Source organism: Rutidosis leptorrhynchoides, chromosome 10 (genome assembly GCF_046630445.1).
Source record: "Rutidosis leptorrhynchoides isolate AG116_Rl617_1_P2 chromosome 10, CSIRO_AGI_Rlap_v1, whole genome shotgun sequence".
In the NCBI taxonomy this organism is placed as follows: Eukaryota; Viridiplantae; Streptophyta; class Magnoliopsida; order Asterales; family Asteraceae; genus Rutidosis; species Rutidosis leptorrhynchoides.
This window is the reverse complement of record NC_092342.1, coordinates 351,593,077-351,665,165: the sequence shown is the minus strand read 5'-3', so window position 1 is coordinate 351,665,165 and position 72,089 is coordinate 351,593,077. Positions and strand designations below refer to the sequence as shown.

General features: G+C 32.9%; 2 protein-coding genes across 3 annotated transcripts; both read left to right on the top strand.

Moving 5' to 3' along the window:
• The first annotated feature begins 30,755 nt into the window (after positions 1-30,755).
• LOC139869959 (uncharacterized) lies at positions 30,756-45,011 on the top strand. 2 transcript variants are annotated; one of them, XM_071857811.1, is made up of 22 exons: positions 30,756-31,778; positions 32,691-32,806; positions 32,923-33,131; positions 33,797-33,916; positions 34,284-34,418; positions 34,497-34,622; positions 35,530-35,585; positions 35,660-35,750; positions 35,858-35,975; positions 36,054-36,266; positions 38,844-39,171; positions 40,015-40,108; positions 40,467-40,575; positions 41,109-41,380; positions 41,459-41,586; positions 41,862-42,096; positions 42,784-42,972; positions 43,175-43,458; positions 43,628-43,808; positions 43,899-44,141; positions 44,351-44,442; positions 44,518-45,011. In XM_071857811.1, exons 1-22 carry the CDS (start codon positions 30,988-30,990, stop codon positions 44,663-44,665), a joined length of 4,278 nt encoding a protein of 1,425 aa, XP_071713912.1. In that variant the 5' UTR covers positions 30,756-30,987; the 3' UTR covers positions 44,666-45,011. The 2 variants fall into 2 exon arrangements, with proteins under 2 accessions (XP_071713912.1, XP_071713911.1); XM_071857810.1 differs by having other exon boundaries at positions 43,625-43,808.
• A 3,805-nt stretch (positions 45,012-48,816) lies between these two features.
• LOC139871493 (peroxisomal fatty acid beta-oxidation multifunctional protein AIM1-like) lies at positions 48,817-59,830 on the top strand. The gene is made up of 5 exons (XM_071859197.1): positions 48,817-48,965; positions 49,083-49,194; positions 59,218-59,366; positions 59,458-59,592; positions 59,695-59,830. Exons 1-5 carry the CDS (start codon positions 48,817-48,819, stop codon positions 59,828-59,830), a joined length of 681 nt encoding a protein of 226 aa, XP_071715298.1.
• Positions 59,831-72,089: the final 12,259 nt, after the last annotated feature.

The following is a 72,089-nucleotide window of genomic DNA, read 5'->3' as shown; positions in this document are numbered from 1 at the left end:
AATAGATATGTGTATGTATATATATATATATATATATATATATATATATATATATATATATATATATATATATATATATATATATGTATATAAATAATTGGAAATATAATTTTAAATATTATAAGATTTAATTAATTATGAAAAATAAAATGCTATATGATATTATTATTAAAATGAATCAATATATATACCAGTAAGTATATTATATATATATATATATATGTATGTATGTATATATATTTAAATGGTTTCAAATTTATTCAGTAAATGACAGTAATGCTCAATTGTCATTCGATCGATATTAAACGAGTTAGAAACGAACTTATATGATTTTAAAATGAATGGGGATCTGAATATGAATTATATAAATTATAGGTTTATTAAAAGTATATTTAGGATCTAATTATTAAAACTTTTATATTTTATCCAGGATCGAGCGCGGACAGTTGATTTAATTTTTATTTAATAATTTTAAGCAATTAATGACCATTTTATGATCAGAATAAATAATGATACTTAATATAAAAATTTGGGATTTTTCCGAGTACTTTTTATCCGCCACTGGTTAAATAACGGGCACGATATATTATCCATATTAAACTGTCGGCAGAAATAATCAATTGAATGATTGTTCTTGCACGTTTCTTAACTAGTATTTCATTTAATTATTATTTTATTATTATATATATATATATATATATATATATATATATATATATATATATATATATAATGAAGGTATCCGTGACATTACAATCCATTTAGATTACTATTACTATAATTAGTTACCTATATCTATCATACTGTATATGATTTAATTGGAAATTACTGTTAGGTCACTGTGTCCTTTTGATTTCATTCCATCAAATGAATCTTAATTATATATATATATATATATATATATATATATATATATATATATATATATATATATATATATATACACATATCTTAGGCGTATAAATGGCATACTCATTCTTCCTTCTAAAACAAAACCATACAACTCGATCACCTACATCCGGCAACCACCGTAGAACACCCACGACTCGGTCACCTTGAATCGCCATCACCACCATCGGCCCTCATCATCTTCGCCTTTGAATCACCTCAAACACCCAACTTGATCACCGACCACCTCACAACACCATCACCTAGTACATCATAACCACCAATGTTTGCTACATACTACCATAACTTGTTTCTGTTGTATTCCGAGTACAAGCCCACAACATCATCACCACAAGCCACCATGGAACACCCATTTATTGTTGATGAATGTTTCCTGTCCAAGAACCATCAACCACCGAGACCATCATCACTACTAAAACCGTTTTTATTTTCTGTTTTAGTTTCAAACTGCCACCACCCATTTAACGACTTCCAACCACTTCAAACTTTAGATATAGAACCATCATAATCAAACATTATTGTTAATACCGTTCCTATTTTATACTCGAAGATCACATCCACCATTAATGAAAACCCACCACCACTACCTTCCTAAAACTAGTTTCCTGTTTCTATCTTCTTCAATTACTAACCCAACACCCTCTTGATCGATACCTGGTTACCACCTTCACTTGTACGCTGTGTTTGTAAATGTTCCAAACCAAAACTCAAAACCACCATTAACCACCTTCAACACTACACCATCACCACCTTTCACTGCTATCCTTTGAACCACCTACAACTCATCAAACTAATGTCTGTTTCTGCTTCACTCGAAACCGTTGTAACCTTCTCATGTTCGATTTTAATCAAAACTAACTTTTATTTATGTCGACTGCTACTGTTTCATTTCTGTTCGTGGAAGGATAATGATGATGATGGATTGATAAGAAGAAGGTAAGATGATTAAGGTTTATCATAATATAGATTGTCGGTACACATGTGGGTCTGGAGGTGGATGGGTACCAGCTAATACTTCGATTATTTAATCATACATATTTTTTTTGCTGGCCAAACTAATTATACGCGCAGTGTTATTCCATCACCATCTCATTATTTAAAACATACTTTTGGATCACACTTTGGGCCACAATGATTCGGGCCTCTTTTATGCGATAATGGACTACATGTTAATCTTTTCTTTTGGGCCGAATCATTCCCTTTTAATTTGCAGCAACGACTATTTTTATATGTTTCTTTTTCATTTTAGCTGTAATCGAATGAGGTAGATAGTAGATGATGATGATTGGGTATGATAATGAATACATAATGGCATGATGTTACGATGTTATGATAAAGATGATACGTAGATGATTATGGTGACGGGTTAGGAAATTAAGATGATAACAGTGATGATATCGAGTGTTAGTGTAGATAATGACGAGATAATCATGAGTGATGATTATTAAGAATACACGATAATAATATTATGATTTTATGAAAGATTGAAAATCATGGATTATGATTATGATGAGTGTATGATGGCAAATTCACGATGATACATAATATAAGTGGTTACGCTTTGGAATGATTGATGATGAGATTATAATATCATGATAATATCATGATAATGATGATGAATGCGATGATGGTAATAAATGATGATGTTAAGGTATATGTATGATGATGGCGTATGATGATTATGATGATCATGATGATGATACAAGTACAATGATGATGATCTTGATAATGATCTCTGGTCGAATTAATGAAGAAGGAGAAAGGAAACTGAAACAGGTTTAAATAAATATGGTATGTGAATAAAATCAGAAAAATAGAAATGGAGGAATTGTTTAGGATGTTATCGGGTTAGCGGGAGGTCGCGGGTTCAAACCCGGACTTGAGCATATTTTTTAAGAGCTACTTCTTTGAGGTAGTTTACTTATTACTTATTATTGTTATTATTATTATTATTATTATTATTATTATTATTATTATTATTATTATTATTATTATTATTATTATTATTATTATTGTCATTTTTATTATTACTAGAATCATTATTATTATTTTTAATAGTATTATTTTTATAACAAAATATTGATTTTTGATATAATACCAATTACAAATAGATATATATATATATATATATATATATATATATATATATATATATATATATATATATATATATATATATATATATATATATATATATATATATATATATATATATATATATATATTAATATAACTATATGTATGAATATTGATTATTTTACAAAATAACCATATATAAAATATAACTGAAGATATAAAACATAAATAAAATATATATATTTATATAACTACAACACTTAATATACATAAATATTATATAGAAGGAATTATGTGATTATATGTGTTAATATATATACTTGATATAGGTTCGTGAATCCGAGGCCAATCCTGCATTGTTCAGTATCGTCGTATGCATATTTTTACTACAAAATATCGTATTGTGAGTTTCATTTGCTCCCTTTTTAAATGCTTTTGCAATATATATTTTTGGGACTGAGAATACATGCGCTGCTTTTATAAATATTTTACGAAATAGACACAAGTAATTGAAATTACATTCTATGGTTGGATTATCGAAATCGAATATCGCCCTTCAAGTCTGGTAACCTAAGAATTAGGGAAATGGCCCCTAATTGACGCAAATCCTAAAGATAGATCTATTGGGCCTAACAACCCCCACTCATGTTTATGGATGGCTTTAGTACTTCGAGATTATTATTATACAGACGTCGATGTCTGTGGGGATATTCTATGCATTATGGTTAATGTCGGTTACCAGGTGTTCAATCCATATGAATAATTTTTATGCAGATGGCTATATACATGCATGATGTTTATGAGAAATGGAAATATGAAATCTTGTGGTCTATTAAAAATGATGGAAATGAATATTGATGATAAACTAATGAACTCACCCACCTTTTGGTTGACACGTTAAAGCATGTTTATTCTCAGGATTAAAAGAAATCTTCTGCTGTGCATTTGCCCATTTTAAAGATATTACTTGGAGTCATTCATGGCATATTTCAAAAGACGTTGCATTCAAGTCGTTGAGTTCATTAAAGATTATGATTAAGTAAATGACAGATTAGGTAATTTATAGTTGGATATTATGAAATGGTATGCATGCCTATCAACTTTCGATATAATGAAAGTTTGTCTTTTAAAATGAATGTAATGTTTGTAAAATGTATCATATAGAGGTCAAATACCTCGCAATGTAATCATTTGTTATTGTATTCGTCCTTATGGATTAGGACGGGTCGTCTCATATATGTTTAACATGATATAATGATAATTAAGTATCTCATTACGTATATTAACAATAAACGTTTTACGATAAATGAGACTACTAACTTATAGATTTTGAAACGATATATATATGTAACGATTATCGTTGTAATAACGTCTTAATATTTATAAATCGTATTAAGATATATTAACACACTATGTTATCATGATAAACATAAAAATTTAACATCTCATTAGTTATAATAACAATGGATCATTGCATTAAACGTGATCGTTAACTTAAAGGTTTCAAAACAACGCATGCATGTAACGACTAACGATGATTTAACGACTCAGTTAAAATGTATATATATGTGGTGTATTAAGATGTATTAATACACATTTGAAAGACTTCAAAACATATATCAAAACACTCATACTTAACAAAAATGGTTAAGATTACATTCCCATTCGTTTTCATCAACAATTCTACTCGTATTCAATCAGTATTCGTACTCGTATTATACCCAGCTTCTAGGTGTACATACTATTGGTATATACACTTTAATGATCAGATCTTAGCATCCTTAATGAGTTATCAAGACATGTGGGAACCATCATTTGGTAACTAGCATGAAATATCTAACAAAAATACAAACTAATGGAGCCTATATCGGCACTCCATTTTCACGAATTCACCAACCATCACAAACATTTTCATTTTCCAACTTTCATGCATCAAACACATCTCTCTCAAGTTTTCTCTTGATGTTCTAAATGTTCTTCATCATCTTCATCAAAACTTACATCAATCTAGCTCATAAATCCAACCTTTAATCATCATACAATATAACTACTCAAGAACACATCAAGAACACTTTCAAGTTTACTAGATTACTTCCAAGCTTTCTAATCCATTCCAAGTAATCATCTAAGATCAAGAAACCTTTGTTATTTACAGTAGGTTATCTTTCTAATTCAAGGTAATATTCATATTCAAACTTTGATTCAATTTCTATAACTATAATTATCATAATTCAAGTAATAATCTTACTTGAACTTGTTTTCGTGTCATGATTCTACTTCAAGAACTTCCAAGCCATCAAAGATCCTTTGAAGCTTAAGTTATTTTCTCATCATTTCCAGTAGGTTTACCTACTATACTTGAGGTAGTAATGATGTTCATAACATCATTCGATTGATATATATAAATAACTATCTTATTCGAAGAATATAACTTGTAATCACTAGAACATAGTTTAGTTAATTCTAAACTTGTTCGCAAACAAAATTAATCCTTCTAACTTGACTTTTAAAAACAACTAAACACATGTGTTATATCTTTATGATATTCTAACTTAATGATTTAAAACTTGGAAACACGAAGAACACCGTAAAATCGGACATACGCCGTCGTAGTAAAACCGGGGGCTGTTTTGGGTTGGAAAATTAAAAACTATGATAATCTTTGATCTAAAAGTTGTTCTTCTGAGAAAATGATTTTTCATATGAACATGATACTATATCCAAAAATCTTGGTTAAACTCAAAATAAAAGTATGTTTTTCAAAATGGTCATCAAGATGTCGTTCTTTCGAAGGAAATGACTACCTCTTTCAAAAATGACTTGTAATCTGTAACTCCGACTATAAACCTATACTTTTTCTGTTTAGATTAATAAATTTCGGTTCGATACGAAACCATGGAAATTTGATTCACTCAAATCCGATTCGTAATGAAGAAGTTATGGGTAAAACAAAATTGGATAGATTTGCTTGTTTTAGCTACGTGAATTTTTCTAACAAATCTATACTAACCTTATCCTAGCTAACTTTACCCATATTCTACATGTATTTATACATGTCTTGATCCCTTCCTAGTAAGATATACAATTTATAGTAGTTGTGGTTAATTCTACGACAATATATGATAGTCTTAATAAAAATCATAAGACACCATGTATATATATATGACTTGATATCTATAGACACGTATGCAATGTTTTGACATATCATATTGACATCATCTATATATATTATTTTGAATAACCCATAAGACACTATATGTGGTAATGCTCGAGTTAGCATATAATGGGTCGAGGTTGATTCTAAAATAATATATATACCATGGGTTGTGATCGAGTCTGAGACATGTATACAATGGGTCATGGGTGATGCAGATAATATACATACAACGTGTCTTAATTATATTAAGACAATATATAATAGTGTTAGTAAATTCTAACACGATATATTTATATATATATTTATATATATATTTATATTTATATATATATATATATATATATATATATATATATATATATATATATATATATATATATTATTGGACTATCGGACTATTGGACTACTATCGTTGGACTTCTAACTTGACAACTTAATTCATCAACACGTAATAAAATATGATGTGAATATATTTCTATCATACTTTTATATATATGTATATATTTGTTATAGGTTCGTGAATAAACCCGTGGCCAAGTCTTATTTTCGACGATTTGAAAATCTGTGAAAGTGAGTTATAGTCCAATTTTTACTATCTAATATTTTTGGGATGAGAATACATGCAGCTTTGTAAATGTTTTACAAAATAAACACAAGTACTTAAAATTACATTCTATGGTTGGATTACTATACCGAATATAGCCTCTTTTAGCTTGGTAACCTAAGAATTAGGGAACAGACACCCTAATTGATGCGAATCCTAAAGATAGATCTATCGAGCCCAACAAGCCCCATCCGAGTTACGGATGCTTTAGTACTTCGAGTTATTATACAGACGAGAGGATTCTGTTATTCAGACGAGAGGATTCTGTTTGGGGATATTATATATGCATTTTGTTAAGGTCGGTTACCAGATGTTCATCATATGAATGATTTTTATGCAGATTGCATGTGATTGAAAAATGAAATATTGTGGTCTATTATTACAAATTGATATATATACAGGTTAAACCTATAACTCAGTAACATTTTTGTTGACTTTTTAAGCATGTTTATTCTCAGGTGATTATTAAGAGCTTCTGCTGTTGCATGCTAATTAAAGACAAGAATTGGAGTCAGCATGCTTGTATGATATTGTTTAAAAACTGCATTCGAAAAATAAATTATTGTAAAATATTATCGTAAACCATTATGTAATGGTCGTGTGTAAAAGTTGTATTTTATATTATCATTACTTGATAATCTATGTTATTTTTATTAAACCTTTATCGATAGAATAAAGGTTATGGTTTGTTTTAAAAAACGAATGCAGTCTTTGAAAAACGTCTCATATAGAGGTCAAAACCTCACAATGAAACCAATTAATATGAAACGTTTATAATCGATATGAATGGGTCATTTCAGGACACAACTTGTTAAACAAACTCAACAACTCATAAAACCATTATGAACACTTACTCGTTAGATTGAACAAACTAATGACCAAGTTCATATCTCTAGGTTGAGATCCCGGTCGTTTACTCCCGTTCATTCTTCTCTTTCGTGGAAATAACTTCAACTGCTGTTAAGGTGAACTTCATAGCCCCACTTTTTACTATTTCTTAATTGTTTACAAACTTTGGGGTGAGACACATGCTTGCTTTTAAAACTGTTTTACGCTTAGACACAAGTACTTAAAACTATTTCATACTAAATCCCTACCATGATATCGTTAATTGCTTAGTGTAACACAAGCTTAGTTAATATGAGTAGGCCTATTGAGAGCGACGTCTCTATCTAGTTGACCGTTGGTCAATGGATACATATTAATGATTCAACGACACGAACGTGAAGTGTATAGGGTAACTTATGTTTAGTCTCGATATCATAACTTCGGCACTTATTTTGGAACGATGTTGCTACATCAAACTTGATAACTAAATCTTGTGGTCTAAAAACGATTATAAACCTTTGTTGTTAACTCAACCATTTTTGGTTGACACTTTAAGCATGTTTTGTCTCAGCTGAAGATTGTTAGAGATTTTGTGCTACTTGGACTATGCTGCTTTGGAGTCCACATTTTAGTTTATTGCATTAAAATATTTATGTTTACATTTACATTTTGGGTTTACATTTGATATGACTATTTAATTCCGCTGCTTTAAATACATTAGTTTATAATAAAAACATCTCATTTAGAGTCGTTCTCGCTTTACACTTGTGTTTTGATATTGGTTAGTCACATATGACCCTCGGTCCCATTTAGGGGTGTGACAAAATACATGAACAAGTGTTATTGTGTTAGCTATAGATCCATTGTTATGCATTTGTTTTAGGCTTTACTTTGATTACATAGATTGTGTAGCTCTCTTAGTGATTTGGGAAGTAAATCAATTTGTGCTTCAACACTTATAGTGATCAAGACAACAAGATTAACGGTTCCAAGTGATTCTATTCTCGATTTAAGTTGGTTTTCAATTGGCCTTTAGTCAACATAGTAGTGTTCGATTATCTTAAGTGATTTTGATAGTTGAAGGGTTCTAAGTGATTTCAACCCAAGCATAATCTCAATGACCAATCATGCTTAACTTGATCTTAGACTGCAATACTTATGTGAGTTTGTAAAGTGTAATTTGATTAAAGTTTGGTAGTGATGCTGAACATTTAATAGTTCAACAACTAATGCGATAGCAATTTTGGTAAAATTGGGGAAATCCAAGCATATAGAGGATTAGGTAAGTGAACACTACTCAGTTAATTGATTTAGGTCTTAAATTATTAATATTTATTTACTTGCTACTTGTTGCTAGTTTTAATTATTAAGTTTAAGTTTGTTTACTTGCGCACGTTTTAGTTGTTAGTTTGAAATCAATCAAATCCCTCCCCCCCCCCCCCCAATCAAACAAACCCTAGGATAATTAATATTTTCAATTATTCGACTTACACTGCTCTCTCGGGACGAATTTGAAACGAATACTTACATAACAAGTGCTATAATAACCGGGTTTTAAGTGCTCGTTAGTTGTGTGTGCTTATTTGTAGTGTTTGAATCTTGTATAAATTTGAGGGTAATTGATGTATTGTTCCACACGCATCAATGACCTACATACGTAGAGACGCAAAGAGGTATTTGAAATATGTAGGCATACAATACGAGTTATGAAACATAACAACCACAACGTTCGACATAATAACCGATTCAATGGCATAAGTGAAAAAATGCAGCCATAACACAAAAGTGTATGCAACATTAAATATTCAAAGAAGTTAATATTATAAGAAAATCTTTTAACATGCCTTTATGGTAGTCATAGTGGCCTTATTATTACATCATTGACGCTCTTTTTGAGGTGAACTTATGTATCCGGCAGTTAAAAAAGCAAAGTAACATATCACCCAAAAAAGATCGTAAATGACGACTCTAAAACACACACCACAAACCAATTGAAAAGAAACTATTAGACGATAATATCATAAATGGACTATACTAATAACAATAAATATATAATTGAGAATAATAGTAATTACTAATTGGCAGTTAGAATAGTAACGAAGCTTCAATCTGAGGAATCAAATGGTGCATAAAGAGTATGTGATGTTTCAATTTGTTGAGTAGGCGGTGGAATAGACATCCCAACAACAGAGATAGAACCATCAACAGCTGGAATTAACTGATTACAACACCAACCCAGAAAAAAAGAAGCTAACACAAAAAAAATAAAATAACCCATAGGAAGCAACATTGATAGTGCTCCAAATGAACATATATTTAGGCGCAATATCCTTCCAATATGTAAAGTTTTTAGTTGCAATTGTTCTATTTTTATGTAATAATCGTTTAAATAAATAAGTGCGAAGACAAAAGAAGAAAACGAAGATTTGAAGACGCAAACGTCCAAAATGCTCAAACGTACAAGTTAAACTCCAAGTGGTTCAATTTATTGATGATCAACATCTAAATATTGACAAGAGTACAAGTTGCGGAACGTAAAGTACAAGATATTAAAGCATACGAAAAGACGTTCGAGAAATCGGAACCGAGACATAAACCAGGCGTAAATGTACGAGACAACGGAGCGAAAATTACAAGTCAACTATGCACAAGAATATAATATAATATATATATAATTAATATAAATTATATATATATTATATATATATAATAATATGTCGACAAGCAAGAAAACAAAAAATATGTGAGCTGGATCTGACGGTCATGCGGTCGCATGGGAAATAGGTATAAAACCCATGCGAGTGTATGAGCCCATGCGAGTGCATGAGATTTGCACTAAAACCCCATGCACTCGCATGGGCATCAGAATCAGAAAATATGCCTATAAATACCAGGCTTCTGCTCGACGAAAAAACAACACACTTTACACTTATTTTCTTTCTTTCCAATGTAATATTTATAATTATATTTATAATTATAATTAAGTTTAAGTAAGATTAATAATAAATTATGGTTTAGTTAGGTTATTGTAAGAAATGTTTTACGGGTTTTAAAGTCGGAGTTCTGTCCGTGTAACGCTACGCGATTAAATACCACTGTAAGCTATGTTCTTCCTTTTTAAATTAATGTCTCGTAACTAAGTTATTATTATGCTTATTTGAGCCGAAGTAATCGTGATGTTAGATTAAATATTAAGATGGGGTTATTGAATTTTGTACCATAATTAAAGTTTGAACAAAAGACCGACACTTGTGAACATTGGACTATTGACTATTAATAGGTAGGGGGTATTGTCTAATTGAATAACAACTCATTGGAACATGTCGAACCTATCTTCAAATTAGTTAATCTAATAATTATTAAAATGATTATGTATGTCCTATTTAGTGACGTTTATACGACATCTTTTACGATCATTTAATTAATTATTCGAGTTGGGTAATTGATTATTCATTCTGATCAAGTGGGTAAATTTTATCTCATTAAAACAGGGGTGGATTACATACAAGGATAATTGGTGTAATTGTTAACAAAGTATTAAAACCTTGGATTATACACAGTCGATAACCTGGTGTAATCATTAAACAAAGTATTAAAACCTTGTTACAGTTCGAATCCCTAATTAGTTGGAATATTTGACTTTGGGAATAAGGTTAATTTGAAGAGCATTTTATAATTATGACCGATGGACTATTATGGACAAAAACCAGATAGGTATCAAATAAATTCAGGACAAAGGACAATTAACCTAGATAAATAAATTAAAATCAAAATGTCAAACATCATGATTACGGAAATTTAAATAAGTATAATACTTTTATTTTATATCTCATCGCACTTTTATTTACTGTCATTTTAATTACTGCAATTTACTTTATCGCAATTTAAATTCTGTCATTTATATTATCATCATTTATCTTTACGCTTTATTTAAAATCGACAAACCGGTCATTAAACGGTAAAACCCCCCTTTTATAATAATAATACTACTACTATATTACTAATATATATATATATATATATATATATATATATATATATATATATATATATATATATATATATATATATATATATATATATATAATTGTTTAAAAATATAGTGTACGCAATAAACCGTCTCCCTGTGGAACGAACCGGACTTACAAAAAACTACACTACTCTACGATTAGGTACACTGCCTATAAGTGTTGTAGCAAGGTTTAAGTATATCCCATCTATATAAATAAATAAAACTTTTGTAAATTGTATCGTATTTCGTAATAAAAATAATAGTATTTCGTACCCCACCTCGCACACATCAAGTTTTTGGCGCCGCTGTCGGGGAACATCAAAAGCGAAACGCTATATTCTAAAAAAAATATTAGTTTTTAAGTAAAAATATAATTTTATATAAGTTTTAAAATACAAAAATATAAAAAAAAACGTATATTTATCTATTTAATTGTTTAAATTAAAAAGTTTATATTTTTTTATTTATTTAGAGTATAAAAGTATTTTTTAAAATATAATTTTAAATATAACCTATATATTAATTTTGTAAAAAAAAAAAAAGTAATCGGGTCGAACACTGTAGCAGCCCAATTTCTTTCCTGGATCCACAGTCCATGCGATCGCATGGCCAGATCAAAGAACCCTCATGCGGTCGCATGAGGTGAAAAGACAGGTCTGATCCTAGTACGTACGATTAGGGTTTGTGTTTAATAATTATTATTATTAATTAATTATTAATTAGGGTTTTAGTTATTTAATCAATTTTTAATTCTAGTTTTAATATTAAATTTGTATTTTTAAGTTTTAATTAGTTATTTAGATTAAGACTTTTATAAAATAATAATATAAAAATAATATTATTATAAAAATAAGTAATTTTATTATTTTTTGTTTCTTTTTATATTTTGTATCTTTTTATTCGTTTAATTCGTAAATTGTATATATATCGTTCTTAATTAGTTTTAAACTTAGTTTTTGCCGTAGTATTTTATAAATCTAGATTTTTAGGCTTTACCGTAAAATCCCTTAAGTGTTTTTTCTTTAGATTAAGATTTAGGCGCTTTAAAATTTTGCGACGCCGTTTTAAGTTTATAGATTTTAGTACCTTTTAAGTTATTGCCGTTTTTGGATATAGAATTCCTTTTAAGCTTTAATACCTTTAGGCGCAACTTTTTAGAGTTAATTTTTAGACTTTTAAGTTTCGACCTTTTTCTTTCTTATTTTTATTTTTCGACGTTTTTCGACGCGTGCTTTTTCTTTTTCATTTCTACTCTCTAGTTTTTAGGACATAGATTTTTATTTCAAAATTTCAACGAAAAATTATTGTAAGCGATTGAATTAATAGACATTCAAATTTTCTGGTTCGTAGTAATAGTTGGATTTGTTAGTGGCGAGTTGTGGGCTTCCGATTTAAAGGGTCATGGCTACCTGCTGCATCTATTGGCTATTCGAAACGTGGGCAAAATCAGAAAAGTCTATTAATTTGATAACTTTAATAATTTTATATTTATAACTAATAAGATATTCAGTGAATGCACCGAGCAAAACGTTCACCACCTTTCATACGTTCACCACCTGTAACTCGATCAAGACATCTAGCCAATATTATCGTCGTTGATTTTTCTTTAGAATCATCATCTAGTCGAACAAGAACTCCAATTCAATTCTCCGATAATCCATCTTTTGAACCCGACTTCACAATTGAGAACCTGGAGGATATTCAAGGACAATTCCAAGATCATGAACCACTAATCATTCCTCCTGAACTACAAACCGTTAAATCAGAATCCTCTAGTGATTTGTATTCAACAAATTCAATTATGGAAGTAACTGAACCTCTAAGTATGGAAGACCGAATGAGAGCCACACGCACGGGCTAAGGTCACACCATTATTAAGCCAGACATTAATGCGCCTGATTATGAAATCAAAGGACAAATCCTACACATGGTAACTAATCAATGCCAATATAGTGGTACGCCAAAAGAAGATCCAAACGAACGTCTTCGAACCTTTAATAGGATCTGTACTCTATTTAAAATCAGAGAAGTTGAGGATGAACAGATTTATCTCATGTTATTTCCCTGGACTTTAAAGGGAGAAGCCAAAGATTGGTTAGAATCGTTACCTGAAGGGGCGATTAACACATGGGATGTTTTAGTTGAGAAATTTCTTAAAAGATTATTTCCGGCATCTAAAGCTGTAAGACTTCAAGGGGAAATTATTACGTTCGAGTAAAAGCCAAATGAAACATTATATGAGGCGTGGACAAGATTCGGAAAGTTGTTGAGAGGATGTCCTCAACACGGTTTAGACACTTATCAAATAGTACAAATATTCTACCAAGGTATCGACATTGCTACACGAAAAGACATCGACACAGCAGCTGGTGGTTCCATTATGAAGAAAACTGCAACCGAAGCACATAAAATTATTGATAACACAGCATCCCACTCATATGAGTGGCACTAAGAAAAAGATATCTTTCGTTCATCTAAAGCGGCTAGAGCCGATTCTAGCCATGACTTTGATTCCGTTTCCACAAAAATAGATGCTTTCGAGAGACGAATGGAAAAGATGACTAAAGATATTCACGCAATACGAATCAGTTGTGAGCAATGCGGTGGACCACACTTAATGAAAGATTATCACATTGAGCAAACGATGGAACAACGTGAGAATGTTTCCTACATGAACCAAAGGCCAGGAAATAATTATCAAAATAATTATCAACCGCCAAGGCCAAACTTTAATCGAAATCAAAACATTCTTTACAATCCAAATGGACCAAACAATAACTCGTACAACCAACAAGGTCCGAATAACCAACCAACTCATAACAACACTTTCAATCAACAAAGACCTAGCTTGTATAAACCACTGCAACAAACCGAAGAGAAAAAGTCAAATCTGGAAGAAATGGTACAAAAGCTAGTTGAATCTCAAACACAATTTATTACATCTCAAACCCAAACGAATGAGAGGTTTGATCAGTCATTAAGAACTCAACAATCTTCCATTTTGAATCTAGAAAAACACGTAGGTACTCTTGCTAGCTTAATGAGTAAGAGGGAACAAGGAAAGCTACCGAGTGATACTGAAGTAAATCCTCGGAATGAGAATGTTAATATGGTATCAACGAATTCTGAAAAACCAGCATCAGAAGATGGGAAGGTTTTCAATGTGAGTAACAATGAAGAAGTTACGCTACCACCACTACCCGAGTATGTAAAGCCAGTGGTGGCACCATACAGACCACCCATCCCGTTTTCAAGAAAAGGAGTTGAGTATGAGCAAGTAATAGGTAATAAAGTTTGTGATACATTTGGAAAGAAAAAGAAGAATAAGAGAGTGCAAGAAACAAAAACCGTAAAAGTAAACCCGGTGAAGACAGTTCCACCAAAACCTCCACCCAGGGTGGGTGATCCGGGTGAATTTATTGTTCCTTGTCTACTTAGTGATTGTGTCATGTATGATGCACTAGCAGATTTAGGTGCAAGTGTGAGTGTTATGCCTCTTTCGTTATATAAGAGATTAGGAGTAGGTGAGTTAAGTCCAACGGAAATGAATGTTCAACTCTTTGATCAAACCATTAGGCACCCAGTTGGAATTGCTGAAAACCTACCCGTTCAAGTAGGTAATTTATTTAGTCGAATTTATTGTCATTGACATAGAAGAGGACTCAAACATTCCTTTAATTTTAGGTCGACCATTCTTAGCGTCCACCGGGGCGTTATTTGATGTAAGTGAGGGTAGAATGACACTTAGTAATGATGAAAAATTAATCACCTTTATGAGTCGAAAGACTAAATCTCCACCAACCAAAACCGTTGAACCAACAAAAATGATTGGTAAGAACCATGTTGTTTTACCAACTCCAACGGTAGTGCTTAACAATAATAAAACGCCTAAGTGTGGGGAAGATGAAGTAACACCTAATGATGACTTGATAACAAAGAACCCCGTTGTTGATACGAAATTAAATGACCCCGTTATTAATAGTTCAATGAAGAAACTTATTAAACGGATTCGCGATGCTAGAACCAAGGGGAACTTTAAGTTATGTAACTGGTTAGTATCCAATATATCGCCTAAAGAAAAGGCGAAACTAGTTAAATTTGTAGATGTTACACAGGAATCCGACCAATGGATTAAAGCAAAAGTCACAGATATGCAAGTTGATTATGGTCCAAGAGAAATTGACGATGAAGTTAATCACAATTTCGACACCACAGCTACCTAAGTGTGGGGAGATTCAAATGTTCTAAAAAGAAAACGTTGTCTAGAGTTAGTTGTTCTGTTCTCGTGTAGTTCCGAGAATGGAATCCGATTGGTCTTTTCCACTAGCAGACACTAAAGAACTAGTTTTCTCCCCCCATTCTGAATTTTTGTTTTGTAGGTTTTGTATGAAATTAATTTGCATTTTTAAATTTAATTTTTGTGTGATTTTAAAAAACAAAAATTACTTTATTTCATTAAGTTTAAAAAATGATTTCTAAAATTCATCGTAAGTTGAAAACTAGGTCATGGAACCGAAATTGCTTTACCCGAGGGCGGGGTGAAAAATTTTGTTATCATTATTTTTAATTTTATTGATCTAAAGTATACAAAAAAAAAAAATAAAAAACCCAAAAATCTTTGCTTTTAAAACAATCGCTTTAAAAACGATAAATTTTAAATTTTGTCGAGGGACGGACTAGGTAAACATACCGAAACTACCTAAAGTAAAAGGAAAAAAAATAAAAAATTATTCATTTAAATTGTTTTAATAAATAAAGGTTTTATAAAAAAATATATATATAATAAAAATATTATGTATGTTTGTAGTTTATCTTATGTACAAAACAGGGTAAAACAGTGCACTTTCAAAGACTGACATTAAGTTCAACAAAAGCTACTAATTTTGACGACAAGACGCAAAATATCAAATGTGATATAAAATAATATGTTTGCAAACTCAGTATTTTTAATCACTTTTCTACACTAATCACCCTCATGAATTTATAATTATAGTCTGATTTCATGCAAATGAGGGCATTGCATGATCTCAAGTGTGGGGAAGGGTTATAAATTCTCTCAGGTTTACACTTAGTTTAATTGCCAAATTTTGTGAAAATTTGAAAAAATTTCAATTAAATGAATTCAAAATCATGTTTATACATATTTATGAACGATAAAAGTAGGTGTTAATGCCGAAATTATTGTTACCTCGGAGAGAACATAAATGGAGAAACAACTCAAAATGCTTGAATTCATTTAAAATGGAATAGAAGCGAATAAAAAGGCAAAGAAAAGAATAAATAAAAGCTAAGTGTGGGAAGAATTTACCAAGTTCTTTAAAACATATATCACATATTTTGTACAAGATTATTGTATGTACTTTTGCTTTGGACTAAACTAATCAGTTTTACCAGATTTACTGTAATATATTTGAAAGAAAGATGGATCCACACGATGAATCAATTCCATCATTAAAAGGAAGTAAAGTCTTCCGAAAAAGACACGCGCTTCTTGATTTAGGTCAGGAAGTTGTCGTCCAGACCAGTTGTAGAGTCTACGAAAAACCTTGAAAAGTTTTCTCGAAAATCAGCTGGAAATCCACGGACCTCAACATCAAATAGGGTCGCCATGTAGTCAGACTTATCCAAACCATGAGAGGATCTGTCTCGTAAAATGGGGAGGGTGCCGTGCAAATTAGCTTGATAAGACTAATGAACCAGACCCCCAGAAAGGATAATCTCCTTAAAGATTAAAAATCAGCATTTAAGCCTGATATTACTCAATTCTTGAGATTGACTTTAAAGATTGAGAATTACAAACTCATAGAATTCGATGATATCTAAACTCGAGCTTGAACGAGAAAATATTTTGATCAAAAATAAAACCGATTTGTTTTCTGAAAACCAATTTTCAATGCGTTCATTACCATTAAATGTAAAATCCTAGGAATTCACCTGCAATTTATTAGGTCACCTGAACCAAATCGGGTGTCAACTGTAAGAACAGTGGTTGCATAGCATGGTCAAAGACAGGACCTTGTGCCAGACCGAAAAATTATAGGGTGATATTTACTATTTCTCCTACAAAGGATAGTAATTGCATCCGACACGTTGTGGACCATGAACATCTGCATGTCATTAGACATTGCCTTAACAGTTGCTTGTTCATCGCTTTCCTTTACAACCGGATGGTAGTTTACCGAAAGGTAATATACGGGACAAGTATACTGGACGTGTTGCTTTCCTAATACAAGGTTAGCAAGTGGGTGACACAAAACCATAAGTTTTGAGCCAAAATTTTAAAATATTAAACCCACAAAACCCAAAAAAACATTTTGCAAACACCGGTGAAGGGTTATTCCAGAAAACTTATCTAGGGTAAAAGCTAGAATGAATTTTCAAAAGATCAAAAGTTTTCATAAAGATCCAATTTCCTTAAAGGATCTAAATTTTCATAGTCATGTGGGACTGTAAACCACAATGTTACTATCATTGTTTATACCAATGTATCAAAATCACTGATGTATAAAGTGTGAGAATAAAAAAGTGATTCGAGTGAAGTGTGATTTTATTTCAAGTTATGTATTGCTTGAGGACAAGTAACGCACAAGTGTGGGGATATTTGATAGTTCTCCAAATGAACATATATTTAGGCGCAATATCCTTCCAATATGTAAAGTTTTTAGTTGCAATTGTTCTATTTTTATGTAATAATCGTTTAAATAAATAAGTGCGAAGACAAAAGAAGAAAACGAAGATTTGAAGACGCAAACGTCCAAAATGCTCAAACGTACAAGTTAAACTCCAAGTGGTTCAATTTATTGATGATCAACATCTAAATATTGACAAGAGTACAAGTTGCAGAACGTAAAGTACAAGATATTAAAGCATACGAAAAGACGTTCGAGAAACCGGAACCGAGACATAAACCAGGCGTAAATGTACGAGACAACGGAGCAAAAATTACAAGTCAACTATGCACAAGAATATAATATAGTATATATATATATAATTAATATAAATTATATATATTATATATATATATATAATAATATGTTGACAAGCAAGAAAACAAAAAATATGTGAGCTGGATCTGACGGCCATGCGATCGCACGGGAAATAGGCATAAAACCCATGCGAGTGCATGAGCCCATGTGAGTGCATGATATTCGCACTAAAACCCCATGCACTCGCATGGGCATCAGAATCAGAAAATATGCCTATAAATACCAGGCTTCTGCTCGACGAAAAAACAACACACTTCACACTTATTTTCTTTCTTTCCTCTGTAATATTTATAATTATATTTATAACTCTAATTAAGTTTAAGTAAGATTAATAATAAATTATGGTTTAGTTAGGTTATTGTAAGAAATGTTTTACGGGTTTTAAAGTCGAAGTTCTGTCCGTATAACGCTACGCGATTAAATACCACTGTAAGCTATGTTCTTCCTTTTTAAATTAATGTCTCGTAACTAAGTTATTATTATGCTTATTTGAGCCGAAGTAATCGTGATGTTAGATTAAATATTAAGATGGGGTTATTGGATTTTGTACCATAATTAAAGTTTGGACAAAAGACCGATACTTGTGAACATTGGACTATTGACTATTAATAGGTAGGGAGTATTGTCTAATTGAATGACAACTCATTGAAACTTGTCGAACCTATCTTCAAATTAGTTAATCTAATAATTATTAAAATAATTATGTATGTCCTATTTAGTGACGTTTATATGACATCTTTTACGATTATTTAATTAATTATTCGGGTTGGGTAATTGATTATTCATTCTGATCAAGTGGGTAAATTAATATTCATATCTCAATAAAACAGGGGTGGATTACATACAAGGATAATTGGTGTAATTGTTAACAAAGTATTAAAACCTTGGATTATACGCAGTCGATAACCTGATGTAATCATTAAACAAAGTATTAAAACCTTGTTACAGTTCGAATCCCTAATTAGTTAGAATATTTGACTTCGGGAATAAGGTTAATTTGACGAGCATTTTATAATTATGACCGATGGACTATTAAGGACAAAAACCAGATAGGTGTCAAATAAATCCAGGACAAAGGACAATTAACCCAGATAAATAAATTAAAATCAAAACGTCAAACATCATGATTACGAAAGTTTAAATAAGTATAATACTTTTATTTTATATCTCATCGCACTTTTATTTACTGTCATTTTAATTACTGCAATTTACTTTATCGCAATTTAAATTCTGTCATTTATATTATCGTCATTTATCTTTACGCTTTATTTAAGATCGAAAAACCGGTCATTAAACGGTAAAACCCCCCTTTTATAATAATAATAATACTACTATATTACTAATATATATATATATATATATATATATATATATATATATATATATATATATATATATATATATATATATATACAAATATAATTTCTTTAAAAATATAGTGTACGCAATAAGCCGTCTCCCTGTGGAACGAACCGGACTTACTAAAAACTACAATACTCTACGATTAGGTACACTGCCTATAAGTGTTGTAGCAAGGTTTAAGTATATCCCATCTATATAAATTAATAAAACTTGTGTAAATTGTATCGTATTTCGTAATAAAAATAATAGTATTTCGTACCCCACCTCGCACACATCAAACATACCATTGTGATAAGCTACGAAATAACAATAACCGGCAACCTCAAAACACGAATCATTAGTAACCAGGAAGCATTATTATATTTCGACAAACCAACATTCATTCTTCGTTTTGCAAAGTCTCTTTACATCATAAGACAATCATATAAAATAACAAAATTGTACAACTAACTCATAATTAAATCAAAGTAAACATACACGTTGTATGATATAGTAGTGAAGCAATTATAGATTTCAACTGCTGATGATTATAAAATATGAACAATTCCGATAGACATGACATGAATCAATCGAAATTCAATCAGAGATATGGCACACGACAACAGGATATCATTAAATATAAGAACCACATAAAAAGCAAAATCTTTGTTAAAGGGTTTTAGCTATAAGCAAGAAGTTGCAAATTTAAAAGCTTAATTACCTGGAAAGGGGACCACTGAAGTTGCGAAATAGAGATTCAAAGACAACTGCCGGAATGACAAAACAGTGGCAAAAAAAAAATCAATACACAACAATCGGGAGCTAGGTTGCAAAATTAAAATGATTAAAACAACGAATGACATGACCACCCGATTCAAATCGAAAAACAGCAGAATGTTGTAAACAAAAAACATAGTCTTTTTGAGAACATGAATAAAAAAGTTCACCTACACATTTTACAAATACCTAAAATGTTTTTTCAAAAATCGATTTTCACTTGCACATATTAAAATCTATAACCTATACACAAAAAATCACTGGAATTTGAATATATAATCAGCAAACAAAACAAACTTCGATAAAGAAACGAAAAAATACTTGATGGAGTTTGAAGGTTGTTTATAGTTGACTGAACAGGGTGGATGATTAGCAGGTAGTACGCTACCTTCAATTCCTGTATTGAGAATCGAAGTCATAAATCACGATTACTTGAGCAACGTTCAGCAACAAACATTATGTCAGACAAACAATCACAATCAAGAATGCTATAAAGAAAGGCAACAACATCAAACTCGACGCAAAAAAAGTTAAGTTTGGTATAAATATGATGTTGGGGATGACTTACCTTCCGAAATCGAAGGATAACACAATTGGAGATGATATACCTTCCGAAATTGAAGGAAAAGATGCAAGAAAAGGAGTGATGATCGAAAAACACCGCAATAGTAATAAAGGGTTATGAAAAACACGTGCCTAAACGAAAACAAAAAAGGGACATGCATGATAAAAGGAGGAACCGTAATCGAAGAACACTACATCGAAAGCCAAAATATCAAGCAACAAAATCCATGAAATTAACAATAAAAAAAACAAATCAAACCGTAAACCAAAAAGATGCGGAATTATTGCCATCGGGGAATCGACAACGACGAGTGTTTTGGCGTAAAAATACTGGAGAAGAAAAGGGGTTTTAGTATGAAGAACGATGACATCACAAACGATGTGGAAGCCATGCCCAAGAGATGTTCAATCACCTTTACATCGGCGCGGGAGATGACGATATTATGCCCATTGTGTTACGCTAACCTAGTTTCACAGAATAAAAAAAAAACATCGATTAATATTTTTTTCTCAAAAATAAGAAAACGTGAATAGCGGAGGTCACCAATAGGAGAGGAGCATTAAAACATTGGACCAATGAAAAAAAGGCTTAAGAGTTGCGTCCTTAGAAGAGAGGGTAATTTCGAATTTTTGAATTAATCAATCAATTATTCAATATTATTATTAATACAAAATACGGACGCAGCAGCGCAGCGATGTCTTGTTATCCAAGAGCCAAAACACTGGAAACCCTAAAATCTTTTAATCGCATGTATCGTCATCATCGTTATTATTGTAAGGTACGTGATAACACCTTACGCAGTTGTTATTCATCACTTAGAAGTATCAACACACACTGTTACACCCCTATCAATAAACCTCAATTCAACCAAAACCTTGATAAAAGTTCGTATCTTGTCCAAGTTGAGCCTCGATTCAATCAAAACCCTAATAAAACTTAGAAGAGAGGGTAATTTCGAATTTTTGAAACTTGTGTACTCGTATCAATTATTCAAATCACGCACATTTATAAAACAAATCACAAGTTTTAAAAGGTTCAAATTTCCAAATAATGTAGTGAACACAAAACCATGGTATGTTTGGAAATGAGATTTTTTGAAGTTTGAGGAGTCTAGCTTATAGTTTTAGAAAACTTTGTTTGGTTAAAATATCGTAAAGCTGTTAGACGAATAGAAAATTATTGAAATTAAAAACTACTAGAGTTAACGTTTATTTTTTTTTTATTTTTTTAAAAAATTTCAGCTACTTTGTCAAAACACAAAAATATTGAAATAAATTTAAAAAGCTAACAACTATCAGCTACGAGTAGGGATGACAATGTGTAACGACCCGTCAAAATCGCCATTGACGCGGCACGTTAATCATTGATTCCACAGTGAAGTTTTGACCTCTATATGATACGTTTTGATAAAATATTGCATTCATTAAAATAAGTGACTTTCTAAACATAGAAAGTTATAAATATGTGGGCGAGTGCTTAGGTATAAGCAAAACCCTCAAAATACATAAGTCTTTAATTTACAGGTTGACATCACAGTCCAATTATTTATTACACGACGCAGTTTTATTTTGAATGCAATAAACTTTGTATAAAGCATGAGAGACTCCATGCAGGCAACAAGCACATCACAGCGGAAGCAGTCTAAGGACCTGAGAATAAAACATGCTAAAAAGTCAACACGAATGTTGGTGAGTTATAGGTTTAATTGCTCGAGTCATAAACATATATAAAGATAGACCACAAGATTTCATCAAAAGTTTATCAATAGATTCTACGTAACAGAGCACCCTGGTAACTAAACTTAACGCTATAGTGATAATTACCCCATTCGTTTTAATACACGCAAACCAACGTGTCTTAAACTCAAATAACATACATCCGTTAAAAGGCTAGCGCTCTAGCTCGGACGGGGATGTCAAGCCCTATGGATCCATATACAATTATTCGCGCCCACATGTCCATATCCTATGTACTGGCAGTTACTAGTTACCAAAGCTAAGGGATTTTCGGTTTAACTCAGTGTAGAATTTAGTATGTACTTGTGTCTTATTGCGTTTAAAATAAATTGCATGTATTCTCAGCCCAAAAATATTTAAAGTATTTAAAAAGGGAGACTATAAACTCACAGTTCAATATTGAGACTCAATATTGTAGGCAAATTGCGTAGACGTAATGATGGTAGACGACTGTATGGTTGGCCTTGGATTCAAGAACAATACCCCGAACAATACCCAATATTTCCTTAGCTTAAAGCGGTTTAAAACCCGAATTAAAACACCCTCGAATATACTTTATTATTATTAAACTTAAAATTAAAATTAAAATTATAATTTAAATATAAATATTGAGGCGTAGATCAATATTTGTGTGATTCTTCCAAACGAACAAACTGGCGTATTTATAATACTTTTTCATTTCCTGTAGCTCATGCAATCGCATGAATTTTCAGTGTTTTTGCCATGCGATCGCATGGCCGCCTTTTCCATTTTTATTTGCTAGTTCACCGACATCAAATAGTGTTTACTGTAGCAAATAGTGTTTACTGTAGTAAATAGTGTTCACTGAAGCAAATGGTGTTTACTGTAGCAATTCACTGTAGCACTGTAGCAAAATACGGTTTCACTGTAGCAAATAGTGTTTACTGTAGCAAATAGTGTTTTACTGTAGCAAAGTCATTTTTACAGTAGCAATTAGTGTTTTACTTGTACATCTTATAATATATATATATATATATATATATATATATATATATATATATATATATATTTACATAATATTAAATCATATAGAGAATTGGTTTAAATTAGTCGAAATTTTCCGGGTCATCTCATAACCTCCCCGTTAAAGAAAATTTTGTCCCGAAATTTTGAGTAGTACCTGTTTCATGAGCGATATCAGTGAACAAATGTGGATACTTTTGCTTCATTTGATCTTCACGTTCCCAAGTAAACTCGGGTCCTCGTCTTGCGTTCCAACGAACTCTAACTATCGGTATTTTGCTTTGTTTTAATTGTTTGACCTCACGGTCCATGATTTCAACAGGTTCTTCGACAAAATGTAGTTTATCATTGATTCGTATTTCGTCAAGAGGAATTACGACATCCTCTTCAGCTAAACATTTCTTCAAATTTGACACGTGAAATGTGTCATGAACACTACTAAGTTCTTGTGGTAGCTTTAATCGATAAGCAACTGCTCCAATTCTTTCGGTGATTTTAAAGGGTCCTACATACCTAGGACTTAGCTTTCCTCGTTTACTGAATCGTACAACGCCTTTTCAGGGTGACACTTTCAACATGACTTTATCGCCCACTTGAAATTCTAGCGGTTTTCTTCTTACATCAGCATATCTCTTTTGGCGACTCATGGCCGTTTTGAATCGTTGTTGTATTTGAATGATCTTGTCAGTGGTTTCATGAATAATTTCTGGTCCAGTAAGTTGTCTTTCTCCTACTTCACTCTAACAGATAGGAGATCTGCACTTTCTACCGTAAAGTGCTTCAAATGGCGCTGCGTTGATGCTCGTATGATAGTTGTTATTGTATGAAAATTCTGCCAAGGGTAAGTGTCGATCCCAACTGGTTCCAAAGTCAATCACGCATGCCCGTAACATGTCTTCCAATGTTTGTATTGTTCTTTCACTTTGACCATCTGTCTGTGGGTGATAAGCGGTGCTCATATCTAATCGAGTTCCCAATGCTTTTTGTAATGACTGCCAGAAACGTGATGTGAATCGGGTGTCGCGATCAGATATGATGGAGATAGGTACACCATGCCTGGAAACTACTTCCTTCAAATATAGGCGTGCTAATCTTTCCATACTGTCTGTCTCCTTTATTGGTAGGAAGTGAGCTGATTTAGTTAGACGATCAACTATCACCCAAATAGTATCATGACTACTTGCAGTCCTTGGCAATTTCGTAATGAAATCCATGGTTATTCTTTCCCATTTCCACTGCAGAATTTCCGGTTGTTGTAGTAATCCTGACGGCTTTTGGTGCTCAGTTTTGACCTTTGCACACGTCAAACATTTGCTTACATAAGTAGCAATTTATGTCTTCATATTAGGCCACCAATAGAACTTCTTGAGATCGTGGTACATTTTTCCATTTCCTGGGTGAATTGAGTACCTCGTTTTGTGTGCTTCATCCAGTACTAGTAGCCTTAGGTTACCATGTTTTGGTACCCATATCCTACCAGCAAAATACAGGATTTCATCGGCTTTTACTTCAAACTGTTTTTCTAACCCTCTGCTCATTTTGCCTTTTTCATTTTCTTCTTATAAAGCCTCTAACTGTGCTGCTTGAATTTGCTTTGTAAGATCAGTACGAATTGTAATATTCAAAGCTCGGACCCTAAGAGGTTTTACTCTTTCTTTCCGACTTAGGGCATCAGCTACAACATTAGCCTTTCCGGGGTGCTAACGGATTTCACAATCGTAATCGTTTAACAACTCTACCCAGCGACGTTGCCTCATATTGAGTTGTTTTTGATCAAAAATATGCTGAAGACTCTTATGGCCGGTGTACACTGTACACTTGGTGCCATATAGATAGTGTCTCCATATTTTGAGTGCAAAAACTACTGCTCCTAGTTCCAAATCGTGCGTCGTATAGTTCTTTTCATTAATTTTTAGTTGTCGTGAGGCATATGCGATAACTTTTGTGCGTTGCATTAATACACATCCTAAACCTTGGCGCGAAGCATCACAATAGATCACGAAATCATCATTTCCTTCTGGTAATGACAAAATGGGTGCAGACGTTAACTTCTTCTTTAATAACTGGAATGAGGATTCCTGTTCCGTGGACCAATAATACTTCTTTCCCTTTTGAGTCAATGCAGTTAAGGGTTTGGCGATTCTAGAGAAATCTTGGATGAATCTTCGGTAGTAACCAGCAAGACCTAAGAATTGGCGGATTTGTGTTGGAGTCTTCGGTGTTTTCCATTTACTAATGGCTTCGATCTTGGCAGGGTCAACTTTAATTCCATGTTTACTGACAACATGGCCCAAAAATTGTACTTCTTGTAACCAGAAATCACATTTCGAAAATTTTGCGTACAATTCTTCTTTCTTGAGTATCTCTAGTACCAGTCTTAAGTGTTGCTCATGTTCTTCCTTGTTCTTCGAGTAAATCAATATGTCGTCGATAAAAGCAATGACAAATTTGTCTAAATAGGTCTACAGATGCGATTCATTAGATGCATGAATACTGCTGGAGCATTAGTCAATCCAAAAGGCATGACTAAAAATTCATAGTGACCGTAACGGGTTCTGAACGCGGTTTTAGGAACATCTTCTTCCTTCACTCTCAGATGATGATATCCGGAGCATAGATCAATCTTAGAATAAACACTTGATCCTTGCAATTGATCAAACAAATCATCAATCCTCGATAATGGGTACCGATTCTTGATCGTTAATTTGTTTAATTCTCGGTAATCTATGCACATTCTCATAGATCCATCCTTCTTCTTGACGAACAGAATAGGAGCACCCCAAGGTGAAAATAAGTTACTTTCTAAACATAGAAAGTTATAAATATGTGGGCGAGTGCTTAGGTATAAGCAAAACCCCAAAATACATAAGTCTTTAATTTACAGGTTGACATCACAGTCCAATTATTTATTGCACAACGCAGTTTTATTTTGAATGCAATAAACTTTGTACAAAGCATGAGAAACTCCATGCAGGCAACAAGCACATCACAGCGGAAGCAGTCTAAGGACCTGAGAATAAAACATGCTAAAAAGTCAACACGAATGTTGGTGAGTTATAGGTTTAATTGCTCGAGTCATAAACATATATAAAGATAGACCACAAGATTTTATCAAAAGTTTATCAATAGATTCTACGTAACAGAGCACCCTGGTAACTAAACTTAACGCTATAGTGATAATTACCCCATTCGTTTTAATACACGCAAACCAACGTGTCTTAAACTCAAATAACATACGTCCGTTAAAAGGCTAGCGCTCTAGCTCGGACGGGGATGTCAAGCCCTATGGATCCATATACAATTATTCGCACCCACCAGTCCATATCCTATGTACTGGCAGCTACTAGTTACCAAAGCTAAGGGATTTTCGGTTTAACTCAGTGTAGAATTTAGTATGTACTTGTGTCTTATTGCGTTTAAAATAAATTGCATGTATTCTCAGCCCAAAAATATTTAAAGTATTTAAAAAGGGAGACTATAAAATCACAGTTCAATATTGAGACTCAATATTGTAGGAAAATTGCGTAGACGTAATGATGGTAGACGACTGTATGGTAGGCCTTGGATTCAAGAACAATACCCCGAACAATACCCAATATTTCCTTAGCTTAAAGCGGTTTGAAACCCGAATTAAAACACCCTCGAATATACTTTATTATTATTAAACTTAAAATTAAAATTAAAATTATAATTTAAATATAAATATTGAGGCGTAGATCAATATTTGTGTGATTCTTCCAAACGAATAAACTGGCGTATTTATAATACTTTTTCATTTCCTATAGCTCATGCGATCGCATGAGTTTTCAGTGTTTTTGCCATGCGATCGCATGGCCGCCTTTTCCGTTTTTGTTTGCTAGTTCGTCGACATCAAATAGTGCTTTACTGTAGCAAATAGTGTTTACTGTAGCAAATAGTGTTCACTGTAGCAAATAGTGTTTACTGTAGCAAAGTCGTTTTTACAGTAGCAATTAGTGTTTTACTTGTACATCTTATAATATATATATATATATATATATATATATATATATATATATATATATATATATATATATACATATACATAATATTAAATCATATAGAGAATTGGTTTAAATTAGTCAAAATTTTCCGGGTCATCACACAATGGTTTGGATATGGATCGGGTGATGCCATATTCACATCCGTATCCAACTAATTTTTGATCATCCATATCTGTATCCATATCCATTTAGTTTTGTTTCATCCATCCTTATTTATATCTAATGGATTATGCGATTTAGTGGATATCTATTGAATATTCAATAAAATATTAATCTAACGATGATTATAAAAAATTAAATATAGACTATAACAAATGTAAATGTATAATCTTTATGTTTTTGGTTTATTAGGCACGTGTTAAATGTAATTTATGTGACTTCAAAATATGTTACAATATAAGTACATTTATGTTTAAACCAATCTAAATGTGTGACGTTTAATATTATTAATAATAATATAATCATTATAATTTTTATAACCCTTATTTTTGTTGATAACTTAAACATTTAAAGGTTATGTGTATATGTTTTTTTTTTTTGAAGGGCAACTGAACTTTTTATTAATTATCAACATGGTACACTCGATCAGCCTTTGAGTGAAAGGCTATAAAACTAAAAGACGCGAAAAAAGCTTACCACAACTATACATCTGATATCGAAACAAAATATAGCGAAAAAAGACTCGAAAATAAACGAAATCAATGTAACAGTATGCTATTCCTTATCATTGAAATTTCTTGGATCAGACATCCAATGCAGCCACTCGATATCACTTCTCTTCGCTCGATTCACTATCCACTCGTAGCTTGTGATTTGGATCTCTTGAAATGCTATCGACCCTGTCCATCTTGACTTACGAAATAGTGTATTATTTCTATTTTGCCAAATCGTATATGCATTTACCCAAACACATGCTTACCAAAGACTATTGTTTGAACCCATATTACCATTTACATCCTGGGCTTTCAAAACGTCCCTCACCGAGTTTTGCGTTTGTAGTTGTTGTCCCCACCATCGATAAACTCTCGCCCATATGTCTTTTGCAAAGGAGCAATGTAACAATGTATGAGCTAAGGTTTCAACGTCATCATTACATACCGGACATCTCGTTGTGTCAAAGTCGATCCCTCTTTTATCTAGCTCCGTTCTAACAAGGAGATGGTTACGTTGAGCGCGCCACACGAACACCTCCAGTTTTTGCGATACCAGTTTATTTGGCATCGTTGAGATAAGGTTATGTGTATATGTATATAGATATGTAGATGTATATGTATATATTGTAGTACGTACATATGTATATATAGATAAATGTATCTCTTGAATGTTAATGGATATATTTATGAATGATAAATTGTCATCCATATTCGATCCACAAAATATCTAAGTCATCCATATCCATATTCATTATTGGTTATGTATATCATGTATATCCGTTATAAATGGATCACATTTAATGGGTATCCATGGATGAAACATCCATTGTCATTCATGCCTACAAACTACGAACTACAAGCTATTAGTTAGTTTTATCAAACATAATTATGAAAAAAGTAATGTAAATGTTAGCAAAAGGAAAAAGTAATGCAAATGTCGAGAAAATGAGACAAAAAACGCAACCGTCTAAGCTATTGATAATTCCATAATTGTTCCATTGCCTTTGGAACAAAACATTTTTTTTAACTTTAGAAGCAAATAGTTTATAAACATACGCAAAGTTAACGGTCCAAGATTATTCGCTTGGAGTCCAATTGAAAATTGGTGAAATTTTTACACTATTCAAATGTTGTTCTTTAAGGATGTGTTTGGACGAAACTAGTTGGAACTAGAGCTTATGGTTGGAGCTGTAGCTGGTGGCTGGAGCTGGAGCTTAAGCTTATCATAAGCTTTACTTTTTTCAAGAAGCTATTTCTAAAAGCTTCTTTTTATAGAGCTTCTTTTTTACATAAGATCTACTTTTGATTGCATGCCAAACAAAGCTTATGACTTGTAGTTTATTAAAATCATAAGTTCAAATTCTCATAAGCTTCAATAAACTCGTCGCCAAACACACTTTAAAGGGAAAGAAGAGGAAGTGGAAGGAAATAAACAAGTTGTGTTCCTGAACATTTCGAGAGAATGACAGAATTGAATAAGATCATTATGTATTATTTTTCTTATGCATTTTCTAATTGGATGATTTGATTTTTTATTTTTCAGTTTTTTTCTCTCGTTAAAAACTCAAAAGCGTAAGCAAATTTTAATGTCCTTTTCGAATTTATCATCTCTTACATGTTTTATCATGATAATATAATAAGCTAATTAAACTTTTCAATCCAAACAAATGTCCATTTTTTATTCATGTAATTATATCCATATCCACAACTCTAAACATAGCTTGTTAGTTTGCGTAATATGGCATCTACCTATTTATAAACTAATTAAAATTCAATGATTAAGGCTGTTAATCAGTTCAATTTTCTTTTAACTCCATTTATTCGGTTTTGAAATTTCTGAAGCAAAATCGAAATTAAATTCATGAACTAAGATTGAAACAAAATCAAAAATTGAATTTAAATCCAGTTCGATTTTAATTAAATTGAGGAAACCCACATTCTATTTTATTTTATATATCTTATATTTGATAAATAAATCGAATAAAGAATTGATATTTGACAATCGAATATATACGGAGTATATTTTTAAAATAAATATATATATGTTCATATATTTATTTATTTATTGCTCTTCTAAAAACATGCATAAAACTATTTACCAATTTTTAAGCAAGAACATAAATAAAATCATTTATCAAGCCCCAATCTGCTTTCAATTCAATTCAATTCAATTCAATTGGACAATGATGTGCCAAATTACCAGTGAATCATTCTTTCCTGATTGATCAAACTCACAATCAAATCATTCTCGCCATTCCGGTGGTCCCCTACCGTCTTCCACCGTTCTCCGTCACTCTCACGACCTCTCATAAAGCAGTCTTCAATCAATCTAATCCAATGTTTGCACGTAATTTTTATTCAAAAATAGTTATAATTATTAGTATATACAACTTCAATTTCATTTCCTCCAACCCTAATTTTGTTGATTTTCATGGAGATTATTCACCGCCGTCACCCCCGCCACCTTCTCCGCCACCGCATCCTCCTTCGCTATCGTGCGAAGACGATTTACTAGGTATTGGTAGTTTAGACACAACGTGTGAACTGAATTCTAGTTTGATATTTATGAGTGATGTATATATAGAAGGAAAAGGGAATCTGATTATATTACCTAGAGTTAAATTAGCATGCCCTAGTTTTGGTTGTTCTATAATTATTAATCTTAGTTCTGAGTTTAAGTTAGGGTTGAATTCAGAGATAGTAGCAGGAACAGTTCATGTGACCGCTGGCAATGCGACGTTTGATGAAGGTTCGGTTGTGAATGTAACTGCCTTAGGCGGTGATCCACCGGAGTATACGAGTGGAACACCTGAATTAGCGTTAGGCGGTGGTGGAGGGTATGGTGGGAGAGGTGCATGTTGTGTTGTGGATAATACAAAGCTTCCTGAGGATGTATGGGGAGGTGATGCTTACGGTTGGTCGAGTCTGTCTGAACCGTATAGTTATGGGAGTAAAGGTGGGACCACTAGTAAAGATGAAGATTATGGAGGGAGTGGAGGTGGAAGGGTCTGGGTTGAGGTGGTTGATGTTGTTGAAGTTTCTGGGAGTATTTTTGCTGATGGTGGTGATGGCGGGTTAAAAGGCGGAGGAGGCTCTGGTGGCAGCATTTTCCTGAGGTCGCAAAAAATGTAATGGTCCTTTTTTTTGTATATGTTTTTTTTTGTTGTTGTATATGGTAGATTGGTAACTTCCTGATTCACCATATCTTAAATGTTCAATTAATAGTTTGCGAAGTTGATATACTATGCATATGAGTTGCCATATGAAATTGTGCATACTATAACATTCAGCTTGTCATAAGTGACCTTTTGAATGGCAAACGGTCACAAATGCTTTTACATACTTTTTCTTTATGTATATAGAAAGAACAATCCAAACTCTGTATAACTGTTATTGTAATTCCTTTAGCACTCAGTGTGTTATCTGCTAACTTAAAATTGACGCATGGTATTTTTAAAAATCTTGTGGTTAAAAGTTACCGGGGAAACCCTTACTCAAATAAATTAATAAATAAAATATAAATTGATGTATTGGTATGTGTGTGTTTAAGAGGCTCTCTACTGGATCAACCCGTGTTTCAGCTTTAGAAAGAACTAATGTTTGTATTAAGTGTTTGCTAGGCATCTTATATTATGAGCCTCCCCTTATTATGGAAAACAGTTATTTTTTTCAGCTATTCTAGATGTCCACGACATATATGACATTAATAGTGAAATAACTATTTTATCCCATGTAAAATATTTGATAGATTGATAAAAGTTGTTTTTCCAAACCTTCCTTTACACCTCAGAGGAGGTTTAGGCTTCACATCAATTGATGATTTATTGTCAAATGAGTGCAGTCTCGTGCAAGATTACATTCAGATACATCTGCAAGATTACATAACTAACCTAATTTTAGTTGAGGAGCATGAAAACCTAAATGATATTCAGATTTCGCTAATAAGCATAAGCAGTAATATATGTAATAATCGCATTAAATGTCCAATTACTTTCTAAATACACTTGCTCTTGTTTTTTACTTTGTTATTTGAAGAGCAGGACAGGTGGCGGGATCATAAGTGCATCTGGAGGTAATGGGTTTGCCGGAGGTGCTGGTGGAAGAATTGCCGTGAATGTATTCAGCAGGCGTGACGACCAAACATTTTATACCCACGGTACATTCATAATACCATAATGTCATTATATAGGGCATACAAAATGATGGTTGTTGTCTAACTTGGGAACATTTTATCAATATGGTTTTAAATGCCCGTTTACTTAACGTTTGCAGGTGGAGAAAGTTATGGGTGTCATGCAAACTCTGGTGCAGCAGGCACTTTTTATGATGCAGTTCCAAGAAAGCTTCGTGTTAACAACCACAACATGTCTACAGATACAAACACACCTCTTTTTGCATTTCCAAATCAGCCTCGCTGGACAAGTGTTGATATCCAAGAGTATGCTAGAGCTGCTGTTCCCCTGCGTTGGAGTCGTGTGCAGGTTAGCTTGTCAACAAGTTATTTTAGAGGTGGCACTTTCTGCTCGTTTATGTATAAATGGGCCGAGCCGGATTCTACTCAATCTCTAATGGATCAAATGCGTGAAGTAGGAAGAAATTAGTGCACTAAGAAATGGTTAAATGGGCGAAACAAGTCAAGTTTTTGTCTATATTTGCCTACAATGTTCGTCTGATGCATAAAACCCCCACATTTATCTTATTCAAAGTACTTTATGAGTATAATATGATTTTTATTATCAGATTTGACACACTATTTTTTAATATAAAACAGAAACAGTTTTTAGGTTGAAATTGCTTTGTTTCTGTTATGCTGATTAAGGCTGAGTCTGACCCAATTCATTTTCTGTTATTGCAAATGGGTCATTGTGTAAATATTGCATGTACATAGTTCCCGTGATAGCGTATGCATCGTCATATCCATGCAGGTCTACTATCATACATTTATAAAAGTAATAATATTGCCTGGGTTTATCAGACCTGTTGGACCCATTACCCACGGCAATTTTAGCAACTCTATCTTTACTTATTTTGATTCTTGATGCATGTTTCTAACTGTTTAATAGTCAACTTGTTTGCATTTGAAAGCACAGTGATTGACTGCTGGTTTATTGCAAATATGCTTATAATATTACTTTGTAAAAAATAGGTTCAAGGAACACTTAGTCTCTCAGCTGCTGCAGTTTTAAGCTTCGGTCTTCCTCATGATGCTGTGTCGGAGTTTGAGTTGATGGCCGAAGAACTTTTAATGAGTGATTCAATAATCAAGGTAAGCTTGAGGTATTATATAAGAAATTTAGAATTCAGTTTGAGATTATATACTGGCTTTAATATTTTATGCGTATGGATATTCTGCAGCCTGACACTATGGTATTTCTTTATTTTTCTGTTTGTTTTTCATGCATGTTCAAAGCTTATGCAACATAAAACCTCTATACTCATTATATATATCCCATTCAAAATACATATTTTTTGCATATTAATTCTTTCACATTGTTTTTAATTATGTGGATCTTCCTTTTATTCTACATAACATTCATTGCATTGTAAATCTTTTTTTTTTAAGGTTCCTTATAGTATAAATAAAAAAAAGTTGCAATGTTATACTTATCGCTTTCATTGAAATGTTCTTTTAGATATATGGGGCATTGCGGATGTCCGTTAAATTGCACTTGATGTTGAATTCCAAAATGCTTATAGATGGGGATGGCGAGGGTGATCCAATAATTGCCACTTCATTGCTTGAGGCTAGCAATTTACTGGTTCTCAAGGTAAACTTAAGCTGAAATTAAGTCAGAGGTTACCATTTTAGTTAGTTAAGTCAGTGGTTAAGGTTTCTCGTATGCCAGGGAGGATCTGTGATACAATCGAATGCAAATCTTGGTGTTCATGGACAAGGTTCATTGAATTTAACTGGGGCTGGAAATGTTATAGAAGCTCAGCATCTGGTTTTATCAATATTTTGCTGTATCAATGTAAGGCTACTTATGTTAATAATTTAACTTACTAGGCAAGAGTACATTAAAGTAGATTTGTTTCTTTGAAGGCGTCATAATTGTTACAACTATTAACTCTTTGTATTAATGATACAACAATTTTGTGATATTGAGAACCTTTACCTGTGAATTGGAATAATCTCCAACTAGGTTTCCATTAAATATTCATAGTTTAAACTAGAGGTGGATAAATGATTTTCTTTTATTGGGAAAGGGTTTAGGTTTATTCAGGCTGTATCTATTAATAATGGGTCAATTATACAGACTCAGCTATATGCCTATATATAAGTGAAACGGTTTGAGTGATTCACAGTCGTTCAACATGTATTTAAATTTAAATACTTGTAAAATCCTTCCTATATCAATTTAATTTGAAACCAATATACACATTTTTTTACACCCGTGTTTCTGATGAAACATGAACCCACAACCTCTTGGTTGGTGGGACAACCATATATCACTTGGCCAAAGACCTGTTGGTACCTGAGTCAATTTATTAAAAAAAAACTATATTGCTAGTTCATAAATCAATTGTTTGGTCATAATAGATAACAGAAAAGTATTAGTAGTTCGACTATTCGACCCATCCTGACCTGACCGCTAACTATCCGCATCTCAGATTCAATCGTGTTGACCAGTTACCTAATCCATCCGATCCTCCTGTATTGCCACCTCTAGTTTTGAGTCGTAATTTATAAAGATCAGTATCATCAGCTCTCGCATATAAATCTATCACAGACAAGTGTATGAGTGTATTCATTTCGGGTCTCATAAATCAATCACTAGTAAAACATATTGTTGAGATTTTTTATGCCACTTTTGACTTTAATTTATCTTTACGATTACACATTTCTGCTTAAGTCAGTGTGTTTGGCCACACATGTAGGTTGAACCTGGATCTGTGCTCCGTGGTCCATTAGAGAACACTACTAATAATCACTTGTAAGTACCTATGATTTAGTACTAGTCCATAGTTTGGTTCAGGCTTTGGTAGATTATACATTAATATATGACAGGTCAAACTGCGAACACGAGGTTTGCCCCATGGAATTAATTCATCCGCCCGAAGATTGCAATGTGAACTCCACATTGTCCTTCACTCTTCAGGTCATAATTTATCATTTTAATTCTGATCCAGTTCTTTTGACTAGATAATGTTGTTAAATACTTAAAAAGTATTCCTTATTGTCTGATTAGTTGATATTTTTACACAGATATGTCGAGTTGAAGAGATATTTATTGAAGGTTCAATTGAAGGATCCGTTGTTCATTTCCAATGGGTCAGAACTGTTGTTATCCAACCCTCTGGAACTGTAACTGCTTCTGGATTAGGTATCACTTTTTTTGCTTAGCCTTTTTCTGCTAGTATAACTTGTTACTTAGTTCAATTGTGATTTGTAACTACTGTAGGCTGTGTTGGTGGGATGGGTAAAGGAAAATCCTTGAGTGCGGGTCCCAGTGGTGGCGGAGGACATGGTGGCAGAGGTGGCAATGGATACTATAATGATAGTATGATTGTGGAGGGTGGCGTTGTTTATGGTGATGCTGATTTCCCCTGTGAACTTGGTAGTGGCAGTGGGAATGATAGTCTGGGTGGTGCAACTGCTGGTGGTGGTATCATAGGTAAGCTTCTGGATTGTTAATGTCTAATCTTGTTGGTTTTGGTACTCTTGAATCTCCTAAGTTGATGTGAGAACTTCAGCCCATTTACTTTTTTTTTTGAAAGGCAAAAATGTATTAAATATATATAAAAATAAACGAACAAACTAGCAAGAAGCTAGACAAGACACGAGACCACACACAAACTAACAAAAACTCGAACACACTAGCACGAAAACACTAAAGGAAAGACGCAAACCCCTAGCCCAACTACTAAAGAACCACACAAAAGACCATACACGAACCCATACACGAGAACCACATACATACATGACCCCGAAATGATGAAACACCACGACTAGTTTTTAAAACTATGTTTCTGAGCCCGAAGATGAGCATGATGAGGAACATGAGCAACAATCAACTTCATCATCGTCCTCTTCCGAATCATTCATCACATCATCAATAATATATCTTTCACACCATCGAAATTTATCCCGACGTCGGTTACGCTTCATATTTTTCCTTCCCCAAACATGATTAATGAAATGACTTTTAATTAATGGATGGGCTTTTCTCTCTTTAATACGAAAACGAGCTACCACGGTAGATGTTTGAACTACTATAATTCGCATTTTTTAGGCTTTGCCCAATAGATTCATCCACAGACAAATCTGTATTTAGCCCAATAGAAAACGAGGAGCCCAAATCATTTGGCCCATATGATGGTCCAACAAATGGCCTAAGTGAATAGAAAACATCATTTGATTTTTGTGGACCATGCTTTGATGCAATATCACGTAGTGAATTGACATGATTACTAACATTGTTAAAGTTACACCCAGCTGAAAAGTTACGCATGCATGCATTTAAAAATTCACTTTTCTCAACTTTAAACTTTGAAATTGAATTCTCACAAGCATGCGTGAAGCTTTTACTATTTCCCACGTCAGCCTCGGGAAGGGAGCGCCCATCTTTGGAACATGAGAAAGATGCACATGAATCGATGCCTGGAGACTCATGGGCATCCGCAACCATCGAACTACCCTCAAATCCGTTGATCGGAGACTCTCTACCGTCGTTGTCATCCTTCGCCGGAGTAAATAACGACGACGAAACATGAATCTTCTCACATGTTTTAACATCAGATGACTCTAAATTCTTGACCAGCGTAGGTTTTTCTTTTTGGCAATTGTTGGAGTTATTCGACTGTACGCCGCCGGATAACCCATGAGAAACAGTAGGATCATCCGACGGAATTGAAACGTCTCTCTGGGATCCCTTTGCCTCCCGATCAACGTTGGAATCCACCTCCGGTGTGGGAACCTTTGCCTGAAGGTCACCGATACTTGTAGTAATCTCATTGTCGTGAGTAGAAATATCCATAATTATCTCACCTTCTTCGACATCTTCTGCCGGAGAAAAAACCGACGAACCAGAATGAGCTTTGTCTTTTTCACTGGTTGTCGATTCAATGTTCACAACATTGTCTTTGGCCTCACCAGAAAAGGTTTGGAATAGTATACCCTTGTCTTTAGTACCAGACATGATACCCTTTCTCAAACCATCGATATCAGCGACATCAAGCTGTTTGTTATTCACTTCAACCAAGGTCCACGATAACCGTTCTTTACTATAGCTAAACACGAGGTTGTGATTGTTCACAGAAACAGGAAGATTAAACTCGAGACACATTTCCCCTACCTTTATTTCGATACGATCACTCGTCTGAAACAGAAACTTCTTGGAGTTCTTATCTTCACCTGTTAGTGTATCAACAAAGGTTCTTCCTTCCCATTTGGATGGTTTAGATGAAACACGATTCCAAGGAGCAGTCGGGAAGTCCATGTTTCTAGCAGCCTCCGGGGAGCTTTTATTATCATAACACCCTGAACGATTTGCCACTCCATGTTTTCTCTCCAATGCCTTGAACGCACGAATCCGTCTACCATTTATTTGAATGGTGTTTAATACTCTGATGAAGCATTCCATATCGCCAATGTCATCGTATCTTACATATCCAAAGCGTTGTCCACTCGATCGCCAATGTCAGCCCATTTACTTTGAATGGGTTAATTTTGGTTACATTGTGCTAGTGCTTGGTGGAATCATAGCTAAGCTTCTGGATCTTTAATGCTTCGATCATATTGTTTTTGGTACTCGCAGAGTTAGATCCTCTTAGTAGATTTGAAGCCCATTTAGTTTAAATGAGTTATGGTTTATATTTTATGTTCAAGGGTTGAATGGTCAACTTGAAAAGCTTACCAAATTATGAAATGAGTTGAAAGTCACCCACAGTATTATTCAGTTGTTCTCAATATCCTGACCTGATTTATTTTTGAATAAGTTAAGTTAGATATTATTATGAAACTTTGATACGATAAATTCACCTGTTTTGACTCATTCACTACCTTTACTACTTAGAGAATGCTCAACCAAACATTGGAAGTATTGATGTTTAGAAACACACATTAATATGCTTCACACTATGGATTCACCTGTTTTGACACATTAAATGTACAAATATATATCATCTATTTTGATGCATATTTGGAAGTTAGCTAATTGGAATTGTTTTCTTATTTTTCTTAATTGAAATAGTGATGGGTTCACTAGAGCACTCTTTGTCAAGTTTGTACGTTTATGGCTTGCTCACAGCTGATGGTGAAAGCTATTCACAAAAGATAAGAAAGCAGGATGTCAAGACTATTACCGATACTAGTCCGGGTGGTGGATCTGGTGGAAGTGTTCTTCTCTTTGTTGACCGTTTGACACTTGGCAACTCATCTTCGATCTCAACCGTTGGAGGCCATGGTAGTCAAAATGCTGGTGGTGGTGGCGGTGGTAGGATTCATTTTCACTGGTCAGATATTACTGTTGGGGATGAGTATCAGCCAATGGCAAGTGTAAATGGAAGCATTAATATTGGGTTTGAATCTTGACACATTACTACATTCTTTCATACTATCTGTACTATATGTTATTCTTTATATTTGTTCTTTATCATAGTTTTGTATGCGAACAACTATGTTAAGATGGGAACATGGGCAGGTCGGGTAATGGGTCAAACTCAAAACAGGTAATCTATTGGTGCAGGTCAACCCTATTTTGGTCAAATGTTTGTAACATATTTATTACAACAGTGAGTGTATAAAGGCTAAAACAATGTTGTATATGTACTTTCGATAATAATTTATACTTTCTACAATATGATTAAGGATGTTTTATTAGGAGTCTTCCAACCTGTTCGATCCATCTCTGTTAAGCCAATGTTTTAATTTTACCTGTTTGAAACGTTAGGGATAAAACATAACCAAAAGCAACACATGCAAGTAACTATGTTCAAACTCCCAGTTCTATAACTAATCTATATCCTTTTAGTTGAATGGTTGTTTAGTGACCTTATCGGACTCTATAAATACTGGAAAATGTATGTGAATAAGTAAAAAAGTAGTGTCTATGCTAAGTAATAGAGTAAGCATGTCCATATTTGGACATGAAATGTCATATTAAGTTGTGGATGATCTGTTTAATTATAGTGGATATAGTTGCTCACTGGATGCTGTTTTATGCTCTAAAACTTTAATAAAGGGTATCCACTGTTCTGGAGCTTAATTATTTATCAGTGCATGTACATGTGCTCACACTCTCAAATTACATCTTATCATGTAACGTGTATCATATAAACTACTTATGTGTGTATGTTTTACAACCTCAACTTCTGTTTTTACATACTCTTATTATTATGCTTTTGCTTCGTTTAATATGGCAGAGGAGGAGTTGGTAGAGGTATGGGCCAAGCAGGGGACAATGGAACTATAACTGGCATAGTTTGTCCAAAAGGCCTTTATGGTATCTTTTGTGAGGTACATGTGTTTCTTTCCACTCCCCATGTTTTTTGGAAATGCAATTCATTGACTGCTTTAAAAATCAGAGAAGTTGCTTGAAAAAAATATTCAGCACTATTTTATTTTAACCATTTGATCTGTTTGTGACCAAACTATGTCAGTATTGTCTTCAGTTCATTTGTTCTATCAAAAAATATAAATAAAAAATAGACGGGACTTTCACGTTAAACATACAAAGATTGAGCCACAATCAAAAGGGTCAATATTCAATAGTAAGGATTACAGTGCTCACATTTTTATAGACCTATCAGTGATATATGTGTTTATATTAGCTATTTTAGCTCTCAGTGACTCAACTGTGATAACTTTAATGTAGGAATGCCCACTTGGAACCTACAAGAATGTCAGCGGGTCTGAAAGATCTCTTTGCTATGATTGCCCGGCTCTCGAGTTTCCACATCGAGCCAGTTTTACTCCTGTTAGAGGTATTGCTGTTTAATTTTCTGTTTCATCTATTTAAAATAGGTAGATTGTTTCTAGAGTTTCAATATAATGGTGCTACTCCTTGATAGTGTTGGCAATTTTGACCCATTTACTGATGAATGGGTCAATTCGTTTTATGCTTTATCCAAAACATAATCAACCTAGTTTGAATTGTATAGGTATAAACTCACCCCGAGTGTAGTTTTAATGCATAAAACTTTGTTAATCATTTTATCCATAAATTCAATTTAATTAATCACTAAAAGAAAATAATTTCTGTAATCATATTTGATACATTATTTTTTTAGAACGAAAATGACTTTTAATAAAATAGAATCTTTGGACAAGAAGTGCATAAGGTGAATCCGTCTAGCCTGACGAGTACAATAATTGTTGATTTGTTTGTTCTGCCCTGTTACATAACCTGCACACCCACCCATTTTGCCACCTCTAGATCATACATTTTCCTACAGATATCTTATTTTTTTAGGTCAGTGGGAGTGGGCGCATTTTAACGATTCATTTAACATTACAGGCGGTGTTGCTGATATTCCATGCCCCTACCAGTGTGTTTCAGAGAGATACCACATGCCACACTGTTATACAACATTTGAGGAGTTGATTTATACATTTGGAGGACCATGGGTATTTGGTTTCATGCTCCTAAGTCTACTCATGCTTTTTGGTCTTGTACTTAGTGTTGCTCGTGTTAAATTTATTGGTGGGGATGAATTGCCTGGCCTAATGCCTGCTCGACGTGGCTTGCAATTAGATCGATCTGTTCCTTTCTTGGAGTCATTAAATGAGGTCTGACTGTAGACAACTTTTATACTTGGTCCTGCTTTTTATTGTAATAATAAAAATAATTTTGTTTCTTCTTTTCAGGTTCTTGAAACAAATAGAAACGAGGAATCCCAAAATCATGTTCACAGGATGTATTTTTTGGGATCTAATACATTCAGTGAACCATGGCATCTTCCTCATTCTCCTTCTGAACAAGTAGCTGAAATTGTGTATGCATCATCTCTTTTTCATTATTATTATTATTATTATTATTATTATTATTATTTTTTTAAAATGGGCGGGTTGGGTATCAGGTTAAAACAGGTTGGTGTCAAATGGGCATCTTCGTATGGTTGAAGCAGGGCGAAATTGTCACTTATTGTAGAAAATAAAGTATTTCTCTAAAAATCATTTTGTTTACTATCAATTTCTTTCTAAAAATCACTACCAGTTTAAAAGAGTTGGTACAGGCTGAATTTTTATAAAATACTTGATGATGTGGCAGATATGAAGATGCATTCAATAGGTTTGCAGAAGAGATAAATAGTTTAGCAGCTTATCACTGGTGGGAAGGATCATTTTACAGCATCCTTTCAATCGTCGCCTATCCATTTTCCTGGACATGGCTGCAATGGTGTCGCAAAAAGAAGATACAGAGACTGCGTGAGTTTGTTAGATCAGAGTATGATCATGCTTGCTTACGTTCTTGTCGTTCTCGTGCCCTGTATGAGGGTCTTAAGGTTTCTTTTATATCCTTTCTACTCATCTACTATACAAATGAAGCACCTTGTGAAACCACTATCATTTGTGTTTTTGGTAGAGTTGGCTAATTCAACTAATTAAGTTTTAAATTGGAGTAATCGTGTTCAAACATGTATCCTTATGAAGAAATTTTCTGAAAAAAAGCATGTCAAATGGGTCAGCAGGTTGTGAGTTGTCTAAATTGTGTATCAAATGCACTAAACCTTAATGGTGTTAGATTGATATTGAAATAATGTAGATGGTAATCATATTTGACACCGTGGGAAATATTTAACATTAAAAAATTATGGTCAAGGAAAGTTGTATGTTTTGATTTGTTAGTCAACCCCTTAACATTTTGTTATCTCTTGCCTGGGTTATTACTAGATGCCACCAAAAATTACCCATGTGAGTTTAAGGCTGAGTTTTGAGATTCAATGTAGGCACTCCACAAATACGACATCACACCAACAAATAACTTGTGATTCATAGGATTATGTATGTTTGTCAAATCTATGCTACTCACTATAGCCTTATTGATAAGCAATGTACATATTATCTAGATAACACATACATGTTTGGTTTCTATAGTATGTAGTTTTATAGAAGTCAATTACAAGCTGTACAACTATAAGATAAATAATAACTTTGTTGTTTATCGTGTTAAATAAATAAATAAATGGTAGGTATCTGCTACTTCTGATATGATGCTTGCGTATGTGGATTTCTTCCTGGGTGGAGATGAGAAGAGAGATGACCTTCCTCCTCCACTTCATCAAAGGTTTCCGCTCTCTTTAGTTTTTGGAGGTGACGGAAGTTACATGGCTCCTTTTGTTCTTCATAGCGACAATATTCTAACTAGCCTTATGAGCCAGGTACGGTTTGATTCTAGTGTATTCCAGAAAACCAATTTGATATTAAATAATTGTATTTTAGGTATGTATGTGTATGTGTATGTGTTGGTATAATATTGTATAAATATTTCAAGTAGTTCGTTAAGTGCTTCGTTCGTTAACATCCATAATTGAAACACACATCTGGTCTCTCATTACTAAGCAGGTCATTATCTCTTTGCAGGCTGTCCCGTCCACCACTTGGTATCGGTTGGTAGCTGGTCTAAATGCCCAGCTACGCCTTGTGCGGTGTGATCAACTGAAGTCAACCTTCCGACCAATCATAAGCTGGCTTGATACACATGCAAATCCAACTTTAAGTGCCCAACATATACGTGTTGATTTAGCTCGGTTTCAAGCTACTGCATCTGGTTATTATCAATTTGGATTGGTCGTCTCGGCTGTTGAGGATGAGCGGTCACCACCTTCAGTTTATGGGCCACATACTTTATCTTTGGTTCAGTCAAGGTATTCATCATATGTAGCCCTTTGCCTTATGGTTTGTGTACCTCACTTGTGAAATACTAGTATACTGCATCTAAATGGATCGACCCTGTTTTGGATACGGATCTACCCTACTTTACTTTACCAATTCGATAATCTGATGCTTACATACTTGTTACATGATGTACAGCAGCTATTTTCCTAATTATCATGATAAATTTGAAGAGCCTAGACGAGAGTCTGAGCCGTTAATTGCACATAGAAGAGCATCAGAATGGATTCTAAACAATAATAGCTTAAGAACACTTAAAGAGAACATGCTGTGGTACCCTTTATCTTTTATTATTTGCAACACCAAATCAATCGGTCATCAGGTACTTCAAACACTCGAAAGTTGACTTTATCTACTCGTAACTTTGTAAACACTTACTGAGATTGTGAACTTTTTTTATCATTTGTGGCAGGATCTTGTTGGGATGGTGATATCTATTCTTCTTCTAGGGGATTTTATTCTTGTGTTACTGTTGTTGCTTCAGCTTTACTCAAATTCTATGACAGATTTTGTTCTGGTCTTATTTCTTCCCCCTCTTGGTATACTCCTTCCATTCCCAGCTGGAATTAGTGCTTTATTTAGTCATACACCTAAGCGTTCATCAGGCCTTGCACGCTTTTATGCCCTCTGGAACATCACATCCTTGGTCAATGTTGTAAGTTCTCTAGTCCAAGTCTTGAATGTTAGTTTTGTTATTGTTAAAGGTGGCACTTTTGACCCACTACTTACAAATGTGTTAATTGGGTTACATTTAATCTCCTTTGGGTCAACTAAGAAAAGTAGCTTTGAAGGAAACGGGTCAAATGGGTCCAACGGGGTCAAATGTTGCCTTGGAAGTAATTTTATAATCTTTGTGTGGAACAGATGGTCGCCTTCATATGTGGATATTATCATTACAAGAGTCTAATCTCACCCAGCGATGATGATCTGAATGTTTTGTCGTGGAGCATAAGCATGTAAGTGGATTCTATCTTTCATTTTCCTTCAACGTCTAATTGTGCATTATGAATAATGTTTTAAGTTTGTTTCAGGGATGATGGCGGATGGTGGATGCTTCCATCTGGGCTGATGCTGTGTAAAATAGTACAGGCACAATTAATCGATTATCATGTGGCTAATCAAGAAATTCAAGATCGAACATTGTACTGTAATGACCCTGACGTTTTTTGGCATTCATGATAGAATAAAAGATGAAATAAAGCGTAGAATACAAACCAGCAAAGGAAAGAGAAAGAAAAAGATAATGCTTCAATATGCACAAATGCACCAAACGTTGGCTAGTTTTAGAGCCGGGGAAGATGGCTTGTGTTTGTTACTGGAACAAATAGATTAGACGACTAGGGTTTGTTAATTTTTCAACCCATTTTTTTGTCCATCTGGTGACAAATTGACGTGATCATTTATGTCTATCTTTTATAAAATGAGGTACAAAATTGACATAGATTTAGGGGTTTATTTATTTATTTATTTTGGCGAGAAACAGAATAAAGATCTACTTAGAAATACATATTCATTCAGACTCTAATCAGAGACGAGTAGGGTTTGTTGATATTTCAACGTATCTTTTTGTCTATGTGGGTGACAATGAAAATCTTCTAACTTCGAAGTTAATTTGCTCAAAAGAGAGGTATTTCAGCAATAAGAGGGAGTAATTCTTCAAAGTTTAGTACTCAATAAAGGAGGATTATATGTACTAAAGGCGTTTAATATGCGGAGTAGCTTATTACACAATCTAATGAACTCGCTTTCATGTTAAGATTCAGAACCAGATGGTAATCAATACGATTACCATATTTGCCACTAGTTACTAATGATTACCATATTTTTGACTAGTTACTACTTGTATTAAGTGCTGAAAAAATACATGTTATTGACTTATTATGGTTACGGAAATTGACTGGGAGATAGATTTAGGAGTTTACGAAGGAAGATTTCAAATGTTTTCGATGATACTGGCAATAAAAAGAGTAACTTATTACACTTCGACATATATAATGATAAATACTAATTTGCTTATGTGAAATCATCAGCATCTTAACTCATCATCATATATTTTTGTCACCAACTGAAATCATCATCATACAAATAGAAAACCTAATTATAAATAACAAATCTATGGTTCACAATATCATTATGTTTACAACCCAATGGCTGACATCAAGCTGCTTGCACAAATTCATCCGGATAAAAATCAGCAACTCAAAACAAATATCTACAACTTATTTCATATCTGACGAAAATGAAATACATTACCCAGATTTCACGATATTGCAAACCAGATCCGACTAGATCTCGAACACTCCGATGTTTACCACTAAAACGGGCGGTAGTTGTCGTATTCTCCGGGGTCATCTTCGCCGTCGGTGGTCATCTTAATGATTTTAAGGCGTCGTGTAATACATCGAGTGAGCAATTCGTCTTTGTATTATGTTTATAAATGGAATTGAGATTATGTTTGTATAAGGAATTGAGTTTGTGAATGGAATTGAGTTTATGTAAACGGATTGTCTTTGAATTAGTGTATCTTCGTATTAATTTTGTTTTTTTTTTCTTTTGAAAAAAGAAATAATTGGGTTTTTAAACTAATGATATGGAATTCAGAAATACGTACATGTAAGCAATCCACATGGATAAAACTGATGATGTGGAATGTCACATTGGCATTTAACGAAAAAAGTTAACAACACCTCTTTATTTGCTTAACTTTTAAAAAAAGACTCCTTTTTTTGTAGTAAAACAAAATAGATTACCTAAAATATGAAAAATGGTAAAATAAGTTACCTTTTTATGGATTTTGCCCTTAAATTAACAAGATCTATAAATGTAGGGGTGTTCATCGGTTCGGTTTTCGGTTTAATCGGTTCCGTGTATTCGGTTTTGAAAAATTTTAAGGCAAAACCGAACCGAAATTTGAAACCAAAACCGAAAACCAAATTCAAATTCGGTTCGATTTCGGTTAAAAGCGAAAATCATTATAAAAGATTTGAACTCTGACCAAACAAAAAATTAGCTTACAATGTTCGTATTATGTAGGATTATATCATTCAAAATACATTAATTAAGCTTTAATAACTAAACTTTTTAGCACAAACAAAGCATATCAGTAATATTTCCATTAAACTATTAAACCACACATAAAATGAAATTGACATATGTAAGCGACTACAAATATATAATTTAGGGTGAAAAAAATACGACATATATAGTATTGTAAGTGCTTCCATCTTTAGTTTTAGATTACTAACACTTTCATCAAAATAAATTTAAGAAGCCTAAATTTGGTATACTGTATGCAGAGATTTAGGACTATTGTTCATGTCAACGCCACATGTATTTTTGAACACAAATATCTTATAATAAATGTAAGTATAAAATTTACGAGAATCATTAAATCGAGAACAGACCTTATCAATTACAGTAGAATAGACAGATTCAACCGATAAAAGAAAAAAGGGTGGGTTAGAGTTTTTTGAAAGAGAATGATAAAGCTAGAGTAAAACAAATGGGTACGGACCCTTTCTTTTTTTATTTCACTATTTCAAGTTCACTGACCCATTAAACACATGGGAGGAAGATCTAAAAACATCAACCTATGGTTACCATGAAATAAAATTATAATATATATATTTTTAATTTAAATTCGGTTAACTTACAAGTTGGGTGGGAGCTGCAGCTCCGGGTTACGCGCAGGCCTGAAAATTTCAAACAGGTCAAACAGGTCAAAAGAATTTAATTTGGTGACACAAATTAAAACATTGTTTTACGCTCATAAGGTTGTTAATTGTTAACTTACACATTCTGCTGTTGGATCTGCTGCGGATGATTAGTCCTGAGAATTTCAAAGGGAAGGTCAATAAAATTTGTAATTGTAATTAGACAAAATTAACCATTTCGTCACTGTATTTTTCATTTTTTGCCCGTTTCATCCATGTGTTTTATTTTCTGCATTTTTCATCCTTAAAAGCATTTTAAAGTTCAATTTTATCCCTCACCCTAAAGAAAGTTAACTGAGTCCGTTAAAACTATTCACAACAACTATCCACGTAATCTTCAACTAATTAAACTACAAAAATCAATTCATTCTTGTAATCCAAAATTGTAACAAATTCCTGAATTCGGATCCAAAATTGTACTAGTAACAAATTTAGAAGAACGATGATGAACATGAGAAAAAACTTCACATGAACTCCAATTATGATTTTGAGATTTAAGAACTTTAAGGAATTGATTTCTTCATGAAACTTGTTCTAAATCCAAAGCCTAACACTCAAAAATCATTTATAGAACCTGAATCAACACATAATTTGCCAATTTGATGAATGAAGAACAGTTGACTTTTTTATTCCGAAATCGGACTTCAAAATTCGGACTCGCATCAATGAATTTGATCTTCAAAATTGGCATAGAGCTTCGCGAGATTAATCTAAACGTTGCTGCAATTTCACTTTTCGTCAATTGATTCTGAATTCATATGGAGACCAAAAGCGACTTGAAGTTTCGAAACGGAGACGAACTCGAGATCAAAATCGATGATTCTGAAGTTGCTGTTTTGAATTGAAGATGTACGAACATTAGATTTTGGTTGTAGATCACTGTTGTAATTTTAGATTGTGTTATTTTTCATCAATTATTGATGTGAGAAATTGGAGCTCATGAAGAAAAAACTTGAATGTAATGTTCGAACAGAACAGAAATCAGAATATGAGCATGATTTTAATTTTCTAAGCTTCTGGATATGTAGATGATGTATCTGGTACGAATAATGAATTTGAGATATTGATAAAAATTAAGTGAAATTGTAATTTAATTAGTTAAAGATTATGTGGATAGTACCTATGAATAGTGTTAACGGACTTAGTTAATTTTTGTTAGGATGAGGGATGAAATTGAGACTTTAAAATGCTTTTAAGGATGAAAAATGAAGAAAATAAAATACAGGGATGAAACGGGTAGAAAGTGAAAAACACATGAATGAAATGGGCAATTTTGTCTTGTAATTATATAAAAATAGTAAATTGTAATTGTAATTATAACACCGCAATTGAGTTTGTATATAACATAAATTGAAGAAAAATATCGTTATTTGGTTACATAACTACAGCAACGACATCTTCAACATAAAACTTGGGAACACTTATTCTTTTTATTTTCCTTTCATTTCATTTCCTTTCTCTTCAAAGCAAACTCTGGAACAAAGCCCGAGGCACAAATGGATCACCCATTTGATTAGTTAAATCTACACAAAACACTCGACTCCATGATAAGCACATACATTTGACCCAACCCATGAGTTCAACAACCCATTTGGGTCACTTTTGTTGCATACTTACATGCTTAAAGGGCAATATAGGCATTCCGAAGACGTGAAGGTGAAGGAGATGATGGATTTGGGTCACTCACCCCATCCACCACCTACACCAACACCAACACCAACACCATTGGCGAATCTAAGTAGAGACCCGTGGGGTCACGGGATACCGCTAGTTAAAAAAAATTTAGTAGGATGTACCGTTAAAATTGTATAGAACACCACTAAATAAAATTGTATGACCCCATATATTTTTCATATCGATAGTTTTTATTTTAAATTGTATAGCACAACACTAAATTATATCCACGCAAAAGGTAGCAAGCCAAAACCCGACCCCGATGTGTTGCCGATCATTGAAGAGTCGAAAAAACTAGTCAACATGATGCCCGATGGGAAGGTAATCTTTTTTTATTCCACAAAAAAAAACTACTGTACGAACCTTCTAATTTCCTACCAGTACACACATTGTTTGTTTCTGTTAATAAACATACATTATTCGTTTTGATAGGAAAAAAAACCGTGAGGCAATAGATGTTAATATTGTTTTCAGTGGGTTGATTTGGGTCATGTGTTATCTCAAATGTGTAAAAAATACCTAAAATAGGACTGAGTTGAGAGGGCCAAACGCGTTTGAACGTCACCCAATGAAAGGATCCGAAACTAATCCTCCCCGACGTAGTCTTCAACAGTTGGTCCCATTGCGTTGATCGACTCCAATTAATGTCCTTAAAATGGACAAATGCACAGCGGAAGACTTAATTCATACCTGAGAATAACATGCTTTAAAACGTCAACATAAAGTTGGTGAGGTATATAGGTTTGATGCTAGCAGCGTTATAACTATGGACCACAAGATTTCATATACATAAACGTTTTAATAAAAATATTCTAAGTAGTTGAGCACTTGATAACCATACTTAACATTTAATCAACGTCGCATATTCCCTTTATTATGAAATCTCACTACACTGTACCAAGTGTAGTCACCGAAACGAAGTACTGTGCAACCGTTGAATACTGGTCGTCCAGTCCGGTTGGGGTTGTCAGGCCCGATAGATCTATCAACAGGATTCGCGTTTACAATACCGCTGTAAATAGTAGTTACCAAGCTACAGGAAAGTATGCCAGTGGTACAACTCAACGTAGAATATATTTTTCAGTTACTTGTGTCCATATCGTAAAACATAAAATACATGTATTCTCATCCCGAAATATTTAGAGTTTAAAAGTGGGACTATATACTCACCTAATGTATTTTGTAGTAAAAATACATATAATATCATTGATCAAGTTTAAGGTTGGCCTCGGATTCATGAACCTATATCATTCATATATGTATTAAAACTTATTCTTGTATTCGGATAAATATATATATTATTATTAGTGATGTTATTTGTATATATATGATAATTTATGAGTTTCCTTACTTATTTATATTTTCATTGCATATATATAAATGTCATTTTAGTTAAATTATGTGTATTGAATATATTTGTATGTAGAGATCATTTATTAATAGTTGTAAGCATACCATAATAAGAATAATAATAATAATGATAGTAATAATAAAAAAATAATAACTTTACTAATAATGTTAAATCTTAAGAAAATGATAATTTTTAACTTTTAGTTATAATTGTGAAAATAATAATAATTATAATAATAATTTTGCTAATTCTAATAATAATAATAATAATAATAATAATAATAATAATAATAATAAAAATTGGCATTTGTAAACTACCTTTAAAAGCTTTCAAAAAAAAAATGCCTTGAGTCAGTCTCGAACCCCGACCTCCCGCTTATCACCAACACTGTCTAACCATTCGACTGCTTTATCAGTTCTGATTTATTACCTCTTTTATATTTTATTAACCCGTATTCTGCTTTCTGTTTCTAATTCTTTTTCACAGCATATCATCATCACTCCTTATTTGGCCCAACCGTACCCCACGGCCCAACAATAGGAAATTTCACGGCCCAACAAACTCCTTTGGCCCAACCGAAAAATTAGGCCCAAGATTAGATTAAGTTTACGGCACAAATTTTTTTTTTAAAATAAAAATCTGTATTTTCAAAGTTTCATTTACTTGCAAGTGGGATTGAAAAGTTAGTGGCCTATCACTTTCATTCTCACCTTTCTTTAAAAACGTATCTATCATAATTAAATGGGTTTTTGCTAAACCATCCTCTCTAATATCGTGACAAAGAGCTAAACCCAGAAAAATTTAGCAGCGGCTGCTGCTATAGAAAAAAAAAATAGTAATCGGATAATAGCTGCAGTAATTGCATCGTTTCGTGAACATGAGCCCACAATATTGCAGCGAACAAATTGTAGCCTTTTGGTTGAAGATCGTATAAAAAAAAAAAAATTGCAGCGGTTGGAACAAATGAAAGAAAAAAAAAATAACAAGTGGTGATGGTTGGTTGAGGTTCGAATAAAGGAAGCATAAAGGCAGAAGCAGATAGAATCAACGATTTGGTTGGGTTCCAAGGTTGATGATGGTGTGTTCACAAAAGAATAAATAGAGAAATATAGGGTTGCTCGCTTGTAGCCACACATAACAACCGTGGTGGTGGTGTTTGGCGGTTGAATATAGGTTGTGGTAGTTTGTGATTAAAAACATAATCATAGTGAGTAGAGGTGGTGTCATGAAGTTGAAGATGATGGAGATGTTTGTTGCTCGAAGAAGAAGAAGCACGAAATAGAAGTGGGTTGTCGAGCATGAGTTAACGATGGCGCGGTTGAACTAGAAACGGATGATGATGATGGTGATAGGTTGCGGTATTTAACAATTTAGTTCAACTTGGTTGATGTGTTCGACTAGTTCCAGCAAAAAGAAAAGAAGATTAAAAGAATTATAAGTGTGGCCAGGCGTATGTATGTGTTTGTTAAGAACATCGAGTAAAAAGGAATAGAAATAGACAAAGCAAAAGCAAGAATAAAAGGATTGGTGGTTGGTGATCTTGGGTATTGAATTTAAGAAAAAAAAAAACAAAAAAAAAATATCATAGATAGTAGATAGTGGTGGAAAGTGGGGTAATGTGGTGAAGATGGTTTCATCCATTCCATAAGTACGTGTAAGTAGATGTATGCATATGCATATATTTATAATAGATATAGATTAGTGAATGGACAAAAGAATACAGATAATAATGAGCTGGATTCAATTACACTCTATATATATATTTACCATATATCTGGATCTAAAATTCTGATTTTATGCTATTCTTTGCATTTAAATATCTTTATTTAATATAAATCTAATACCTTGTTAACGTTATAAATTATTAAATATATTGTATACACATAAATGTTCGTGAATCGTCAGGCTTGGTAAAAAGGGTAACTAGTCATCCAAATATAGATTTTAGACTTTCTAGACTCAACATTGAGGTTTTTGCTTATCGTGTCGGAAACATATAAAGCTTAAGGTTTAAATTTGGTCGGAAATTTCCGGGTCGTTACAGTACCCACCCGTTAAAGAAATTTCGTCCCCGAAATTTGATAGAGGTCATCATGGATAACAATAGGAATGTTTTCATGACAAGAGTGAGGTAATAATGGAGTTTTATCATTATGGAGATATATAGATAAAACAATTCGATCATGTGAAACGCACGAGTGAAGCTATCACAAAAGAGTGAAATGAATAAATATGGGATTGTTAGAACCGATGACGTGGTTAGGATTGATTTCCGGGATTTAAGGAAAATCTTACGTAATAAGATTTGGTTCTTCGGCAATCAGGATCTTCTTTGATTTAATGCGGCAATCTGTTTTGATTTTCTTTGTCGGATATTTCACTATAAATCCACCTCCTTCCTTTCCTTATTTCCATATTTCACATCTTCTATTCTTTTTTCTTAATTCCTTTTCGTCAATATGCTCCATCCCATTCTGATCCTTGATATACTCTTAATTTTTACCTCTGTCGTTCTTCTTTTCCATCTACCACCAGAAGAATCTATTTACTTCTACTATACTCTTGTATTTATAGTGTTTCTAGTTCTCTCGTGTCTCTATATTGCTATCTGCATCGATATACACGATTTGAAATTTTGGGGTTATTAACGGGCTTTATATTCTTCATTATTTTTCGGAGCTTCATGCTTTTGTTTTCCCTTCCCGATTTCAAGTCAAGCGAGTAATGGTCCGAAATTCGTAGGTATGTAGTTTGGAATGAACATAGCTAATGCTTTTAGAAGGAAATGGTAATGACACGATTTTGATTTGTCAAATTACCAGAATATCCTAGAAAAGACCAAATCATCAAGAATTATTTTCTTGATATTTTTGGAATTTGAATAGAATGTAAGAGCCGTGTAACATGGCACATGATGATGGTACTGTGAATCATCACATTCCATTAGAAACTCAACATGACTTACTGTAATATAATGACGTTGATCAAGTGTCATTATATTATACTAATTCATGCATCAGTTCCCAACACTACTCCAGAACATTCCTATTTTAAACTCGAAGGTTTCAGAATTTAGAAACTAATGCAGTTTCTTTTATATTGTAACGCAGATGTTACGAAGTGATAAATGATTTCAGATGGGAATAATATCTTCAGAAATTTGAAGAATATGCATAACGGAAGATATGAAAATATCTTATAATCCCTAAGATAAAATGTTGATGAAGAATATCATCCGAAAAGGTTTAGAATAAGGAGTAGGGTTCTTACTAACGGTTTCAGCAGGCACTGAATCATTTGGATTCTTTGAAGTCGAGTTTAGTTCTCATGTTTTGTTCACGGTTTCCTTCATACTTTGCTCAATCCGTTTTTCAGTTCCAACCCTTCTCTTTTTCTGAGCTTTTCCAACACACTGTACTTTTGACTTGTTAAAGTCGTTTACAGTTTTTGCTGCTTCATCAACATTTCAAGAACTAATCCGTAATTCAGGGTGTTTTTCAGAAACTTCACATTCGGAGTATGAAATTCTTAGGAATAGACGTCATAAGTATAACTGGGGAAGTTCTGCGAGAATTTCAAAATACTAATTTCGGATTTTGCCGAAGAGATAACGAGCTGCTGGTACATGATGTCGTGGAATATGAAAGGTTCTCCAGTAACGACGGTGAAAGGACAACGTATATTTATAGAGGTTATAATAAGATTAGTCTTGCTGAGGAATCGAGGTTAACTTGCTGGAGCTGTGACAAAATAGGCTACTTTGAAAAAAAATCATAAGGTTGTTTTTGCTAATAAATGGTAAAGGATTCAACACATATACGTGTTAAACTACGAATTTGGGTTCGAGAGTTTTTCTGATGCATAAATCTTTTCTTCCGTAGATGGAGTGCGGTTGGTTCAACCTTCCGATTGAGGTATTTTCAGGAGTCATGAAAAATTTTGAACGTGGATTGTAATTGTCGAGGTACAAATGAGGTTTAAGATGAAATCAAGTGGCAAACTTGAAGAATTATTTAGTTTCATATGTTATAATCAATATTTTAATTCATTTTAATTGTCCAAAGTTAGCAGTCCAATAGTTCGATAGTCCAATAGTTCAATGTTTCATATATAATTTAATATATAATATTCGAATTAAATAATACGTATCGTGACCCGTGCACCGGTCTCAATATTGATCACAACTCAAAGTATATATATATTTTGGAATCCACCTCAACCCTGTATAGCCAACTATAGAGTGTCTATGGTCATTCCAAAATATATATATAGATGGGTCAATATGATAGGTCGAAACCTTGTATACGTGTCCCGTTATTTAAAGTGCGTAAATTAAATAAATATATATCATGACCCATTGCACAACGTGTTGTCTCAGATTTAATCCGACGTATTGTTGTACATGTGTCGACGGTATGTAAAGTGCGGAAATTAAATAACAATAAATAAAATTACAAGAATGTAAATTGCGATAAATTTAATGTTAATCAGTTAGCTGGGAACAGTTAGCTAGGAACAGTTAGCATGGAATCTTAACAGAATTTCAATTAATTAATTCGTTTGTTTCTAACAAATTTTATTATATCCAATGTTTTCTTCATTATGCCACTTGTTGGATTCTGATAGGTCAAAATCCAAATATGAAATTGAACGAAAATGGTTATTCTGTGGTTAACGGATTTGTAAATCGATGGTTGTAAGTAGGATAGTAAATGACCGTTGAATCAGATTCGAAGAATGTACAGTGTAACTTATTAATGTGAAATCTAAATATTTCTCGGGTATTACCTACCCATTAAAATATTTTCATCATTAATAGTTTGTACGAAAGAAATTTTTAATTACAATCTTTATGAAAATATACTTGCATATATATTTTCTTCGGATGTAATCATGGATCTAATGAGTCAATAAGATATTAAACTCATTTAATTTTTCGATTAAAATTAGTGTACATAATCTTTAAAACATTAAAGATTACTTAATCGTCATGTAGAACGAAAATAGATGATGTAGAACGATACGTAGAACGATGATATTTGACTTGGAACGATATGTAGAGCGAAAATCATACTCGAAGTACAGATGGTGATACTGAGGCGTGTGATGTTGATATCCGAGGTATAGATTGAGATATTGAGGTTTACGACGCGGTTGTGGTTGTTGGTGGTGGTAATGATACGGTTGATGTTGATGATGATAATGCCGTTGATGTCGGTGATGCTACTGGCACTGAAGCTTGCGATGTTGATGTTGTTGACGGTACTGGTTATACTGCCGGTGCTGCTGCTGGTGTTTGTAACCTTCGCACCGTGTTCTCCAAAGCCGTTACACGAGCGCAAAGTTCGTTAGCTTTTGCTAGCACATCGGGATGATTGGCGGTTGGAGCGAGCGGATGAAATATGGGATAGTATGTAATCCTGACGAGGTACTCGGAAAAGGGGAGAGAAAATGGTTTCTCGAACAGGTTCGCCGGTAATTGCTTCAGGTTCATCGCCAAGAGGGCAATTTGGTGGATGGAATGGATTTTCGATGTGAAATGATTTTCAGATATCGGATGATATTCTAACTATATAGAATATCTATATATAATACTAAAGATTTCGTAGACTACAGAGCAATCTACGGCATATGTCAGGCAAGTCCACAGATGCACTAAGATATGAATTATCAGATACGCTAAAATATGAATTTTGTCTATACACTATCAATGCAGTAAATGCAGTAAGACGTGTCTAGACTTATGAATGATAAGTAGGCAATTTCCTAAGGATGATAAGCAGATGATTTCCGACTAGATATGATAAGCAAAACTTTTGACATGTAGACACGGTCAAAGTCCAGACTCATTAATGTATTCTAACAACTACTAGTCAGACACACTAATGCAAGACCTGGTTCGCTAAGACCAACGCTCTGATACCAACTGAAAGGATCCGAAACTAATCCTCCCCGACGTAGTCTTCAACAGTTGGTCCCATTGCGTTGATCGACTCCAATTAATGTCCTTAAAATGGACAAATGCACAGCGGAAGACTTAATTCATACCTGAGAATAACATGCTTTAAAACGTCAACATAAAGTTGGTGAGGTATATAGGTTTGATGCTAGCAGCGTTATAACTATGGACCACAAGATTTCATATACATAAACGTTTTAATAAAAATATTCTAAGTGGTTGAGCACTTGATAACCATACTTAACATTTAATCAACATCGCATATTCCCTTTATTATGAAATCTCACTACACTGTACCAAGTGTAGTCACCGAAACGAAGTACTGTGCAACCGTTGAATACTGGTCGTCCAGTCCGGTTGGGGTTGTCAGGCCCGATAGATCTATCAACAGGATTCGCGTTTACAATACCGCTGTAAATAGTAGTTACCAAGCTACAGGGAAGTATGCCAGTGGTACAACTCAACGTAGAATATATTTTTCAGTTACTTGTGTCCATATCGTAAAACATAAAATACATGTATTCTCATCCCGAAATATTTAGAGTTTAAAAGTGGGACTATATACTCACCTAATGTATTTTGTAGTAAAAATACATATAACATCATTGATCAAGTTTAAGGTTGGCCTCGGATTCATGAACCTATATCATTCATATATGTATTAAAACTTATTCTTGTATTCGGATAAATATATATATTATTATTAGTGATGTTATTTGTATATATATGATAATTTATGAGTTTCCTTATTTATTTATATTTTCATTGCATATATATAAATGTCATTTTAGTTAAATTATGTGTATTGAATATATTTGTATGTAGAGATCATTTATTAATAGTTGTAAACATACCATAATAAGAATAATAATAATAATGATAGTAATAATAAAAAAATAATAACTTTACTAATAATGTTAAATCTTAAGAAAATGATAATTTTTAACTTTTAGTTATAATTGTGAAAATAATAATAATTATAATAATAATTTTGCTAATTCTAATAATAATAATAATAATAATAATAATAATAATAATAATAATAATAATAATAATAAAAATTGGCATTTGTAAACTACCTTTAAAAGCTTTCAAAAAAAAAAATGCCTTGAGTCATTCTCGAACCCTGACCTCCCGCTTATCACCAACACTGTCTAACCATTCGACTGCTTTATCAGTTCTGATTTATTACCCCTTTTATATTTTATTAACCCGTATTCTGCTTTCTGTTTCTAATTCTTTTTCACAGCATATCATCATCACTCCTTATTTGGCCCAACCGTACCCCACGGCCCAACAATAGGAAATTTCACGGCCCAGCAAACTCCTTTGGCCCAACCGAAAAATTAGGCCCAAGATTAGATTAAGTTTACGGCACAAATTTTTTTTTAAAATAAAAATCTGTATTTTCAAAGTTTCATTTACATGCAAGTGGGATTGAAAAGTTAGTGGCCTGTCACTTTCATTCTCACCTTTCTTTAAAAACGTATCTATCATAATTAAATGGGTTTTTGCTAAACCATCCTCTCTAATATCGTGACAAAGAGCTAAACCCAGAAAAATTTAGCAGCGGCTGCTGCTATAGAAAAAAAAAATAGTAATCGGATAATAGCTGCAGTAATTGCATCGTTTCGTGAACATGAGCCCACAATATTGCAGCGAACAAATTGTAGCCTTTTGGTTGAAGATCGTATAAAAAAAAAAAAATTGCAGCGGTTGGAACAAATGAAAGAAAAAAAAAATAACAAGTGGTGATGGTTGGTTGAGGTTCGAATAAAGGAAGCATAAAGGCAGAAGCAGATAGAATCAACGATTTGGTTGGGTTCCAAGGTTGATGATGGTGTGTTCACAAAAGAATAAATAGAGAAATATAGGGTTGCTCGCTTGTAGCCACACATAACAACCGTGGTGGTGGTGTTTGGCGGTTGAATATAGGTTGTGGTAGTTTGTGATTAAAAACATAATCATAGTGAGTAGAGGTGGTGTCATGAAGTTGAAGATGATGGAGATGTTTGTTGCTCGAAGAAGAAGAAGCACGAAATAGAAGTGGGTTGTCGAGCATGAGTTAACGATGGCGCGGTTGAACTAGAAACGGATGATGATGATGGTGATAGGTTGCGGTATTTAACAATTTAGTTCAACTTGGTTGATGTGTTCGACTAGTTCCAGCAAAAAGAAAAGAAGATTAAAAGAATTATAAGTGTGGCCAGGCGTATGTATGTGTTTGTTAAGAACATCGAGTAAAAAGGAATAGAAATAGACAAAGCAAAAGCAAGAATAAAAGGATTGGTGGTTGGTGATCTTGGGTATTGAATTTAAGAAAAAAAAAAACAAAAAAAAAATATCATAGATAGTAGATAGTGGTGGAAAGTGGGGTAATGTGGTGAAGATGGTTTCATCCATTCCATAAGTACGTGTAAGTAGATGTATGCATATGCATATATTTATAATAGATATAGATTAGTGAATGGACAAAAGAATACAGATAATAATGAGCTGGATTCAATTACACTCTATATATATATTTACCATATATCTGGATCTAAAATTCTGATTTTATGCTATTCTTTGCATTTAAATATCTTTATTTAATATAAATCTAATACCTTGTTAACGTTATAAATTATTAAATATATTGTATACACATAAATGTTCGTGAATCGTCAGGCTTGGTAAAAAGGGTAACTAGTCATCCAAATATAGATTTTAGACTTTCTAGACTCAACATTGAGGTTTTTGCTTATCGTGTCGGAAACATATAAAGCTTAAGGTTTAAATTTGGTCGGAAATTTCCGGGTCGTTACACCCAAAGTTTGATCGTCTTTAAAAAAATCGACCAATAGACATTTAGACGTGAACACAATCTTAAACAGCCCAATTTGACCCGTAACTCATCCTACCCATGTTGACTGTCAAGTGTGAAGTAGAAAACTAAAGATGACCCATTCTGACCCGTTACTTGCCCTTCCCATATTGACTGTCAAGTGGGAAGCGGAAAACTGTAAATAATTGTTTCTTGAAATATATTGGGCAGCCTATAACTGTTACCGATCAAGAAATAATAGAAATGGTACTGTTTCCGGTGGTGAATGAGGCTTGTCGGGTTCCGGAGGAAGGAGTAGTGGTTCGGGCATCCAATCTTGATGTTGCATCTGTTGTTGGAATGAGTTTTCCTTCTTACCGGTTAGTTCATTGTTACATTTTCCATTTTTTTTTCTAATTAATGTATACAACAAACGAAGTAGGTCTTATTTGTTTTTATGTTTAATTCTAGTGGTGGTATTGTGTTCTGGGGATACTTAATTGGGGCTAAACGCATATACGCAAGTCTCAAAAAATGGTCTGAAAAGTACGGCAACTTCTATAAGCCATCGAAATTTCTTGAAGAGCAAGCCAAAAACGGTGTCCCGTTGGTGAGTACAGACCGACCTTACCAGTTCTCTATTGAGTTACTTGGCATGTTTTGTTAAGACATGATTATAAATTTATAATATGTTTATGGTTTCTGTAGAGTGCCCAATTTCGACATCTGCAAGTTCAAGGGCTCGTCTGTAAGAAACGGCGGTGCATCAATCAAATTACAAGATGGATATGACACCGTGAATAAAAAACCTATCGTGTTGAGCAATGTGAATAAAAAAGACTAGTTTTCTCGTTATTAGAATAAGTTTTTATAAACCTATCGAGTTTTTCGCCTGTTCATAATTGAACTAATGAAAGGGATCTTTCCCGAAGCCTGGTAGAATTTGCTGTGAATGAGCCGTCTGATATAGAACATCCAAGGTTGAAATATCAAACGTTTCTATTGCTGTTTCTGCCGGTTATGACCACCTAGGCTTTAATTTACCACTTAATTCCATCCATAGAACACATTAAAAGAAACTATTTCGAAAGAACACCTAAATGCACAGTGATTAAGCACATAACAGTCTATGATTCAAAAGTAAATATCCACTTCCGATAACTCTATACAATGTAACGAAAATATAATATCTAACATGGATCCAATAAGTCTCACATCTTCACTCCTTGAAGATCCACTGACTGACCAAAGCCGCGAGCGTGGCTAAGGGGGCGACAAAATATGCTCCAATAAAGAGCGAGCGGATCAAGCGCCTGGGCTTTGCCACGCCCACAATCCCAAAACAATAGCTCAAGAAACCGATACACACACACATGAAGAAAGCAGTCATCGCAATATGCATCATTAAGTTCTTCTCGAGCTTCTGCATAAACACCGCGCTCTGCTGAAAAACAACGGCAACAGCGATCGCGGCATGACACCTACAAACGGTGTATATAAAAATTTGAATCGTCATATTAACAAGATCCATAAATGTAGGGGTGTTCATCGGTTTGGTTTTCGGATTATTCAGTTCGGTGTATTCGGTTTTGAAATTTTTAAAGGCAAAACCGAAAACCGAAATCAAATTTGAAACCGAAACCAAAAACCGAATTCAAATTCATAATTGTAATTAATAGATAACTAAACAACAATTGCATATAACATAAATTCTATAAAATTTGTAATTGTAATTAATAGATAACTACAGCAACAACAATTGCATATAACATAAATTCTAGTATATAACACCGCAATTGTATCTGTATACAACAAAAATTGAAGAAAAATGTCGTTATTTGGTTACATAACTACAGCAACGACATCTAAATCTAAAACCTAAACAACATTTTACAGCTATAATATGAGTTGTGAGCGTGAATCTTCACAAATCAATCACTCAATACATTTATAGAAAGCAAATTGATAACGAAATAGGTGTGAAATCAGATGCAAGTTGACATTTTCAACGTTAATTAAATTATTACGGATTATTACGAAAAAATAAAAAAAGCAACTTACAATCAGAAAGAGCGTAGCAAATTTTTTATAAAGGAGGTTTTTGTTTAGATGTTTTAGGGCAAATTATGAAAGTATTGACGTAAAAGAAAAGCAAACCTGTTTTTGATGCTCTCAAGAGTCTCCTGTTATTCCAAACAAAAACAAATAATTTATATTATTAAAAATTGCATACACATAGATTGATGTAAAATCAAAGAGATACAAAATGAGTACGTATATATTACCGTCTTCTTTCCTGACACCATTTTTATCCTGCAACTGGCAAATGCGTCTCTGCGAGCAGATTATCAAAAAGTAATTACATTAAAATAATATCAATAGACCCCAAGCTTTTACTATTCACCCCAAGCTTTGAAATATAAACGCAAAAATGTGTATCCGTGTATTCTGAATTAGGGTTTGCTTACCAGCGGCGGCTTACAGATTTACACCAGAATTTTGAGTGTGAGTGTGAGTGTGAGTGTGAGTGTGTGAGCAAGCGGTTCAAAAAATAGGGTGAGCAAGCGGTTCAGAAAATAGGGTGAGCAAGCGGTGCGGATGAACAGGGCCCAGCTTAAAATGGGGCCTAAATATAATCAGGCCCAGCTAACTTTCCTTTCAAATATTAACGGACATGGTTATATTATAGAGTTTTGGCCCACTGATTTATGAAGATATGTAATATGTATTGTTGTAGATCCATCACTCCGAATTTGGGAACAAGAGAAATTTTTTTTGTTTTATTACAAGTTTCAATTTTTACTCAATAACCCTAAAGCTTGAAGGAATTTTAGGTGCTGTTTGTGTTTTAAGATGTTTTTGTCTGAAGATCTGCGGACCACGTATGTAAAGAAGATGTTGCCTGAAGGTCTGTATGCTGAATATTGAAGACTGTTTGTTTTTATGTCTGCAAAATAACTTAATCATGTCTGCAGCAGTTAGAAGCACATTTCTAACTCTGCGAGGTTGCAGACAAAATAAGATATTATTTTATCTTATGTCTTCAGAAATACAAACAGTATGCAGTAACAACGTCCGCGGGCGCGCAGATATAAGACATAATAAGATCTGCACACTGAAAAACAAACGACACCTTAATTTTATTACAAGTTTCATTTTCAGCCCTTGGAGTTCGAGAATATTCACAACAGTCGCATATATACATTTACATTTACATTCACTTAATACCTAAAACATATCATTAAACTGTTTCGTTTAAACAAATCAGTAGTTCCACAAGTCATTTCATTAGTGGAGTTTATTTCTTAAAAGCAAAATTTATTAATCATAAATTGAAAGTTATTTAATAATAATAATCACAAGTTTATTTTTATTATATATTTAACACAAAATTACGAGTGATGATATTCGAGAATACAATACGTCTAAAAAGGACTTAATTCAATAAAATTGAAAACATGACATATTTTTATTTTACTTTTATAGCGCGAATAGTAAAAGCTTGGGGTCTATTGATATTATTGTAATGTAATGTAATATTAAAGCTGTGAGGTAAAATATCGAGGCTTTAAGGGTAAAATATGGAGCCTTTTGGGCAAGAAAAAACCTTCACCGGGGCAAAATAAAAAAATTCAAAATTTTTCCACTAAAAATATCAAATCCACTGTGGCGGGTGCCCATATGTCCCTTCATAACTTCGCCCCTGCTTACAATAGTGATCAAGCATAAAATAAATCCAATGAGTTCGGTCCATACTTGACAACACTCAAGGGGGATTTAAGGTTCATTCGTGTTTAACTCTCCGGTCCGGTGTACCATGAATGACCCCTTGTGAGATGAAGATCTCGACATGGGTGGTTAAACTTCGACCCACCATCATCAGGATAGCCGGTAAGTGATTGCTCGGAGATGGTGTTTTAGGGTTTATGTTCATAGAACGTTACCTGTAATCGTAAGTGTGCTGCTAAGAATGTTGTAAGTCCGGTAGCGCGGGAGTATGTTCCGCTACTAGGTAGCGCGCAATAAGATTCGTGTGTGATATCGTGATTCGAACCTCCTATTTATAGTGTAACCTTACTTTGTTAACTTGTTCCACGTAATAGGAAAAAAGGTTGTGGCCTATTTTGGTAACACCCCTTTTGTCTGTAAGTCCGACAAAAGCAAAAGCATCATGTCGGATCCTTTTCCTGTCTGCCACACTCCCTTTGTATGCTACATCGTTGTCTGGCAAATTGTACTTTTGACAGGTTATAGTCCTTTTTGCAGGTTTTGTGTTGGTGCACGCTTGCTTTCCCCTGCGCGTTATATCTTTGTCATTATGTTACATGTGCTCGTAATGTTAGCGCTACTTAGATACGTTATTAGCGCTATATAGGCACGTTAGTATCACGTGTGATGTGCTATACGTCTGGATCGAGTATGCATATCATTAAGTCTCCCAGTTCAATATTATGCGCAAGTATTGTGCATGGTTTTGAACTCAACTGTCTAATCAACTACTGTTACATGCATCAATATAATTTGGGTATTATAATTTTCGAAGATTGAAGGATATAAGGAACGACGGTTGGGTGTGGGGTGCATTTAATGCAAAGTTGCTTTTTTGGCGTCTGTCAGTTTGTCATACTGGTCTATCGGTCACATCAAGCGTTGCATGTCACATCTTTGTTCCCTACACCACTCTATTTCATACGCTGTGCAACACGTGTCTGCTTCTGGACCCTTCATGTTTTAATCGCCCTTTTTCTAACTTCTCTAGGAAGTTTTGATTTTCACTTCTATAAATACCTCACAATATTATTCATAAAAGTTTAACCTTATTTGTTATCTTGATTATAGCGCGAACTTCACTTTGCTACGTTAGTGTTTTTCGCTTTTCTTGAGACTAGGTTAACGCGTATTCTGCTTCTCTTTAGTTATTTGTTTAAATACGTTCTTTATTTTGTTATAAATGGCTTCCACTTCTTCCGTCGAGCCCGATGATTCCCAAGCTATTTCCTCCATCATTACGAGGAAAGATATCAGGAAGCTTCAAGATTGGTATCCCCCAATAAGGGCTCTAAATCCCGTTACGCCTTTATCCGACCAGAGTGCTAACGATACGATCGCAAATGAAGTTACCGTATATGTCGAGGTTATCTGGCAATGGAACTTGTGTTATCCTCCCATTTCCTTCTTCATGGACGTCTTGCATCATTTTTCTATTGGTATTGGCCATCCGCATCCCTACAGTGCTTACCGTATCATTTATTTTAAGATGTAGTGTAACCACTTCTGGTTTGTGGCAACCCTGACATTGTTCAGAAACGTGTTTTCATGCAGAATGCATCAAAAAAGTTGGTATGCCTTTAATGACAGGGTTAAGATCGAACATCGTACTGTAATGACCCTGACATTTTTTGGCATTCAAGAAATAAAGCGTAGAATACAACAAAGAAAGAGAAAGAAATAAAATAATGCTTCAGTATGCACAAATGCACCAAACGTTGGCTAGTTTTAGAGCCGGAGATGATGACTTGTGTCTGCTGCTGGAACTGATAGATTAGACGAGTTGGGTTTGTTAATTTTTTTTAACCCATTTTTTTTGTCCATTTGGATGACAAACTGAAATTCTTATAAATTATCTGTTAAGATTATGTTTATTTGCTCAAAAATGAGGTATTTCAGCATGAGCTGTGACGACCCGGAAATTTCCGACCAAATTTAAACTTAATCTTTATATAAGTTCGACACGATAAGCGAAGTCTGTAATGTTAAAGTCTCGAAAGTTTTGGAAATTATATTCATGTAATCAATTACCTTTGACTATGCCCGACGATTCATGAACAATTGTTTGTAAATAAATATGTGTATATATATATATATATATATATATAAATGTAAGTATATAATAGTTTGAAATTATAAAATATAAGTTAAACAATAGAATTAAATATGTAAAATAGGATACGAAATAATATACAGAACAATTAAGTTGCTATTAAAATGAATATATATATATATATATATATATATATATATATATATATATATATATATATATATATATATATATATATATATATATATATATATATATATATATATATATATATATATATGGTTTCTATACCTAATTAATAATTTATGTATATTACAACATATATAAAATAAATAAGTATTCAATAATCAATATGTGTTATTCTGTATATTAGATGTTATTAAATATTACATACTTAATAATATGTAATATCAACATATTAAATTTACTAGAAGATAAAATATAATTGCCATATAATATTAATAGTACTTTCATTAAAATAAAGATTTATATTAACAACAGTATTAATATTATTATTAATATTATTATATAGATATAGATATGAAATTTGATACATTTAAATTGTTATAATTATTACTAATATTAGTGTTACCATATTTAATATAATTATTAATATAATTGTTATTATACTTAGTGGTAAATTATGATTTTTGTCATTTTTAGTTATCATCATCATTATTATTATTATTATTATTATTATTATTATTATTATTATTATTATTATTATTATTATTATTATTATTATTATTATTATTATTATTATTATTATTATTATTATTATTATTATTATTATTAATATTATCATATTATTATCATTATTGATGTCATGCGAGGTGTATACGAAATAGTTATATTTTTATTACGAAATACGATACAATTTTACACAAGTTATTTATTTATTTATAGAGTGGATATACCTAAACCTTGCTACAACACTTATAGGCAGTGTACCTAATCGTATATTAGTGTAGTTTTTAGTAAGTTCGGTTCGTTCCGCAGGGAGCTAGCCAAGTTTAACGCTATATTTTTAAAACTATATTTGTATAAATAATATTATTATTATTATAAAAAGGGGGGTTTTTACCGTTTAATGACGGTTTGTCGATTTTAAATAAAGCGTAAAGATAAATGACGATAATATAAATGACAGAATTTAAATTGCGATAAAGTAAATTGCAGTAATTAAAATGACAGTAAATAAAGGTACGATGAAATATGAAATAAAAGTATTATGCTTATTTAAACTTCCGTAATCATGATGTTTGACGTTTTGATTAATTGTTACCCGGGTTAATTGTCCTTTGTCCTGGATTATTTGATACCTATTTGGTTTTTATCCATAATAGTCCATCGGTCATAATTATAAAATGCTCATCAAATTAACCTTATTCCCGAAGTCAAATATTCCAACTAATTAGGGATTCGAACTGTAACAAGGTTTTAATACTTTGTTTATCGACTGCTTGTAATCCAAGGTTTTATTACTTTATTAACAATTACACGAATTATCCTTGTATGTAATCCACCCATGTTTTAATGAGATATGAATATTAATTTACCCACTTGATCAGAATGAATAATCAATTACCCAACCCGAATAATTAAATAAATAATCGTAAAAGATGTCGTATAAACGTCACTAAATAGAACATACATAATCATTTTAATAATTATTAGATTAACTAATTTGAAGATAGGTTCGACAGATTCTAATGAGTTGTCATTCGATTAGACAATACCCCATATCTATTAATAGTCAATAGTCCAATGTCCACAAGTGTCGGTCTTTTGTCCAAACCTTAATTATGGTACAAAATCTAATAACCACGTCTTAATATTTAGTCTAACATCACGATTACTTTGGCTCAAATAAGCATAATTATAACTTAGTTACAAGACATTAATTTAAAAAGGAAGAACATAGCTTACAGTAGTGATTAATCGCGTAGCGTTACACGGACAGAGTTCAGACTTACAAAACCTTAAAACATTTCTTACAATAACCCAATTATTATTAAACTTAAATTAAACTTTAAATTATATATATATATATATATATATATATATATATATATATATATATATATATATATATATATATATATATATATATATATATATATATATATATATATATTTCTTACAGAGAAAGGAAGAGAAAAAGATATGTGTAAAATTCGTCCAAAAACTGCTCGATTTATAGACTTGGCCAGGATTTTCCCTCCATGTGATCGCATGGATTTTAGGCATCCTGGCCATGCGATCGCATGGCCAGCTGGATCAGGCTAACTACTTTTGTTTTCTTGTTTTGCCGACGTTTTATTATATAATATAATATATATATAATTTTAAGAATTATTTAAATATTATATTATATTCATGTGCATAGTTGACTTGTCATTTTAGTTCCGTTGTGTCGCGCGTTGAAAGTTAGTTCATGTCCCAGTTCCGGATTTTCTAACGTCCTTGCGTACTATTTAATATCTTGTACTTTGCATTTTGCGGCTCGTACTCTTGTAATTTTGAGACGTTTCTTATCAATAAATTGACCCACTTGGATTGTACTTTGTACTTTTTAGCGTTTTGGTCGTTTGCGTCTTCAAATCGTCATTTTCTTCTTTTGTCTTCGCACTTATTTATTTAAACGAATACTACATAAAAATAGAACAATTACAACTAAAAGCTTTACATATTGGAAGGATATTGTGCCTAAATATATGTTCATTTGGAGCACTATCAAATATCCTCACACTTTAGCGTTGCTTGTCCTCAAGGAATACAGAACTTGAAATTAAATCACACTTCACTCGAATCACTTTTTTATTCTCACACTTTATACATCAGTGATTTTGATACGGCGGTATAAACAATGGTAGTAACGATGTGGTTTACAGTCCCACATGACTATGAAAATTTAGATCCTTTAAGGAAATTGGATCTTTATGAAAACATTTGATCTTTTGAAAATTCATTCTAGCTTTTACCCTAGATAAGTTTTCTGGAATAACCCTTCACCGGTGTTTGCAAAATGTTTTTGTGGGTTGTGTGGGTTTCATATTTGAAAATTTTAGCTCAAAACTTATAGTTTTGTGTCACCCACTTGCTAACTTTGTATTGGGAAAGCAACACGTCCAGTATACTTGATCCGTATATTACCTTTCGGTAAACTACCGTCCGGTTGTAAAGGAAAGCGTTGAACAAGCAACTGTTAAGGCAATGTCTAATGACATGCAAATGTTCATGGTCTACAACGTGTCGGATGCAGTTACTATCCTTTGTAGGAGCAATAGTAAAGATCACCCTATAATTTTTTGGTCTGGCACAAGGTCCTGTCTTTGACCATGCTATGCAACCACCGTTCTTACGGTTGACACCCGATTTGGTTCAGGTGACCTAATGAATTATAGGTGAATTCCTAGGATTTTACATTCAATGGTAATGAACGCATTAAAAATAGGGTTTTCAGAAAACAAATCGGTTTGTAATTTGATCAAAATATTTTCTTGTTCAAGCTCGAGTTTAGATATCATTGAATTCCATGAGTTTGTAATTCTCAATCTTTAAGGTCAATCTCAAGGATTGAGTAATATCAGGCTTAAAAGCTGATTTTTAATCTTTAAGGAGATTATCCTTTCTGGGGGTTTGATTCATTAGTCTTATCAAGCTAATTTGCACGGCGCCCTCCCCATTTTACGAGACAGATCCTCTCATGGTTAGGATAAATCTGACCACTTGGTGACCCTGTTTGATGCTGAGGTCCGTGGATTTCCTGCTAATTTTAGAGATGACTTTTCTAGATTTTTCGTCAACCTACAGCTGGTCTGGACGACAACTTCCTGACCTAAATCAAGAAGCGTGTGTCTTTTTCAGAAGACTTTACTTCCTTTTAATGATGAAATTGATTCATCGTGTAGATCCATCTTTCTTTCAAATATAATATAGTAAATCGGGTAAAACTGATTAAAATCGTCCAAAACAAAAGTACCTGTAATAATCTTGTATAAACATATGTGATATGTGTTTTAAATAACTTGGTAAATTCTTCCCACACTTAGCTTTTATTTATTATTTTTTTCTTTGCCTTTTTATTCTCCTCTATTCTATTTTAAATGAATTCTAACGTTTTGGGTTGTTTCTCCATTTATGTTCTCTCCGAGGTAACAATAATTTCGGTAATAAAACCTAGTTTTATCATTCATAAATATGTATAAACATGATTTTGAATTCATTTTATTGAAATTTTTTTAAATTTTCACAAAATTTGGCAATTAAACTAAGTGTAAACCCGAGAGAATTTACAACCCTTCCCCACACTTAAGATCATGCAATGCCCTCATTTGCATGAAATCAGACTATAATTATAAATTCATGAGGGTTATTAGTGTAGAAAAGTGATTAAAAATACCGAGTTTGCAAACATATTATTTTATATCACATTTGATATTTTGCATCTTGTCGTCAAAATTAGTAGCTTTTGCTGAATTTTAATGTCAGTCTTTGAAAGTGCGCTGTTTTACCCTGTTTTATACATAAGATAAACTACAAACATACATAATATTTATATATTTTTTATAAAACCTTTATTTATTAAAACAATTTAAATGAATAATTTAAAATTTTGTTTCCTTTTACTTTAGGTAGTTTCGGTATGTTTACCTAGTCCGTCCCTCGACAAAATTTAAAATTTGTCATTTTTAAAGCGATTGTTTTAAAAGCAAAGATTTTTGGGTTTTTTAATTTTTTTGCTATACTTTAGATCAATATTAAAAATAATGATAACAAAATTTTTCGTCCCTCCCTCGGGTAAAGCAATTTCGGTTCCATGACCTAGTCTTTAACTCACGATGAATTTTAGAAATCATTTTTTTAAACTTAATGAAATAAAGTAATTTTTTTTTAAATTCACACAAAACTTAAATTTAAAAATGCATATAAATTTCATACAAAACCTACAAAACAAAAAAAAAATTCAGAATGGGGGGAGAAAACTAGTTCTTTAGTGTCTGCTAGTTGAAATGTCCCGTTCTTATTGATTAAAAACGTTTCATATTAATTGATTTCGTTGCGAGGTTTTGACCTCTATATGAGACGTTTTTCAAAGACTGCATTCATTTTTAAAACAAACCATAACCTTTATTTCATAAATAAAGGTTTAAAAGGCTTTACGTAGATTATCAAATAATGATAATCTAAAATATCCTGTTTACACACGACCATTACATAATGGTTTACAATACAAATATGTTACATCGAAATCAGTTTCTTGAATGCAGTTTTTACACAATATCATACAAACATGGACTCCAAATCTTGTCCTTATTTTAGTATGCAACAGCGGAAGCTCTTAGTATTCACCTGAGAATAAACATGCTTTAAACGTCAACAAAAATGTTGGTGAGTTATAGGTTTAACCTATATATATCAAATCGTAACAATAGACCACAAGATTTCATATTTCAATACACATCCCATACATAGAGATAAAAATCATTCATATGGTGAACACCTGGTAACCGACATTAACAAGATACATATATAAGAATATCCCCATCATTCCGGGACACCCTTCAGATATGATATAAATTTCGAAGTACTAAAGCATCCGGTACTTTGGATGGGGTTTGTTAGGCCCAATAGATCTATCTTTAGGATTCGCGTCAATTAGGGTGTCTGTTCCCTAATTCTTAGATTACCAGACTTAATAAAAAGGGGCATATTCGATTTTGATAATTCAACCATAGAATGTAGTTTCACGTACTTGTGTCTATTTTGTAAATCATTTATAAAACCTGCATGTATTCTCATCCCAAAAATATTAGATTTTAAAAGTGGGACTATAACTCACTTTCACAGATTTTTACTTCGTCGGAAAGTAAGACTTGGCCACTGGTTGATTCACGAACCTATAACAATATATACATATATATCAAAGTATGTTCAAAATATATTTACAATACTTTTAATACATTTTGATGTTTTAAGTTTATTAATTCAGCTGTCCTCGTTAGTAACCTACAACTAGTTGTCCACAGTTAGATGTACAGAAATAAATCGATAAATATTATCTTGAATCAATCCATGACCCAGTGTATACGTATCTCAGTATTGATCACAACTCAAACTATATATATATTTTGGAATCAACCTCAACCCTGTATAGCTAATTCCAACATTCACATATAGAGTGTCTATGGTTGTTCCGCAATATATATATATATATATATATATATATATATATATATATATATATATATATATATATATATATATATATATATATAGATGGGTCGACATGATAGGTCGAAATATTGTATACGTGTCTATGGTATCTCAAGATTACATAATATACAATATAAGTTGATTAAGTTATGGTTGGAATAGATTTATTACTAACTTTCACGTAGGTAAAATGAGTAGTTTTTATCAATCTTGTTTTACTCGCCATTTCTTCGTTTCTAATCCGTTTTGAGTGATTCCAGTGGCCACGGTTTCGTATTGAACTTAACTTTATGAATCTAAATAGAAAAAATATAAGTTTATAGTCAGAAATACAAGTTACAAGTCGTTTTTGAAAGAGGTAGTCATTTCCGTCGAAAGAACGACATCTTGATGACCATTTTGAAAAACATACTTTCACTTTGAGTTTAACCATGATTTTTGGATATAGTTTCATGTTCATAAGAAAAATCATTTTTCCAGAAGTATAGATTTTAAATCAAAGTTCTTCTTAGCTTTTAATTATCCCAACCAAAACAGCCCACAGTTTTACTACGACGGCGTATATCCAGTTTTATGGTGTTTATCGTGTTTCTGGGTTTTTTCATTAAGTTAGCATATCATATAGATATAGAACATGTGTTTAGTTGATTTTAAAAGTCTAGTTAGAAGGATTAACTTTATTTGCGAACAAGTTTAGAATTAACTAAACTATGTTCTAGTGATTACAAGTTTATAACGTTGAATAAGACAGCTTTTTATGTATGAATCGAATGATGTTATGAACATCATTACTACCTCAAGTTCCTTGGATAAACCTACTAGAAATGAGAAAAATGGATCTAGCTTCAAAGGATCCTTGGATGGCTTGAAAGTTCTTGAAGCAGAATCATGACCCGAAAACAATTTCAAGTAAGATTTTCACTCGAAATAAGATTGTTATAGTTATAGAAATTGAATTAAAGTTTGAATATGATTATTACCTTATATTAGAAAGATAACCTACTGTAAGTGACAAAGGTTTCTTGATCTTGGATGATTACTTGGAATGGATTTAGAAAACTTG

Coding starts and splice junctions, on each gene's coding strand:
- LOC139869959 (XM_071857810.1), top strand. CDS start 30,988: ATGTTTGCACGTAATTTTTATTCAAAAATAGTTATAATTATTAGTATA. Junction 31,779..32,690: donor TTCCTGAGGTCGCAAAAAAT/GTAATGGTCCTT, acceptor TTTGAAGAGCAG/GACAGGTGGCGGGATCATAA. Junction 41,587..41,861: donor GAACAAGTAGCTGAAATTGT/GTATGCATCATC, acceptor ATGATGTGGCAG/ATATGAAGATGCATTCAATA.
- LOC139871493 (XM_071859197.1), top strand. CDS start 48,817: ATGCTTAAAGGGCAATATAGGCATTCCGAAGACGTGAAGGTGAAGGAG. Junction 49,195..59,217: donor ACATGATGCCCGATGGGAAG/GTAATCTTTTTT, acceptor TATATTGGGCAG/CCTATAACTGTTACCGATCA. Junction 59,593..59,694: donor CAAGCCAAAAACGGTGTCCC/GTTGGTGAGTAC, acceptor TGGTTTCTGTAG/AGTGCCCAATTTCGACATCT.